Raw genomic sequence first — 72,089 nt, forward strand, 5'->3', positions numbered from 1 at the left:
GTGCGACTTATTCATGAGTACGGCTCAATTGTCTCGCCACATTTCAGGACGTTTCCTTTTTACAGGATTTTGTGCCGTGATCCAACTGAAATATTCCATTTTTCTACACTCTCCCGGATAGTCAGTCTTCGATTAGCAAGCACAATTTCTTACAGGGGCGATTCTAGAAGTCGGTGAAGGGAGCGGAGTTGGGAAAATGGAACATCGCTTAACAAAAGAAGAGTTGGGGTCCTCCACCGACAAACTGGTAAAATTTGGTTTTGCTGAAAGTTTTTTTGGTAACTGTTTTGGAGTTCAGGATAAAAAATGTAAATTAATAAATAATAAGACGCCCATTTTAAGTTAAATGATATTTATTAGTTTAGATACTAAGTTATTTGCCGCTCTTATTCTTTTGTAAAAATGTGTTTCAAATATATTGCTATCTATTTTGCTACATGATTATAAAAAAAATTATTTAATCTGTTGGAGTAACATATTCGCTGATTTCTAAAGCCATGTAATCCATTGTAATATGATACTCCATCTTGGAGGGGGGGGGGGGGCTATGCACCCATAGCCGCTGATTTCTTTGACATTCCTGACATGAGCGTAGTCGGTAGACTTCGAAGGGCGTTCGGAACGAGGGCCGTGTTTATTCCGTCTGCCCATTTTTAAGCCGTGCGAACCATTCGTAACACCGAGTACGACTTGATTACTCATCACTGCAGGCTTCCTGCATCATTTGGTGTGTATCTGTAAAGGTTTTGTTGAGTTTCAGGCCAAATTGAATGCAGACGCGTTGCTCCTCTAACTGTGCCACCTCTTAATTCCCAAACTGTGAGAGACAGCGTTTTACTCAATAAAGCACTGACAATAACTGACGCACATACAACAATGAAACTTCTGGCAGTTACACATTAAACACAGGCGTGTGCAGGGATGCCAGCCGCATTTTGCTCTAGCACACCATTGGCGTGAAATTACGAATGTTCCAGAATTTTGTGAATAGACTTCGTATACGAAGATCCCTCGAACAAAAAACTGTGCCCAAATAATGGAACAAAACACGTCATACACACCCATCACGTCATACACACCCATCTACAAGGAGGGCAGCAGAAGTGATTCACAAAAGTACCGTCCTGTATCCTTGACATTCCTTTGTTATAGAATCTTAGAACATTTTCTTTGCTCAAACATAATGAGGTATATCGAACAGAACGACCTCCTCCGCGGCAACTTGCATGGATTCCGAGAACATCGATTATATGAAACCTAATTCGAGAGTTTCTCTCATGACACCTTGAAAGCTGTGGATGAACTCAGTCAGACAGATGCAGTGTACTTGACTTCCAAAAAGCATTTGACTCAGTACCAGACATACCCTTATTATCGACAGTACACTCATATAGGGTATCAAGCGAGATTTGTGACTACGCTGAGGATTTCTTGGTGGAGACGACGCAGAAAGTTATCTGGGATGGAGAGTCATCGACAAATGTAGAAGTAACTTTAGGTGCACCCCAGGGAAGTGTGTGTGTGTGTGTGTGTGTGTGGGGGGGGGGGGGGGGCTTGCTTTTCATACTGGTCTTCGGATGACCTTACTAGGCGGTAAGTTACAGCATCATCTGCGAACAACCTAAGAGAACTGCTCAGATTGTCACCCAGGTCATTTATATAGATCAGGAACAGCAGAGGTCCCAGGACGCTACCCTGGGGAACACCTGATAACACTTCAGTTTTACTCGATGATTTGCCGTCTATTACTACGAACTGCGACCTTCCTGACAGGAAATCACGAATCCATTCGCACAACTGAGACGATACCCCATAGGCCCGCAGCTTCATTAGAAGTCGCTTGTGAGGAACGGTGTCAAAAGCTTTCCGGAAATGTAGAAATACGGAATCAACTTGACATCCCCTGTCGATAGCGGCCATTACTTCGTGCGAATAAAGGGCTAGCTGCGTTGCACAAGAACGATGTTTTCTGAAACCATGCTGATTACGTATCAATCGATCGTTCCCTTCGAGGTGATTCATAATGTTTGAATACAGTATATGCTCCAAAACCCTACTGCAAACCGACGTCAATGATATAGGTCTGTAGTTTGATGGATTACTCCTATTACCCTTCTTAAACACTGGTGCGACCTGCGCAATTTTCCAATCTGTAGGTACAGATCTACCGGTGAGCGAGCGGTTGTATATGAGTGCTAAGTAGGGAGCTATTGTATCAGCGTAATCTGAAAGGAATCTAACCGGTATACGATCTGGACCTGAAGACTTGCCCGCATCAAGCGATTTGAGTTGCTTGGCAACCCCTAAGGTATCTGCTTCTAAGAAACTCATGCTAGCAGCTGTTCGTGTTTCAAATTCTGGAATATTCCATTCATCTTCCCTGGTGAAGGAATTTCGGAAAACTGCGTTCAATAACTCCGCTTTAGCGGCACAGTTGTCGGTAACAGTACCATCGGCACTGCGCAGCGAAGGTATTGACTGCGTCTTGCCGCTTGTGTACTTTACATACGACCAGAATTTCTTCGGATTTTCTACCAAATTTCGAGACAATGTTTCGTTGTGGAACCTATTAAAGGCCCTACTCGTCAATCTGTACATCGAGGAAGCAATAATGGAAATAAAAGAAAGGTTCAGGAGTGGAATTTAAAATACAAGGTGAAAGGATATCAATGATACGATTCGCTGATGACATTGCTATCCTGAGTGAAAATGAAGAAGAATTAAATGATCTGCTGAACGGAATGAACAGTCTAATGAGTATGCAGTATGGTTTGAGAGTAAATCGGAGAAAGACGAAAGTAATGAGAAGTAGTAGAAATGAGAACAGCGAGAAACGTAACATCAGGATTGATGGTCACGAAGTCAGTGAAGTTAAGGAATTCTGCTACCTAGGCAGTAAAATAACCAATGACGGACGGAGCAAGGAGGACATCAAAAGCAGACTCGCTATGGCAAAAAAGGCATTTCTGGCCAAGAGAAATCTACTAATATCAAATACCGCCCTTAATTTGAGGAAGAAATTTCTGAGGATGTACGTCTGGAGTACAGCATTGTATGGTAGTGAAACATGGACTGTGGGAAAACCGGAACAGAAGAGAATCGAAGCATTTGAGATGTGGTGCTATAGACGAATGTTGAAAATTAGGTGGACTGATAAGGTAAGGAATGAGGAGGTTCTACGCAGAATAGGAGAGGAAAGGAATATGTGGAAAACACTGATAAGGAGAAGGGACAGGATGATAGGACATCTGCTAAGACATGAGGGAATGACTTCCATGGTACTAGAGGGAGCTGTAGAGGGCAAAAACTGTAGAGGATGACAGAGATTGGAATACGTCAAGCAAATAATTGAGGACGTAGGTTGCAAGTGCTACTCTGAGATGAAGAGGTTAGCACAGGAAAGGAATTCGTGGCGGGCCACATCAAACCAGTCAGTAGACTGATGACCAAAAAAAAAAAAAAAAAATATTAATGACCTTGCAGACAATAGCAACAGTAACATCAGACTTTTCGCAGACGACGAAGTTATCTACAACGAAGTGCTGTCTGAGAAAAGTGCACAAATGTTTGGTCAGATCTTGATAAAAAGTCAGAAGGGTGCAAAATTCGGCAGCTCACTTTAAATGTTCAAAATGTAAGAATTTGTAGGTATACGAAAAGAAACGATGATGTAGTCTTAGTCGTAAGCGAAGCAGGTAGCAGACTTCAGTTTACTGGTGGAATACCAGGGAAATGCAATCAGTATACAAAGGAGATTACATGCAAGACACTCGTGCGACCCATTCAAGAATATTGCTAAAATATGTGGGACCTCTGCCAGATAGGACTCCCAGGGGATAATGAAGAATACGAAGGAGGGCAGCATGAACGGTCACAGGTGCGTTTAATCCATGGGAAAGTGTCATGAAGATGCTGAAAAAACTGAGTTGGCAGACGATGATAGACGCTAATTGTTCCGTGAAAACTTACTTACAAATTTTTTAGAATCAACTTTAAGTGATGAAACTAGGAATCCACTACAGCCGCCTACGTATCGCTCGCGTAGGGATTTTAAAGACTAGATTAAGATCACTTACAGCGCGCACAGAGGCGTCTAAGCAACCATTGTTCACACGTTCCATAAGTGAATGGAACGGGAAAAGCCCTAACAATGGTACATTTGGGTGTACCCTCTGCCATGCACTTCAAAGTGGTTTACAGAGTATAGACGTGTATGTAGGAATTGGAAAGTGTGAATAACTCTTGTCCGTGGTCCCCAGTTATTGAATGCAACACAAAAAAGAAATTTTACATGATGATAAAATTTCGACTAGCAACTGCAACCCAGTTACAGTTTCATTTTAGCACTCTCGAATCGTAATTTTAGTATGCCGTGATACCACAACAATGCCATCCACTTGGACCAACCCAGATGCTGAAGACCGAAGTAACGTGAATATGGGGGTTAAAACCTTGAAACGGGTCGTGTAATATTGATAAATTCACTTGCGACTGGTTACGAATCTCGATTTATTTTTGACTCTCTCGTATTACGCATTCGCTGTCGGCCTAACCTCAAAATGTCTCTGAAAAATATACGTTTTATTAGCATCCCGTAGCTCGTGAAGAAAATAATTCAATTATTTAACATACACTGAGAGGTGAAAAACCGTGGGATAGCGATATGCACATATACGGATAGCGGTGGTGTCGCGTACCAAGGTATAAAAGGGTTAGTCAGCCGCTTATGATACCGTTTGGCGACAAGGCCTGATATTTAACTTGCTGCGGGTCACACCATGTAACAAGCTGGCCAACCTCATTGATAACATGCTCACAGATAGAAGTTTCAGAGTCATAATGGGCGACTTAAAAAGCGACCAAATGAAGCTCAACAATGGTTTACCACAAGGCTCCGTTCTGGCGCCATTGATGTTTAACCTCTACATATCTGACTTACCTGAAACCACTTCTCAAAAATTCGGATATGCCGACGACTGGGCAATAGCTGCAAGAGGCAGATCAATGGAGGCAACGGAAAACACATTAACTGCGGATCTAACAAAGCTGGGAGATTACTTCCGAAGGTGGAGATTACGGCCAAACGCGACAAAAACGGAGGTGACATGCTTTCACCTCGACAATGCCCAAGCAAAAAGAAAGCTCAACGTTCATTTCGAAAACAGGCTGCTAAACCATAATAATTACCCCAGATATGTAGGCGTCACCTTTGATAGAACCCTAACATTCAAGGAACACCTACGTAATACAGCCGCAAAACTTAAAACTCGAAATAATATCATACAGAAGCTATGTGGGACTACGTGGGGCTCTTCCGCGGCTGTACTGAGATCTTCGGCTCTGGGACTTGTCTACACAACAGCAGAATATGCCGCACCGGTATGGCTAAACAGTAAACACACAGGCTTGATCGATGCTCAACTAAACTACACAATGAGGATGATATCAGGAACAATAAAGCCAACGCCTTTACACTGGCTACCTATACTGAGCAACATTCCCCCACCGGACCTGCGCAGAGAGAACGCTCTCTTACGCGAGTATGGAAAAGTGCTGAACAACGAGGAACTGCCAATCCATAAGGATGTTCCTGCCCTGGAGATGAACAGATTGCGCTCCAGACACCCCTCTTTAAAAAAGGCAAAAAATACGCATCCTCTCAACCCGGATTATGGCAACCTCTGGAAAACGCGGTGGAGAGAATCTGTGCCCCAAAACCTGCAGAATATGCTATGTATCAATGTCCAACCACCAGGATTCAATTTGCCAAGGAAAACTTGGACGACCTTGAATCGAATTCGAACAAATGACGGCAGATGTGCAGACAGCCTCCACAGGTGGGGTAAAATGAACCTCCCCGAGATGTGACTGCGGTGCGGACCGGCAGACGATTCGTCACATCGTGGAAGATTGCCCTCTGAGACGTTTTACAGGAGACCCCAATGAGTTTCTGACCGCGACTGAAAGTGCAATAGACCATGTCACAAATCTGCATGTTTGTTTGTGAACTTTTGTTTGTTATATACACTATTTTAAACACTTTTATATCTACAACTATATGTTATACACTATGACTACTCTTTATTTCTGTGTCTTATGATTTTTATGTCTTTTTTTATATGATGTGTTACATGCCATAAGCTAAATAAATAAATAAATAAATAAAGGGTTAGTGCATTGGCCGAGCAGTCGTTTGTACAGGTGATTCATGTGAAAATGTTTCCATCGTGATTATGGACGCACGACGGGAAAGAACAGACTAAACGTGGAATGATAGAGCTAGACGCTTGGGACATTCCTTTTCGGAAATCGTTACGGAATTCGATATTCCTTGATCCACAGTGTCAAGAGTGTGCCGAGAATACCAGATTTCAGGCGTTACCCCTCTCCATGGACAACGCTGTGGTAGACGGCCTTCACTTAACGACCGTGAGCAGCGGCGTTTGCGTAGAGTTGTCAGTGCTAACAGACAATCAATCTGGGACGTATAACGAACGTATCCGTTAGCGCAGGGCGACGAAACTTGTTGTTAATGGGCTATGGCAGCAGACGACCGACGCGAGTGCCTTCGCTAACAGCACGACATCGCCCTCCAGCACCTCTCACGGACACGTTACCACATGAGTTGGTCGCTGGACAACCGTGACCTGGTCAGATGGGCACATGTTTCAGTTGGTAAGAGCTGATGGTAGGTTTAGACCAGGGGCGGGCAGGAATCCTGCACGTGTGCGGTGCACTTGCACGTGTGCAGTGAACAGGTGTTCTGCGTGCACACAGCGGCAGGCTGGCCACCCGCTTCTCTCCCCTCCCCACCATACCGTCTCTCCGCTTCTTCCTCCATAATGCGTTTTGTTTCCTGGCCTGCTTTATTGAATGAAGGAATAAGGTTAGTACGAGTGCGTGAAAGAAATCATGGTTTGAAAGAGTACCTATTACCTACGATACGTTGTATTTAATTATCACAGGTGGAGTTTAAAATACGTTTAATGTCTGGAACAAAATTTCTACATACAGACAAACGCAAACAGTTACGTAAATGTTCATTACTGATGTTTACTCTTAACCGAGACTTATTAATTTTCATAACAGAAAAAAATCTCTCGCAAACGTATGTCGAGCCAAATATACTATTTTTGCGGCTTCACGATGGAGACGAGGAAACTCTTGCTGTGGAAAGTTGTGATAAAAATCTATTACACGTCTTGCCAAAAGGAACTTGTCTCTCCTCATACGAGAATTACGCTGTAGAATCTACATTGTAGATCTGTTAATTCCATTTGCAAACTGGGATGAATATCATCTACAGAAACAGCAAATTGTCTCGAGAACTATTCAAAACCTTGGGATAAGTATGATATATCCCCAAATCGCTTGAGAATTTCCTCTTTTATTGCACTAAGTACGGGAACATATTGAAATTTATTATAATGGCGTTCAATACTAAACTTCCGCTGACCAGCGAGAATACTGTCATTTCGAATTTTCACGTTTTTGCACAAAGAAAAAATGATTCTTCCATTCCTTTTTAAAAGATAGCAGTTCCTTTTTAAAAGATAGCAAATCTCCACTTCTTCGTTTCCTTGATTCACTCTGCATTTTCCGGTTCTTGAAATACAACGTTCACTACGTAGTGGTCGTTTCGCTTCAACGTCCACAGCTTAGCCTGGTACTACACTGCCGCACCCTGCCAGCTGTCACCACAGTCCCATTCGACGATTGCACGCGAGCAGCACACGTGCAGCGCTGTGTGCTCATGAGCCGCGTGCAACGTTTGCCCGCCCCTGGTTTAGACTGTGGCGCAAACCCCACGAAGCCATGGCCCCGAGTTGTCGACAAGGCTCTGTGCAAACTGGTGGTGGTCCCGCAATCGTCTAGGCTGTGTTTACCTGGAATGGAATGGGTCTCCTGCTCCAACTCAACTGATCATTGACAGTATTTCGTGATCCACGGTGTCAAGAGCTTACCGAGCACATTTTTCGGCTGCTAGAGAACATCTGTAGGCATTCATGGACTTCATGTTTTCAGGCAATGTTGGAGTTTTTGTGGATGGCTGTGCGCCATGTCACCAGGCCACAGTTGTTTGCAGAACATTCTGGACAGTTCTAACAAATGAATTGGCCACCCAGATTGCCAGACATGAATGTCATCAAACATTTACAGGACATAATCGAGAGGTCGGTTCGGACATAAACTCCTGCACCGGTATCACTTTCGCAATTACGGATGTCTCCTGTTTCTGCAGGCAACTTGCTACGATTTGTTGAGTCCGTGCCACGTGGACTGGCTGCACTAAGCCAGGCAAAGCAGTCCGACACGATATTAGGAGGTATCCCAATGTTGTTACGTCTGTGTCGCTGCAGCATATCGTATGTTGTTGTGGTCTTCAGTCCTGAGACTGGTTTGATGCAGCTCTCCATGCTACTCTATCCTGTGCAAGCTTCTTCATCACCCAGTATCTACTGCAACCTACATCCTTCTGAACCTGCTTAGTGTATTCATCTCTTGGTCTCCCTCTACGATTTTTACCCTCCACACTGCCCTCCAATGCTAAATTTGTGATCCCATGATGCCTCAAAACATGTCCTACCAACCGATCCCTTCTTCTAGTCGTGCCACAAACTTCTCTTCTCCCCAATCCTGTTCAATACCTCATCATTAGTTACGTGATCTACCCACCTTATCTTCAGCATTCTTCTGTAGCACCACATTTCGAAAGCTTCTATTCTCTTCTTGTCCAAACTAATTATCGTCCATGTTTCACTTCCATACATGGCTACACTCCATACAAATACTTTCAGAAACGACTTCCTGACACTTAAATCTATACTCGATGTTAACAAATTCCTCTTCTTGAGAAACGCTTTCCTTGCCATTGCCAGTCTACATTTTATATCCTCTCTACTTCGACCATCATCGGTTATTTTACTCCCTAAATAGCAAAACTCCTTTACTACTTTAAGTGTCTCATTTCCTAATCTAATTCCCTCAGCATCACCCGACTTAATTTGACTACATTCCATTATCCTCGTTTTGCTTTTGTTGATGTTCATCTTATATCCTCCTTTCAAGACACTGTCCATTACGTTCAACTGCTCTTCCATGTCCTTTGCTGTCTCTGACAGAATTACAATGTCATCGGCGAACCTCAAAGTTTTTACTTCTTCTCCATGAATTTTAATACCTACTCCGAATTTTTCTTTTGTTTCCTTTACTGCTTGCTCAATATACAGATTGAATAACATCGGGGAGAGGCTACAACCCTGTCTTACTCCTTTCCCAACCACTGCTTCCCTTTCATGCCCCTCGACTCTTACAATTGCCATCTGGTTTCTGTACAAACTGTAAATAGCCTTTCGCTCCCTGTATTTTACCCCTGCCACCTTCAGAATTTGAAAGAGAGTACTCCAGTTAACATTGTCAAATCTTTCTCTAAGTCTACAAATGCTAGAAACGTAGGTTTGCCTTTTCTTAATCTTTCTTCCAAGATAAGTCGTAAGGTCAGTGTTGCCTCACGTGTTCCAACATTTCTACGGAATCCAAACTGATCTTCCCCGAGGTCGGCTTCTACCAGTTTTTCCATTCGTCTGTAAAGAATTCGCGTTAGTATTTTGCAGCTGTGACTTATTAAACTGATAGTTCGGTAATTTTCATATCTGTCAACACCTGCTTTCTTTGGGATTGGAATTATTATATTCCTCTTGAAGTCTGAGGGTATTCCGCCTGTCTCATACATCGTGCTCACCAGATGGTAGAGTTTTGTCATGACTGGCTCTCCCGAGGCCATCAGTAGTTCAAATGGAATGTTGTCTACTCCCGGGGCCTTGTTTCGACTCAGGTCTTTCAGTGCTCTGTCAAACTCTTCACGCAGTATCTTATCTCCCATTTCGTCTTCATCTACATCCTCTTCCATTTCCATAATATTGTCCTCAAGTACATCGCCCTTGTATAAACCCTCTATATACTCCTTCCACCTTTCTGCCTTCCCTTCTTTGCTTAGAACTGGGTTGCCATCTGAGCTCTTGATATTCATACAAGTGGTTCTCTTCTCTCCTGTAGGCAGTATCTATCTTACCCCTAGTGAGACAAGCCTCTACATCCTTACATTTGTCCTCTAGCCATCCCTGCTTAGCCATTCTGCACTTCCTGCCGATCTTATTTTTAAGACGTTTTTATTCCTTTTTGCCTGCTTCATTTACTGCATTTGTATATTTTCTCCTTTCATCAATTAAATTCAATATTTCTTCTGTTACCCAAGGATTTCTACTAGCCCTCGTCTTTTTACCTACTTGATCCTCTGCTGCCTTCACTACTTCATCCCTCAGAGCTACCCATTCTTCTTCTACTGTATTTCTTTCCCCCATTCCTGTCAATTGTTCCCTTATGCTCTCCCTGAAACTCTCTACAACCTCTGGTTCTTTCAGTTTATCCAGGTCCCATCTTCTTAAATTCCCACCTTTTTGCAGTTTCTTCAGTTTCAATCTGAAGTTCATAACGAATAGATTGTGGTCAGAATCCACATCTGCCCCAGGAAATGTCTTACAATTTAAAACCTGGTTCCTAAATCTCTGTCTTACCATTATATAATCTATCTGATACCTTTTAGTATCTCCAGGATTCTTCCAGGTATACAACCTTCTTTTATGATTCTTGAACCAAGTGTTGGCTATGATTAAGTTATGCTCTGTGCAAAATTCTACAAGGCGGCTTCCTCTTTCATTCCTTCCCTCCAATCCACATTCACCTACTATGTTTCCTTCTCTCCCTTTTCCTACTGACGAATTCCAGTCACCCATGACTATTAAATTTTCGTCTCCCTTCACTACCTGAATAATTTCTTTTATCTCGTCATACATTTCATCTATTTCTTCATCATCTGCAGAGGTAGTTGGCATATAAACTTGTACTACTGTAGTAGGCATGGGCTTTGTGTCTATCTTGGCCACAATAATGCGTTCACTATGCTGTTTGTAGTAGCTAACCCGCACTCCTATTTTTTTTATTCATTATTAAACCTACTCCTGCATTACCCCTATTTGATTTTGTATTTATAACCCTGTAATCACCTGACCAAAAGTCTTGTTCCTCCTGCCACCGAACTTCACTAATTCCCACTATATCTAACTTTAACCTATCCATTTCCCTTTTTAAATTTTCTAACCTACCTGCCCGATTAAGGGATCTGACATTCCACGCTCCGATCCGTAGAACGCCAGTTTTCTTTCTCCTGATAACGACGTCCTCCTGAGTAGTCTCCGCCCGGAGATCCGAATGGGGGACTATTTTACCTCCGGAATATTTTACCCAAGAGGACACCATCATCATTTAATCGTACAGTAGAGCTGCATGTCCTCGGGAAAAATTACGGCTGTAGTTTCCCCTTGCTTTCAGCCGTTCGCAGTACCAGCACAGCAAGGCCGTTTTGGTTAATGTTACAAGGCCAGATCAGTCAATCATCCAGACTGTTGCCCCTGCAACTACTGAAAAGGCTGCTGCCCCTCTTGAGGAGCCACATGTTTGTCTGGCCTCTCAACAGATACCCCTCCGTTGTGGTTGCACCTACGGTACGGCCATCTATATCGCTGAGGCACGCAAGCCTCCCCACCAATGGCAAGGTCCATGGTTCATGGGTTCCATATCGTATATGGAACATAAAACATAGCGTCGTTTACTGAATTGGCTTGGTGAGGAAACAGTACAGAAAGAATTTTTAAAAAAAATGTTATCTGTGCACTTAACGTCTGCGGGTGCTATACATGATCGTACACTACGACCGGAGCGAGTTCTACGAGTTAAAAGGAAAAGAGCACAACCAATCTTTACAAGGTGCATTCAAGTTCTAAGGCCTCCGATTTTTTTTCTCTGGACTGGAAAGAGATAGAAACATACGCATTGTTTTAAAATGAGGCCGCATTCATTGTCAATACATCCCAGAGATGGCAGCACCGTACAGCAGATGGAATTTTACCGCCAGCGGCGAGAATGAGAAGTGTTTTAAATACTTAAAATGGCGACGTTTTCCTTACTTGAACAGTGTGCAATCATTCGTTTTCTGAATTTGCGTGGTGTGAAACCAATTGAAATTCATCGACAGTTGAAGGAGACATGTGGTGATGGAGTTATGGATGTGTCGAAAGTGCGTTCGTGGGTGCGACAGTTTAATGAAGGCAGAACATCGTGTGACAACAAACCAAAACAACCTCGGGCTAGCACAAGCCGGTCTGACGACATGATCGAGAAAGTGGAGAGAATTGTTTTGGGGGATCGCCGAATGACTGTTGAACAGATCGCCTCCAGAGTTGGCATTTCTGTGGGTTCTGTGCACACAATCCTGCATGACGACCTGAAACTGCGAAAAGTGTCATCCAGGTGGGTGCCACGAATGCTGACGGACGACCACATGGGTGCCCGTGTGGCATGTTGCCAAGCAATGTTGACGCGCAACGACAGCATGACTGGGAGTTTCTTTTCGTCGGTTGTGACAATGGATGAGACGTGGATGCCATTTTTCAATCCAGAAACAAAGCGCTAGTCAGCTCAATGGAAGCACACAATGCACCGCCACCAAAAAAATTTCGGGTAACCGCCAGTGCTGAAAAAATGATGGTGTCCATGTTCTGGGACAGCGAGGGCGTAATCCTTACCCATTGCGTTCCAAAGGGCACTACGGTAACAGGTGCATCCTACGAAAATGTTTTGAAGAACAAATTCCCTCCTGCACTGCAACAAAAACGTCCGGGAAGGGCTGCGCGTGTGCTGTTTCACCAAGACAACGCACCCGCACATCGAGCTAACGTTACGCAACAGTTTCTTCGTGATAACAACTTTGAAGTGATTCCTCATGCTCCCTACTCACCTGACCTGGCTCGTAGTGACTTTTTGCTTTTTCCAACAATGAAAGACATTCTCGGTGGGCGCACATTCACCAGCCGTGCTGCTATTGCCTCAGCGATTTTCCAGTGGTCAAAACAGACTCCTAAAGAAGCCTTCGCCGCTGCCATGGAATCATGGCGTCAGCGTTGTGAAAAATGTGTACGTCTGCAGGGCGATTACGTCGAGAAGTAACGCCAGTTTCATCGATTTCGGGTGAGTAGTTAATTAGAAAAAAAATCGGAGGCCTTAGAACTTGAATGCACCTCGTATTAAGAAACTTTCTGGAAGATTAAAACTGTTTGTCAGACCCGGACACAAACCCGCAACTTTGCCCTTCAGTGGCTATTTTATTGTCGACTGAGCTATTCAGATACGCCACCTCCACAGCTTCACTTCTGTGAAGACTCTCTCCTACTTTCCGAACTTCACACAAGTTCTGTCAGATTCCTTCCGGGACTCTCACTCTTGCAAGAAAGGATATAGCCGAGAAATGGCTCAACCACTGCCTTCGGGATGGTTTACAAAATAAACCATTCACTCGGCAGTGAAGTGGGTGCTGTTTTGAAACTTTCTGGGAGATTAAAATTGTGCACATTTTCCGTGTTTTGGTGTAGAGCATCCCTGTGCACATTACGTTTGATTACAAAGCTTATTAGTCAATGGTCAATAATTTATTTACTGACTACATCACTTTCTACTCTTACATCATTTTCAGTCGTCCATAAAGCTTCTGAGGCGATGGCTGTGTCAGAACGGAGTAGAAGTGAACCTTTCCTCCATCTTCCTCCTAGAGATGGCCACGTCGGAATGGAGCAGAAGTGAGGCTTTCCTACTAGAGACTGCTGCATGAGAATAGTGTAGGAGTGAGCATCTCCTCAACTCTCCTACTACTAGAAATGCCTCCGTCTGAATGGAGTAGAAGTGAGTGTTTCCTTATGGCTCGTACTGAAGATGGCTGCGTCCCAGTGCAGTAAAACTGACCATTTCCTCAACGGAGTAGGACTAAGCATCTCCTCAGGACTCCTGCTATAGATGTATGCGTCAGAATGGAGTAGAAGTAAGCATTTTCTCAAGGCTCTCACTAGAGATAGATATCTGTGTCAGAATGGAGTAGAAGTGAGCATTTCCTCAAGGCTCCTGCTAGAGATGGCTGTGATAGAACAGAGCAGGAGTAAGCATTTCCTCAGAACTCGTACTAAAGATGTCTGCATCAGTGCAGAGTAGAAGTGGGCATTTCCTCAGGGCTCCTACTAGAGATGGCTGTCAGAACTGAGTAGGAGTGAGCATTTCCTCAAAGCTCGATATGTTTGTGTCAGAATGGAATAGGAGTGAGCATTTCCTCAAAGCCTGCTATGTCTGTGTCAGAATGGAGTTGGAGTGAGCATTTCCTCAAAGCTCCGACAAGAGATGTCTGCATCAGAATGGAGCAGAAGTGGACACTTCTTCAAGTCTCCTAGTAGAGATGTATGTGTCAGAACAGAGTAGGAGTGAGCAGCTTCTCAAGGCTGCTACTACAGTTCTCTAGTAGGAGCAGCCTTGAGGAGATACTTGCTCCTACTATGTTATGTCGCAGCTGTCGTCCGAGGACCATTATGGACTACTGAAAACTATTGAAGAGTCATACCCAGTATAGGCAGTAAAAAAATTGGCTTGAGCATTGACTGATAAGCTTTGTAGTCAAACCTTGTGCAAACTGAAGCTGTGAATGTGGCGAGGGTGGGGCGTCGGTGTAGTCTAGATAGCCCAATCAATAAGAGGACTGTCCTCAGAAAGCAGGGTTCCATGTTCGAGTCCGAGTCCAGCACACATTTTTTAAACTGTCAGCAAGTTTGAAAACAGCACACGCATCGCACTGTAGAGTAACGGTTCATTATGGTATCTGTGTCATCTTGTAGATGACATAACAAGAACAAAGAGGGAAGTCTGATAGCTGCAGAACAAAAGTAAATAATTTCTTCTACTTACAGGAAGATGAAGTGCGACGGAAAATGTCTATTTTGATGACATCCTTCTGCAAGACAAGACATTATACGGCACAACACGCAATGGGCGTGATTTGTGCAGCTAGGGCGAAACAACAATGCACAATTATTTTCTTGGAATCATGATTAGCAAGTGTATCTTAAATGAGATAGTAGATCTGGTCTCCTCCTCACACTGTAAACGAGATCCAAAGATCACAAACGTCTGTGAGTGGTGGCAAGAACTCATTTCATAACAATGAAATAACGAACAGTAGGCCGTCGATTATGTGTACTATTCTTATAGTAGTACATAGTAAATTTCATATATGCCACAACCAATACATGACATCACCTTATGCTCTGCAAGAAGGAAAGGACTGTGGTCTAAGGCGCTGCAGTCATGGACCGTGCAGCTGGTCCCGGCGGAGGTTCGAGTCCTCCCTCGGGCATGGGTGTGTGTGTTTGTCCTTAGGATAATTTAGGTTAAGTAGTGTGTAAGCTTAGGGACTGATGACCTTAGCAGTTAAATCCCATAAGATTTCACACACATTTGATTTTTTTGGACTGTGGTCAACAAATGAAATACACTGACAGGAATTGAAAGAAATACACCACAAAGCACCAGTCCGACATTTATCAAACTTTGTGGAGATGTTCATCACATAATGGGTATCAAATGAGCAAACTTTCATTCGGTTCGGATCTGATATCCATCATCAGTATGGGGTGCGACCCACATGGGCATGAATACACTCTTGTATTTGTTGTGGCATGGATCCAAACAACCTACAGATGTCATCTTGAAAATCTTGACCATCCATCCTAGTGGACTGGTGGGAACACAGCCATTTATTATACTAAAAATAAATAAAATAACCTCAGGTTGCAAGGATGTCATTATAACTTTTTTTATGCCATGAACGATTTCAAGTCTTCACGTCTTAGCTTCAGATGTACATCTAATCGATATTCAGTATTTAATTTGCCAGATCACAGCGGGCTGTCAACCGAATTGCTGATCTGCACGTTCTACGCTCCCAATGTAACACAAAGTGACACCTCACCAGGAAGAAGCATACTATAGTCTGGTGAGGTGTTGCTTTGTGGCCGGCCGAAGTGGCCGTGCGGTTAAAGGCGCTGCAGTCTGGAGCCGCAAGACCGCTACGGTCGCAGGTTCGAATCCTGCCTCGGGCATGGATGTTTGTGATTTCCTTAGGTTAGTTAGGTTTAACTAGTTCTAAGTTCTAGGGGGGTAATGACCTCAGCAGTTGGGTCCCATAGTGCTCAGAGCCATTTGAACCATTTTGTTGCTTTGTGCGGTATTGGGGACGTAGAATTTGCACATCTGCAGATCGGCTGACAGCCTGCTGTCTTATGGGAAATTAAATACTGAACTTCCATTTGGTGTGTACTAAGGTACATCTGAAGTTGAGACGTTAAGTCTCGTAAACTGTTATGGAATAAATATGTTATAAAACCATTCTTGCAGTCTGAAGCTATATTATATATCGTTATCATCTTGAGGAATGGTATTGTTATGCCTAAAACACACGCTGTCTGGAAATTGGTATGAAACTATACGTCTTCCCATCGCATCCCACATATGATCTAAGGCGTTTTGTGATGTGAAATGCAGAGCCTGTTGTCTTATAGGAAATTAAATACTGAACTTCCATTTGGTGTGTACTAAGGTACATCTGAAGTTGAGACGTTAAGTCTCGTAAACTATCATGGAATAAAGATGTTATAAAACCATCCTTGCAGTCTGAAGCTATATTATTTATCGTTATCATCTTGAGGAATGGTATTGTTATGCCTAAAACACACGCTGTCTGGAAACTGGTATGAAACTATACGTCTTCCCATCGCATCCCACATACGATCTAAGGCGTTTTGTGATGTGAAATGCAGAGCCTGTTGTCTTATAGGAAATTAAATACTGAACTTCCATTTGGTGTGTACTAAGGTACATCTGAAGTTGAGACGTTAAGTCTCGTAAACTGTTATGGAATAAATATGTTATAAAACCATTCTTGCAGTCTGAAGCTATATTATATATCGTTATCATCTTGAGGAATGGTATTGTTATGCCTAAAACACACGCTGTCTGGAAATTGGTATGAAACTATACGTCTTCCCATCGCATCCCACATATGATCTAAGGCGTTTTGTGATGTGAAATGCAGAGCCTGTTGTCTTATAGGAAATTAAATACTGAACTTCAATTTGGTGTGTACTAAGGTACATCTGAAGTTGAGACGTTAAGTCTCGTAAACTATCATGGAATAAATATGTTATAAAACCATTCTTGCAGTCTGAAGCTATATTATATATCGTTATCATCTTGAGGAATGGTATTGTTATGCCTAAAACACACGCTGTCTGGAAATTGGTATGAAACTATACGTCTTCCCATCGCATCCCACATATGATCTAAGGCGTTTTGTGATGTGAAATGCAGAGCCTGTTGTCTTATAGGAAATTAAATACTGAACTTCCATTTGGTGTGTACTAAGGTACATCTGAAGTTGAGACGTTAAGTCTCGTAAACTATCATGGAATAAATATGTTATAAAACCATTCTTGCAGTCTGAAGCTATATTATATATCGTTATCATCTTGAGGAATGGTATTGTTATGCCTAAAACACACGCTGTCTGGAAATTGGTATGAAACTATACGTCTTCCCATCGCATCCCACATATGATCTAAGGCGTTTTGTGATGTGAAATGCAGAGCCTGTTGTCTTATAGGAAATTAAATACTGAACTTCAATTTGGTGTGTACTAAGGTACATCTGAAGTTGAGACGTTAAGTCTCGTAAACTATCATGGAATAAATATGTTATAAAACCATTCTTGCAGTCTGAAGCTATATTATTTATCGTTATCATCTCGAGGAATGGTATTGTTATGCCTAAAACACACGCTGTCTGGAAACTGGTATGAAACTATACTTCTTCCCATCGCATCCTACATACGATCTAAGGCGTTTTGTGATGTGAAATGCAGAGTGGCTTTTGCATTATTCTGCCGAAATGTGCCACTTTGGCAACCTGGTCGTAATGAGTGTGAGTCGTAATGAGTGTGACAACAGGTTTTACCGTCTTGCCACAAGCTGTCGAGTATTCAGCGTGCCTTCAGCAATTACCAAATCAGTCCTTTAGTTACATCCAGTAGCTCCCACGGCATGATTCTAGAAGATGCAGAGATATGTGTCTCCAGAATCACTGCTGCGTGTGACCTTATCACAGGTCACCTAGGCACATGTTCGCATCGATCTGACCGCCAAAAACAGCAGTGTGACTCATTACTGAATACCGCATAATGCCGCTCAGCATACCATTTGGCTCTCGCTGTACACCGTGTATACCTGTGTTTGTCTGTGGTGTGGTGTCTCACATGGCGACTCGACTTGTCACCCCAGCGTCCAGTAATGTGTACCCGACATTTCATGGTGACAGTCTGCCTGTAATCGCTGCCTGGATTTCACCTATTGTCGTCTGTATATTCGGCTGAACCAATCAAACAACCCTGTTATCTTCAAATGCTGCACTCCTCCTGAAACGACCCGTGTCGACTCTTCTTGTCACACTGTTGTCCTAAGTCCTTCTCGTTACCACTCGTTCAGTTATAGCACAACATCCAACCGCCTATGCAATAACGCAGTGTACACTGAGGTGTCCATAAGTCATGGGGCAGCGATATGCACATTCACAGTTAGCGTCAGTATTGCTTTCACAAGCTACAAAAGGACAGTGCATTGGCGGAGGTGTCATTTGTACTCGGGTTGTAACCTCCCCACAAAAATATTTTAAATGAACCATGAACCATGTGTAAACTCCCACAAAAATAATAATTAAATGATTTTTTTTAATTATTGTAACCTCTGAACAAAATTGGCTCCCATTTATAATCTCTGTGCAGAAATGCATTCACATTTAATGTAACCACAAAATTCAATTCCTAAACCCAGAAATAATAAAAAAATTCAGTAACCTGGTAAATTTTATGACGACAGCAGCGCTGCGCCTCGGCCCTGTATTCTGAATAAAAAAGGAAAAATTCTTACCTCAATAAAAACTGCGAATATATCTGCTCTTACGTAAAAATTTTTCGGCACAGCTTCGTGCAATGCTGGGCTATATTTTTTTTTTTTATTCTTGGCAGGAATGATCATGCATTGGAAATATTTTTTAAATTGAAATGAATGCTTTTCTTAAAAAATTACTCTATTATAAAAATTATTATTGGGGCATTTTTTTAAAAGAAATTAATGACAGTTAATATACATTACTAGATATGCGCAAGGCTGCTCTCTTTACCTTCTACAATAATACTCATCGTCCAAAGTCCCGACCAGAGCAGACTGCCGACACGCACAGGCACGCGCCGACTCCTGTCCACTACTGCAGACTACCGAAGACTACTGAAGACTACTGCCGACTAGCGACAAGCAACAACTAACTACATACTACTCTCTGGTCAGAGACTCTGCCATGCCTCGCCCATCGCCGGCAACGCATACGTCTTACAAGGTGATTCATGTGAAAATGTTTCCGAAGTGATTGCGACCGCACAACGGAAATTAACAGAGTCTGAAAGCGGAATGGTAGTTGGAGTTAGACGCATGGGAAAGAGTATGCCGAGAATACCGAATTTCAGGCATTACTGTACCTCTCACCACAAACAACTCAGTGGCCGACGGCCTCCACTTTAACGACCGAGAGCAGCGGCGTTTGTGTAGAGTTGTCAGTGCTAACAGACAAGCAATACTGCACGAAATAACCGCCGAAATCAATGTTGGACGTACGACGAACGTATCGGTTAGGACCGTGCGGCGAAATTTAGCGTTAATGGGCTATGGCAGCAGACGACCGACGCAAATGCCTTTGCTAGCACGACATCGACGGCAGTGCCTCTCGTGTGGTAGTGACCATGTTCGGGACCAAATCGGGTGGACCCCAAACGTCTGGAAAACCGTGAGCCGATGAGATGAGTATCGATTTCATTTGGTAAGAGCTCATGATAGGATTAGAGTATGGCGCATACCCCACGAAGCCATGGAACCAAGTTATCAACAAGGCACTGTGAAAGCTGGGGGTTGCCCCACAACGGTGCAGGCTGTGTTTACAGGAATGGACTGCGTCCTCTGGCCCAACTGAATCGATCATTGACTGGAAATGGTTGTGTTTGGCTACTGGGTTCTCTGGCCCAACTGAATCGATCATTGACTGGAAATGGTTGTGTTCGGCTACTGGGTTCTCTGGCCCAACTGAATCGATCTTTGACTGGAAATGGTTGTTTTCGGCTACTTGGATATCATTTGCGGCCATTCATGGACTTCATGTTCCTAAACAACGATGGAATTTTTATGGATGAAAATGCGCCATGTCAAACCACAATTGTTCGTGATTGGTATGAACAGTTGGACAGTTGGAGCGAATGATTTGGCGACCCGGATGGGCATAATCGAGAAGTCAGTTCGTGGACATAATCCTGCACTGACAACGCCATCACTATAGAGGCAGCATTGCTCAGTATTTGCGAAGGGGATTTCCAGCGACTTGTTGAGTCCATCCATGTCGAGCTGCTGCATTACCCGGGAGGTGTGAAACGATATTAGGAGGTGTTCCACGACTTTTAGCACCTCAGTGTGATGCTTCCATGTCCTTCATAGCAATGATTCGTACATTGTCAAAAGCCGAAAGATGGCGATAAGATGGACGTGGACGTCCTCTGGGCGCGCTGTGTTGAAAAATAATTCGTATCTGGGGTAGTCTCACATTTAAAAGAAAAATACACGTTTTCAGTATCCAACCTAATCTCTTGGCTCAAGTTTCAAGTAAAAAGCAGGCTAAGAATCTCCAGTGTTGAACCCTAAAAATGTTCAGACGTTTTAAGTTTTGGAGTTGAAAGAAAGAATTTTAGCGTGACAGCCCTGATATGGTCTCATATTATTGTGTTGGTGCTGAAGTTAGTTGTGTTTTTGTTTTATATGTTACAATTCCAGTTGCTGTGGTTCTTTTTATCGACTTCCACTTTTTATTCGTAGTTCACTGTCGTTATTTGAGTTTAAATGTTGTCATTTTGTCATTTGGAGGTAGTGAGTGGAGCTGTGGCCGCTAGTAAATGGGGTTCCAAGTGGAGAAATCGGAATATTTCCAACTTATTCTTCTGATTGAGTTCAATAGAGGACTGACAGCAGCGGCGGCACCCACAAACATTTGTACCGTGTATGGGGAAATTTCACAGGACGAATTACGTCAAGAAATGATTTTCTCGTTTTAAGGAGGATCGTTTTGACATTAGCTCGCGATATTCAGTGAGACCTTTGGGGTCTCATGAAGATCATCTAAACGCATTGATCCACAATGACCCACGTCACTATGCGAGTTGCCGGGGCTAACACTGTATTTAACACCAAATTCTTCTAGATTCTTCATATGGAAATGATGCTCTAAGACCCCCATTTTCTAACTCCGACTTTTGCTGTTGCACATGGATTAAGAAGAAACGCGAACTGACTCTAATCGACCCTGCAAGTGGGGTAGAAAAGAGTTTGGCACCTGCAATAATTTAATTTGATAAAGGAAAGTTACATTAACGTAGTGAGAAATGAAAGGGTTGCTCTACCGATTTACAGAATGAAAGTTCTGTCCAAAATAACAATTTGATTTATTATGACTAAACTCAAAATAATAGACAAAACACATGAAACATTTACAATACGTCAAATTGGATACTCAAATAAATGCTGTGAAGGTGAAGGTGTCCATAAACTAGCTTGTGACATTTATGACCAAGTGGTATGTGGAGCCAATTCCTTGCAACTCAAATCTTAAGAGAAACACCCAGGCAACCCAACATTAATTGCTGCCACAGTAGTGAGAACTCAGACAATGAACACACAAGACAGACCCACATTAGAAAAGATGGGAACAGGCGCGCTCTGCTGAGCTCTGATTATCACATAGCAAAATTCCCTAATCTGCCGGTGCTGCGGACATACATTACCAAGCTGTCTTCTTAACTGCAAGGACAAGATCTGACGTACCGGAGGCTATGGCTGGTTGCTTCGATGTCCCGTCGTGGTAATGATAATGTCGCGAGTATAGCCCGAAACAAATTATCCTGGTCTGGTTGTTCCAGACTAAAGACTTCCTAGCAATACAAATGCGCCTCTGAGGGAGACAAAAAAGGCTTGCCACACAATCACTGATGGTACAGTGATTGATTTTAACAAGCGAAGTCACACAGTAACCCCGATACAGTCAACTTTAGCCAAAACTGCTCAAGACGAACAACATAGGCCGCTTGTACGCAGAACGCTCAATTGCCAACTGTACTCGGAAAGTACAGTTACCATTAAATGAAAGTATATTAGACAGCCAACGGAAGGCAGGTTGTCCAGAGCAGCGAGAGCTCAGTCTTGTAACCTACTCAGACCTAAAGGCGAGAGCCGACTCTACCAAGAGCACCCGTACAAGTCGCACACAGAGCATTACTGCCCCCACGACAGTGGCTGTGGTTAAAACGTGCCAATTAGGAACTCAAAATCCGGCGGAAAATTCCACTCTATTGCTGAAGCACTACTATTCCACCAATGGAGATACTTGGCGCCAATTTCTGCGACGATTTTGCTACGTCACGGAGCTATCCCCTGATCAAGCCAATCACAGTTATGATTTTGCAGAAAACGCGGGATTGTGTCCGCCAAGACTGCCTGGGAACACAAGTCATTCCCACGCCTCCCTCGTAGCCCGTCAGAAAGCGTTTTCACTAAGTTTCTACGAAGTAACGGAATCTCTAGCACCAGCCGCTCCTTCAGGCCCCTGTGGGCGTGTCGCCCACACTCTTATGTCAATGTCGGTGTCTGGACAGCATCCGCTCGGCTCCCTCACACCTGTTGGCATAACCCTTTCAAGATCAGCAGAATCCGCCTGTCACCGGACCAGCCGAGTGACGAGAGATGCTCAGTGGGAAGTCCACGTGTGAAGGAATAGCAACTTTTCACTGCATGCAATTAGAGAGGAAAATATTCATATCTTCTGAGTTCTCAATACTAGCGTTATAATGACCATACTTGGCTATACTTCCCCAAATCGAATTACTCAGAGTAAGATATAAATATGAGAGGGGCCAAGTCACTGTGTGCATCGTAAAGGCATGCCACCTCTCAACTATACTCGAGAACTGGCAAAAGTATTAACTGTGATCATTCCACCTTTGTGCAAAATATTCATGCAATGGGGAAGGTTTAAAAATCGGGTGTATGGGTACTGCATGCTTTAAGCCAAAATCACAAAACTCAGCGGGTGCCCGTATGTGCACATCCGCTTGCTCATCATCAATTTGCTCATGAAAAACACCGACTTTTCCTATTCTGTATCGTTACTGGTGACAAGGAACGGTGTCTTTATGCTAACTTAAGGAAAAGAAAGGGATGGCTGACCGCAAACAAAGCAGCAACTAGACCTGCGCGCATCCAAAAAAATAATGTTATGCATCTGATGGGACAGCGACGTGTTGTTGCTTTCCCGAGATGTAACAATCACTACTGACATTTATTGTCAACAACTGAGACGTCTTGCTGACGCAATCAAAGAACAATGAGCACTAAGGCTGTGTGGAGTGATGCTACTCCACGATACGCCCGCTCGCATTCTGCTAGAGTGAAAAAAAAAAAACCCTATACAGTAGTTGGATTTGGAAGCTGTTCCGCGCCCACCTTATTCATCTGATCTTGCACCCTCAGATTTTTCACCTTTGCCGCCCTCTGTCGAGCAACCTTCAAGAAACATCCCTTCCGGATGAGAATGCGCTCCGAACATGGCTTGACGAGTTCTTCGCCTCAAAACCACGTAATATCTACAGCCACTGGATCGAAAAGTGAAACCAGCGTTGACAAGGTGTTGCAAATAGTGAAGGAGATAATGTTCTTGATAAGCGAAGTCTCTGTTGTGTTTATTTACTTACGGAAAAACGCTACAAACGTATGCATCAACCCAGTACATGCCAGTTCCCACAAGCGAAGGAATCCATTAGAATTATTTTGAGTTCTCAGAAAGATTCTACTCTGAAGCATTGTTTGGATGGGTCCATCGGTGTTACAACTGGAAACGTTACATCTGTTTCTCAAAATTTTCTGGTGATCCTCGTGAAGAGCGTATGTCTGAATGTGAAGACGGCGACAGACGATTGTTGAAGTGTGATTCCAGTGTGACTGCAGATTGAAGCTGGTGTCCCACGCTGAAGTCCCACGGTGTCAGGCGTGCAGGGAACCGCCTGCGTCAGCCACAGGGAACGCCAAGGTCACTTGTTATCTGGCCAGCGGCGCCTTTGAGCTACTTCTGCATGGCTGGGGTTTAAAGTTTATAAACACGGCACGAACTCATTGTTTATCTGCTGCTGCGTTTGTGTTTGCTTTTCGCGTAACATCAGGTGGTCTGTGCGCTGCATCGCACAGTAGCTCTTCGTCAACGAAGGCGCCCCCCTCCCCCTCCACCCAAGAAACATAGTCATACTATGTAACAGTTTGCTACATCGTGGTCTAGCCGCCTACCGTCGAAAGCTCTTCGTGACAGTTTCGTATCTTCCTGTCATTTATCTAGTGGAAAACAATACGTACATGCCGAAGAAACAGATTAGGAAGTTACTAAATAAGGTTAGCTCTGATGTGATGTGATTACAGCATGTAGTGTCATCATCGGGACCTGTCTATATTTCTGATACAATACTGATAAATATACTGTTGGAGAAAAAAACTAGAAAACCTTGAATGGCGATTTTGATACAATTATAGAATACGCCACCTGAGGGATAGGAGATGAGGAGATAACGGTTTCAGCTTCATCCGCCAACAGATGGGATGTGGCGTAGCCATTAGAGCGCCATCTGTGTGCACCCTTTAAAAGGGAATGCCTATGGCCATAAGGATTAGTGTTACTCTCTCATTAATGAGAACTCAAGTATCTCTGTGGAATACGGCTTTACTGACCTACAGATGTTATATTCGACCTATGATGGATTCTGCTACTCCAGAATAGGGTCTGGCAGCGAAAAATCGAGAGTCTTTAGAAGAAACGAAATGTTGCACTCCGAAGTATTGTAACGCCTACGCTCGTGTGTACGTTAACTCTTTAAAGCCTGTACTGTGGTAAATTGACGGGCTTCACCTTATAAGAAAGGATTTTAGTAAATATGTTGACCGCGTGTACCTGAATGGAGGCAAAATCAGACTTACACCCACTCAGTAACAACAATGATACGTCAAGCAAGTCTAAAGTGCAACTACACGTTAGGACGGGCAAGAAACATACACAGTAGATGCTACCAATTAATAATAATACGGTCGCCAGCCTAATTAGGCATTAAGTGAGTTTTTTCCTTGTACAAGTGGTTGTACGTACAAGCATAACAACACGTAGTAATACTGCATTATATGGTAAATTTTAGATCCAGAAAAATCTACTGAACTAATATTTTCACTTTCTGTACTAATTTGGACAAGCTATAAATACACAGCATTATACTATAATGATTACTACAAACTGCGTTTTGTCTATTGATCCGACTGAAATCGGGCATAGGTTACCCTAGAAACAGCACTTTTGAAACACACATACAAAGTCAATTTTAAGAAGGGAAAACACTGATAAATTTAGGTTTTATATTGACTTTAACTTTGCTGGTCAAATCAGTTCAGTACACTTCAGAATTCAAATTAATAGAAAAGAAAGAAAGGGGGGGGAGACCCTGAAACTGTTATGATAACTACATTGGAATTTTAATTATTGAAAGAATTAAGCCTTCAAGATTTCCAAAATATGATTTATCACTCTTTTTGTCTTACTTCTTGCTCATGTAACTACCGTTATTTTTGTCTCAATTTAAATAAACTTCATTACTAAACCAATTTCAACATTATCTTCCAACTTTGTCATACCTATATTATTCGTCCAGTATTCATTAACAACAAAGTTCATTAAATATCCTTCTAACAGTGGTAGGTCTGCAGGTAATTATTATTAACATAAACTTTAAATCTTCATCTTGGGATACTCGGATTGCACAACATGTGGAAAGGACCCTGTCTAGGTTAGTTGTGAGGATAATTAATTGATAGGACAGTTCTGGTAAAATTTAAGTTATTATTGAACAGTATGTAGTAAAAGTGACACTGGTCCACACGAATACAGTACTGAAAGTTTCAACCTGTTCGTATCGATGAGGCGGTCGGCAGGCGGCGAGATGGCGAGGCACAAAGCACACGTGCAATTACACCAATGGCTCATGAAATATCGGCTCTTTACTTCTTCATGGCGTCGCAATGCTTTTCCATTTAGTGCCTATGGAATATTGCCATGCTGTATAGACGTCGGAAACAGCGCATCCGAGGCTCAACGAAACCACTTTTTCCAGGAGAGCCTCCTCGATCTAGCAAGTGTTTCTCAGATCGATGCCCAACTCCGACTACTCTGCTGAGCCCGTTATGCCATACAGCGCCCGTGTGCATTTTCCCACGCTCGCCTGCCTCCACCTTTTACCGCTCCCCTACAGACAGGGTATTCACCAAAGGTTTTACATTCCACATATTCTAATACATTGCCTACGTATGGACCAGGCGTACAAATACAACTTTCACATCTTACAATAGTTTCAACATTAGGTACACTTCCCTTGGATTACAACATTACTTGAAATTTGACATAAATATTAAAATTTACATCGAAATTTGTTTATAGCTTTTTCAACATAATGTCATGAAACAAAAAAGAAATGAAACCAGAATATCGATTATACTAATTTATCGAAATTCAGAAGACAAAAATTTATTACATATACAGTAGGATAACGTTAGTGTTGTTACAGTATCTTTCATGTACCCGGGGATTTCCTGTGCAAGTATCTTCTTGAAGCTGCGTGTGACGCCACAACACGAATGTTACATTAATTTTTTCCACTAGTTTTATAAAAAATTAGTAAAGTAAGAATGTTGATTTTTTCTATAACTCTGGAATTTCATCTGAAATTGAAACCCAAGTATGTCATTCTAATGTGAAATACGTATTTTAAAAGACATTGTAACAATATCGCAATTTATGTAAATGATTGCTACAGTGGGTCAACTTTGTTAGGGAAACAGTAAACGTTTAGTGAAAGTAGGTATTTTTACACTCGACAGAGAGTAAACCGTAGTGGTATCAGCGTATCTGCGAACTGCGTCTGTGACGTCAGTGAGTGCGTGTGAGAAGTTGATCCGTGTAAGGCCGAAACGCAGTTGAAGAAACACAGTGAGAGCAACCCAAGTGGGCAGATGAATTAAGCTCCAGCTAACTTCGAGATCCTGCCTCACAATCGTTTGGAACTAATCAGAGTGACCCCCTAATAACTGGAGAGAATGGATCGCTGTCACCAATGCCAGCACCGTCCTCCCAACACAGTTGACAATCCGTAACACTGTTCACATTCAGATTGGCTTAGAACTTTTTTAAAGACGTACCCAGTGACATTGCAGTGATCTTCTTTTGAATTTAAATAATAGTGTTACTTGTGTAAAATTCTGCCTCCCTGGTCTTGTCATTAACCCCAGTCATTGTTACCTAGACTACGATTTCGTTAATTTGTCAAAGGAAGAAAAATTATAAAGCAGAACCTAGGCCAATTTTGCTTTTGTTGAAAATGATGACACCACAGTGAATCAGTTTAGTTTGTTCTACTTAACAAAACAAATGTTCAAATGTGTGTGAAATCTTATGGGACTTAACTGCTAAGGTCATCAGTCCCTAAGCTTACACACTACTTATTAATTTATCCTAAGGACAAACACACACACCCATGCCCGAGGGAGGACTCGAACCTCCGCCGGGACCAGCCGCACAGTCCATGACTGCAGCGTCTGAGACCGCTCGGCTAATCCCGCGCGGCTCTACTTAACAGCCAGGAACAGTACATACAATCAGACTTTGAATCAAAGTAAATAGTAAAGTCAAATAAAATAACAATAGCAAGACTAAGATTAAAACTAAACCTGTAATTTAATGAAATTTGCTTTTCAAGATTACTTTGTGAAAGCATTTCTGTTTGGATTGATATGCGAATAGTTTCATGTTTCACCTCCACATAAACTACTGCACCACCTTAACGTTGGGAGGGAAGATTGTGTGCCTCAGTGATCCACTGAGCTATGCTGGCGGGGGCAACGCTTCTAGCAGGGCCACCCATGCCAGACACGTCAGTTAGTGAGATGCCAAAAAAAGAACAGTCCCCCTTTTGGGAGTATGTCGGTGGCGGGTACTAGCTTCTGAGGCCTGAGGATATCTTTCATTTTCCTTTTCCACCTGCAATGGTCAAAGTTTGGTAAGGCATCTCAGAGTCTGTTAAGCTACTCAGAAAAACGTCCACTAAAATTTGATGAATGACTCAGACTCTGAAGAATTCAAATCAGTTCTGCCAACAAATGCTACTCCAACATCCAAGAAGACAAGAGTCACAGGGTCTCTGCTCGTTGTGTAGTCAACGGGAGAAGACGAAAGGCAAGTTTTCCGGCGACTTTAAATAACCATAACATATCGGCTAAGCGAGATAAACCCGAAAGAAAATCCTGGTCCTCCTAGAAAGTGGGTTAGCAGATGGCTGGTAACCAGATGTCGGAAAACACTCACTACTGCTAGTGCCCCAAGGAGCCTCGGAAACAGGACGGTTTCAAAGGTCGATGCCTAAGCTATGAAAAAGGACAAACAAAAGTGGGTCAACGGATATATCAAAGTAGCAGCCGGGAATGTCAGAGGAATTTCCCAAAAAGAGATAGAATTAACAAAATACTAAGAGACGCGAATGTCGATGCTGTAGCAATCACAGAAACGAAAACATGCTATCGATTATATTATGTTCTACAGTGGAGTCGAACAAAATGAGAGAGCAACAAAGCTGTGACATTACTCCTGCATAAAAGATGGGAAATGGATATCAAGGACTGTACATACATGAGCGAAAAAACACTTACTGTTAGACTGAAATTGAGAAGAGGCAACGCCACCATTATAAGCGTATATGCACCAGAGGAAGGAAAAAAAGGATGAGTATAGAACGTTCTATGAAGAACTAAAAAACGTTTTGAATAAATACAGTGCTGTTGTTGTTGTGGTCTTAAGTCCTGAGACTGGTTTGATGCAGCTCTCCATGCTACCCTATCCTGTGCAAGCTTCTTCATCTCCCAGTACCTACTGCAGCCTACATCCTTCTGAATCTGCTTAGTGTATTCATCTCTTGGTCTCCCTCTACGATTTTTACCCTCCACGCTGCCCTCCAACACTAAATTGGTGATCCCTCGATGTCTCAGAACATGTCCTCAACCGATCCCTTCTTTTTGTCAAGTTGTGCCACATACTCCTCTTCGCCCCAATTCTATCCAATACTTCATCATTAGTTATGTGATCTACCCATCTAATCTTCAGCATTCTTCTGTAGCACCACATTTCGAAAGCTTCTATTCTCTTCTTGTCCAAACTATTTATCGTCCATGTTTCACTTCCATACATGGCTACACTCCATACAAATACTTTCAGAAACGACTTCCTGACACTTAAATCTATACTCGATGTTAACAAATTTCTCTTCTTCAGAAACGCTTTCCTTGCCATTGCCAGTCTACATTTTATATCCTCTCTACTTCGACCATCATCAGTTATTTTGCTCCCCAAACAGCAAAACTCCTTTACTACTTTAAGTGTCTGATTTCCTAATTTAATTCCCTCAGCATCACCTGACTTAATTCGACCACATTGCATTATCCTCGTTTTGCTTTTGTTGATGTTCATCTTATATCCTCCTTTCAAGACACTGTCCATTCCGTTGAACTGCTCTTCCAAGTCCTTTGCTGCCTCAGATAGAATTCCAATGTCATCGGCGAACCTCAAAGTTTTTATTTCTTCTCCATGGATTTTAATACCTACTCCGAATTTTTCTTTTGTTTCCTTTACTGCTTGCTCAATATACAGACTGAATAACAGTGCTACTGATCAGATTAATATAATGGGTGATTTTAATGCCACAATTGGAAATAACCCAGTAACGAATGTTATAGGGTCTTTTAGAGAACCGATACGTAATGAAAATGGAAAAAATACTAAGAGATTTTGCCACTTACAATAATCTAAAGATAATGAGATATAAATAAGTATACTTGGGCCAGTAGAGTTCTTAGATCAATAATTGACTACATTTTAGTAAATGATAAGCCAGCGGTTGAAGAAGGGATACAAGAGTTTATGGAGGACAATATATAGGATCAGATTATTTCCTACTATTCTAGAAGTGCGGTTAGCAAACAGCAAGAAAGCCGTATTCAGGCACAGAGAAATGACATTCCTGGGACGAGTTAAAGGTTGCACAATAGAAGACAGATTAAGGAATGAAGATATTAGAGAAGAACTATTTTTTTGCGCAGGCGATAAAATTGTAGAGTATAATACGATACAGAAGGCACACCTAGAAAGAATGGAGAGTGACATACTCTCCTCAAAGGCTAGAAAATGTAAGTGTCTAGGAAGAAGATAGAGAGGAAGACCCCGACAACGATGGATACCATAACAGGCCGTGTCGCCTAATACCTGAAGAGAAGAAGAAGACGAAGATTTTCAGTTTTCGTAAAAAGTTAAATTCTGTAAGTTTTATTTGAGAAGTGAGGCCACCATAAGCAGTTTCCGCCATTCTTTACAGTTTTTGCTGTTTGACATGAGGTTTTGTTTTATGACCAATTTGTAAATATTTCGCTTTGTACACAATTAAGTGCTATCTCGAACGATATATTGTTAATTCTTCAGTTACAGAACTTTATATTGATTAAAATACTGCGTATTTTTAGAGCTATTTGTGTAACATGTAGACAGTTAAGTCAAACTACGTCGGTCGTGCACCATCTTGAAACAGAAGAAAGATTTTTTTTTTACCGTGGAATGTGTGGTGCTTGCAAATGAACCGACGTTCCTTCATGTCTTAAGAATTTTAATTGCCTTAGAATGGGAATTTGAGTTAGTTTTCAATAGGTTCTGTTTCAAAATGTGTTTAACTTGTAACTGATGACTGCTAATGCTTCTGCTAGTTTTATTTCAGTTACTGATTATTGCTGTATAGTAGAGTAATAATATAAAGGACTGACGATTAAATACAATAGTGACATGATTTTATCGATTGGGACGCTTAAAAATTTCAGTAGAATAAATACTGTTCATGGGTGCATGACCAGCACTGAGTCAGAAAATATTGTTGTTGCGAAACACAATTCACTCTTTATTCTCACGTAGTAATGAGTGCTGCCGACGGGGGACCTCAAATTGATACCATATATCTTTACTCCCAGAATGCCTTTGACACCACTCCTCACAAGAAACTTCCAATCAAATTACATGCCTATGGAGTATCGTTTCAATTGTGCGACTGGATTCGTGATTTCCTGTCAGAGACGTCACAGTACGTAGTAAACGAGGAAAATCATCGAGTAAAACAGAGATGCCACAAGGTACTGTTATATGCCCCCCGCTGGTCGTAATCTATATGTACGATTTAGGAGACAATCTAAGCAGTCCCCGTGGATAGTTTGCAGATGATGGCTGTTGTTTATCACCTGGTAAAGTCACCAGAAGATCAAACTCAATTGCTAAACGATTTAGATAAGATATCTGTATGGCGCGAATTTTTTTTTTTTTACTTTATTGTTATTTTAATACCTGTACAAATCAGGTAGGCTGGCAGCGGCATACTACGCCGCTCTTCAGCCATAGTGTTGACAATAGTATAAGAACAGAGAATGATAACGAACATAGTGACTGGCAAAAGAGAGAGGTCACAGAGACACAAAAAACACGGAGTCGTTCACACGTGACGATAACAACACTGAAAACACGTTGACACGGCGGCACAGAACACTGATGAATCTGACGGCACAAGTGAACGTAGTAGCGGGACGGCGGACACTAAAAACACTAAACAATGACACACACACGAGACACAGAAGGCGATGATCTCAGGCGCGCGAATGTTCACTATGCGTGTGCGAGTCCGGGAACCTGCCAAGAGAGAAGGAGGAGGAAGGGGAGTGGGAGAGCGAGAGGGGAGAGCAGAGATGCCACGGGCAGGGGAGATAGGGGGGAGGGAGGAAGGGGAAGGGAAGCCCGGGGGAAGAGGGGTGGAGGGAGGGGACGGGGGGAAAGGAAAGAGAAGGGAAGAGAAGAGAAGGGAGGGAGGGTGCCGAAAGGAAAGGACACCGGAAGTGGGGGGTGGGGCAGGGTCAAAGTTGATAGGAGGGGTAGATGGAGGGGACGAGGACATCATCAGGGAGGGGGAGCTGGCGGAAGCCACCTTGAGAGAGGGTAAGGAGGGTGGAGAGATGGAGACCGGGTGGGACGTGGGAATACAGGCGCGGCAGTGAGCGGTGATGGGAGAGGAGCGGGGAGACGAGCGGGTGAGGAGGATCAAGTTTACGGGAGGTGTACAGGATCCGTATCCTTTCAAGGAAAAGGAGGAGGTGGGGGAAGGGGATGAGATCATACAGGATCCGCGTGGAGGAGGGGAGACGGATGCGATAGGCAAGGCAGAGAGCATGGCGTTCAAGGATTTGGAGGGATTTACAAAAGGGAGGGGGGGCGGAGATCCAGGCTGGATGGGCGTAACAAAGGATAGGGCGGATGAGGGATTTATAGGTGTGGAGGATTGTGGAGGGGTCCAGACCCCACGTGCGGCCTGAAAGGAGCTTGAGGAGATGGAGTCGGGAACGTACCTTGGCTTGGATTGTCTGGAGATGGGGAGTCCAGGAGAGGCGACGGTCGAGGGTGACGCCAAGGTACTTAAGGTTGGGAGTGAGGGCGATAGGACGGCCATAGACGGTGAGATAGAAATCAAGGAGGCGGAAGGAAGGGGTGGTTTTGCCTACAATGATCGCCTGGGTTTTGGAGGGATTGACCTTGAGCAACCACTGGTTGCACCAAGCGGTGAACCGGTCAAGATGGGATTGGAGAAGGTGTTGGGAGCGTTGCAGGGTGGGAGCAAGGGCAAGGAAGGCAGTGTCATCGGCAAACTGGAGAAGGTGGACGGGGGGTGACGGCGGCGGCATGTCCGCCGTGTACAAAAGGTACAGAAGGGGGGAGAAGACGGAGCCTTGGGGCACACCGGCGGAGGGGAAAAAGGTGTAGGAATCTGTGTTATGGATGGTGACATAGGAAGGACGGCAGGAGAGAAAGGAACCGATCAGACGGACGTAGTTAATGGGAAGGGCGAAGGTTTGGAGCTTGAAGAGGAGACCGGAATGCCATACGCGGTCATAAGCGCGTTCGAGGTCAAGGGAGAGGAAGATTGCGGAGCGACGGGAATTAAGCTGGTCAGAAAGGAGATGAGTGAGGTGAAGGAGAAGATCGTCGGAGGAGAAGGACGGCCGAAAGCCACACTGGGTTACGGGAAGGAGGCGGTGCTGGCGAAGATGCTGGTGGATGCGGCGGGTGAGGATAGATTCCAGGACCTTGCTGAAGACCGAGGTAAGGCTGATGGGACGGTAGGAGGAGACGGCGGACGGCAGTTTGCCAGGTTTAAGGAACATGAGGATACGGGAGGTTTTCCACAGGTCGGGGTAGTAACTGTTGGACAGGACCACATTGTAGAGCCTGGCCAGGGTGCAGAGGAAAGAGGCAAGAGCTTCACGAAGGTGACGGTAGGTGACACGATCGTGACCAGGAGCGGTGTTGCGTTTTGTGCGGAGTGTAGCAATCAGATCCTGTGTAGTGATAGGGGCATTGAGTTCCGTGGGTGCATTGTCGTCCAGGTATTGGAAACCAGGAGCGAGGGGAGGGACAGAGGTGTCAGTTCGATCGCGGATATCCGGGAAGAGGGAGTAATCGAACTGGGGATCATCGGGGATGGAAAAGACATCAGAGAGGTAGGAGCCAAAGTGATTGGCCTTACTAAGGGCGTCAGGGAAGGGGTGATCATCATGGAGAAGAGGATAGTAGGGGGAGGGTTTAGTTCCGGTAAGGCGACGGAGGGCGGACCAGAACTTGGACGAGTTGATAGGTAGGGCAGTATTTGAACGGGTGCATGTCTGTCGCCAGTCCCGGCGTTTCTTAGTCGCGAGCAAATTACGAATGTGTCGCTGGAGTTGCCGGTGGCGTCGTAGTGAGTCCGGGTCACGCGTGCGGAGGAAGGCACGGTAGAGACGGCGGGATTCACGGAGGAGGAGGACGGCCTGTGGGGGTAAGGTAGGACGGTGGGGGTGGATGGCGACAGTAGGGACGTGGGCCTCCACGGCCTCAGACAAGGTCTGCTGGAGAATATGGTGCGAAAATTTGCAACTGGCCCTAAATAATGAAAAGTGTGAGATCATGCACACGAGTACGATGAGAAATTCGTTAAATTTTGGTTACACGATAAATCGCGAGAATTTAAATATAGGGGATTCACAACTGTGGACAAGTTAAATTGTAACTATCACACAGAGAATGTTGTGGGGAAAGCAAACCAAAGACTGGGTTTTATTGACACAACACTCAGAAGATGCAACAAGTACGACACAGTACGGTTACCCGTCGCCTGCTAGAATGCTGCTGTGCGGTGTGGCATCCTTACCAGACCGGACTGACGGAGGACACCGGAACAGTCCATAGAAGGGGAGCTCGTTTGGTATTATCGCGAAACAGGGGACAGAGTGTCACAGATATGATAAGCGAACTGGGGTGGCAATCATTAAAACAAAGTCGTTTTCTGATACGGTGAGAACTTTTCACGATATTTCAGTCATTAACCTTCTCCTCTCACTGTGAATATATTTTGCTCTCGCTAGTCTACATGTGGAGAAATGATAATCGTAATACAATAGGAGAAATCAAAGCTCGTACGGAAACATTCACATGTTCATTTTTCCGACGCGCTGTTAAGAGAGTGGAACGGTAGAAAAATACTCTTAAGCTTGTTCGAAGAATCCTCTGTCAGGTGTGAACTGCAGAGAAGTCATGTAGTAGTAGATATTGTACCAAGGAACATTTTCTCACATTTGGAAAGAGTTTAATTTATCTGAGGTTCAGGCGGTTCTGTGACCGTGTAGGCTGCAGATTCCTTGGCTCTACGCCATCGGGTTGTGGGTTTTCGGGTTCCGCTTAAAGTCACCATCGACTATAATTGTATGAGCGGGGTACTTATTTGAATTGAGACTCAGGTTTTCTTTGAACTGTTCAGCAACTATATCTTCTTAGCCGGAGGGTCGGTAAAACGATCCAATTAAAAGTTTAGTCCGATTGTCAGGTATAACCTCTACCCATACTACAGGGTGATTCAAAAAGAATACCACAACTTTAGGAATTTAAAACTCTGCAACGACAAAAGGCAGAGCTAAGCACTATCTGTCGGCGAATTAAGGGAGCTATAAAGTTTCATTTAGTTGTACATTTGTTCGCTTGAGGCGCTGTTGACTAGGCGTCAGCGTCAGTTGATTCTAAGATGGCGACCGCTCTACAGAAAGCTTTTTGTGTTATTGAGTACGGCAGAAGTGAATCGACGACAGTTGTTCAGCGTGCATTTCGAACGAAGTATGGTGTTAAACCTCCTGATAGGTGGTGTATTAAACGTTGGTATAAACAGTTTACAGAGAATGGGTGTTTGTGCAAAGGGAAAAGTTCTGGACGGCCGAGAACGAGTGATGAAAATGTAGCACGCATCCAACAAGCATTTGTTCGCAGCCCAGGAAAATCGACTCGCAGAGCTAGCAGAGAGCTGCAAATTCCACAGTCAACTGCATGGAGAGTCCTACGAAAAAGGTTAGTTATGAAACCTGAACGTCAACTACCCGAGGCGATGGATCGGCCGCCAGGCAGCCCGTGACAGAGCACTTCATCACTGGCCTCCAAGATGCCCTGATCTTACCCCCTGCGATTTTTTCTTATGGGGGTATGTTAAGGATATGGTGTTTCGGCCACCTCTCCCAGCCACCATTGATGATTTGAAACGAGAAATAACAGCAGCTATCCAAGCTGTTACGCCTGATATGCTACAGAGAGTGTGGAACGAGTTGGAGTATCGGGTTGATATTGCTCGAGTGTCTGGAGGGGGCCATATTGAACATCTCTGAACTTGTTTTTGAGTGAAAAAAACCTTTTTAAATACTCTTTGTAATGATGTATAACAGAAGGCTATATTATGTTTCTTTCATTAAATACACATTTTTAAAGTTGTGGTATTCTTTTTGAATCACTCTGTATTTCACACGAACTATCTACTTCAATTTCACTACAAGGCAAACTAACTCTGACAGCAATAAATACTCCACCACCAACTGTATTTAATCTATCCTTTCTGAACACTGTTAGATTGTTTGAAAAAATTTCGGCTGAACTTATTTCCGAGCCAGCTCTCTGTACCTACAACTATTTGAGCTTCAGTGCTTTCTATTAGGGCTTGGAGCTCTTGTTCTTTCCCAACACAGCTACGACAATTTACAACTACAATACCAATCGTTTCTACAACTACCTTACTGTGTTTTACCTGCCCACTTTCTGACGGACGTCCCTTCTGTGGTTCCCTGAGACCCTCTAACCTAAAAAACCGCCCAGTCCCTTTCACACAGCCCCCGCTACCCGTGTAGCCGCCTCCTGTGTGTAGTGGACTCCTGACCTATTAATCTATCCTCGATATGCAGGAAAAATTATACGTTTAAAGCCGGCGGCAGGCATAAAACGTCATCCGAAATTGTACTAAATACTTTCTCAGAAAATTATTTTGAACAATTAGTTCATGAGCCTACTCGATGCGTAAATGGTAGCAACAAATAATCCTGGACGAATAGTGACTATTGTGACGAATACAGGGATTAGCGACCACAAGGTAGTTGCTGCTAGGCTGAATACCGTATCACTTACAACCATCGAAAAGAAGCGCAAAGTATATCTATTTAAAAAAAAGCTGATAAAAATTCTCTTAACGCCTTTTTGGCAGACAGTCTTCACTCCTTCCGATCTGATCATGTAAGTGTAGAAAAGCTGTGGAATGTTTTCAAAGAGATAGTATCGACAGTAATTGAGAGATATATACCACATAAATTAATAAGTGATGGTACTGATCCCCCATGGTACACAAAACAGGTTAGATCGTTGTTGCAGAAGCAACGAAAAAAGCATGCCAAATTTAAAGGAACGCAAAATCCCCAAGATTGGCAAAGTTTTACAGAAGTTGGAAATATAGCGCGTACTTCAATGCGAGATACTTTTAATAATTTCCACAACGAAATTGTGTCTGGAAAACTTGCAGAAAACCCAAAGAGAGTCTGGTCATACATAAAGCACACCAGTGGCAAGACGCAATCAATACCTTCACTGCGCGATAACAACGGTGAAGTCACTGATGACAGTGCCACTAAAGCAGAGTTATTAAACACGGTTTTCCGAAACTCCTTCACCAAAGAAGACGAAGTAAATATTCGTGAATTCCAATCAAGAACAACTGCCAAGATGAGGAACATAGAAGTAAATATCCTCGGTGTAACAAAGCAGCTTAAATCACTCAATAAAGGCAAGGCCTCCGGTCCAGACTGTATACCAGTTAGGTTCCTCTCAGAGTACGCTGATAAAATAGCTCCATATTTAGCAATTATATACAACCACTCGCTCACAGAAAGATCCGTACCTAAAGACTGGAAAATTGCTCAGGTCACACCAATACGCAAAAAGGGAAGTAGGAGTAATCCGCTAAATTACAGGCTTATATTACTAACGTCGATTTGCAGTAGGGTCTTGGAACATATACTGTATTCGAACATTATGAAGTACCTGGAAGAAAACGATTTATTGACACATAGTCAGCACGATTTCAGAAAATATCGTTCCTGTGAAACACAGCTAGCTCTTTATACTCATGAAGTAATAAGTGCTATCGACAGGGGATGTCAATTTGATTCCATATTTTTAGATTTCCAGAAGGCTTTCGACACCGTTCCTCACAAGCGTCTTCTAACCAAACTGCGTGTCTACGGAATATCGCCTCAGTTGTGCGACTGGATTCGTGATTTCCTCACAGAAAGGTCACAGTTCGTAGTAATAGACGGAAAGTCATCGAGTAAAACTGAAGTAATATCCGGCGTTCCCCAAGGAAGTGTTATAGGCCATCTATTGTTCCTGATCTATATTAACGACATAGGAGACAATCTGAGTAGCTGTCTTAGATTGTTTGCAGATGATGCTGTCATTTACCGGCTTGTAAAGTCATCAGATGATCAAAACGACTTGCAAAATGATTTAGATAAGATATCTATATGGTGCAAAAAGTGGCAGTTGACCCTGGCTAAGGAAAAGTGTGAAGTTATTCACATTAGTACTAAAAGATAAGTCACACAAATCTGAGGCTCTAAATTCAACCAAATACTTAAGGATTAGTTACAAAGAATTGGAACGATCACATAGATGATATTGTGGGTATAGCAAACCAAAGACTGCGATTCATTGGCAGAACACTTAGAAGCAACAGGTCTACTAAAGAGACTGCTTACACCACGCTTGCCCGCCCTATTCTGGAGTATTGCTGTGCGGTATGGGATCCGCATCAGGCGGGACTGGCGGATGACGTCGGAAAAGAACAAGGAAGGGCAGCTCGTTTTGTATTATCGCGAAATAGGAGAGATAGTGTCACAGACATGATACGTGAATTGGAGTGGCAATCATTAAAACAAAGGCGTTTTTCGTTGCGACGGGATCTTCTCATGAAATTTCAATCACCAGTTTTCTCCTCCGATTACGAAAACATTCTGTTGGCAACCACCTACATAGGGAGAAATGATCATCACGAAAAAAGAAGAGAAATCAGGGCTCGCGCAGAAAAATTTAAGTGATCGTTTTTCCCACGTGTCGTTATAGAGTGGAACGGTAGAGAGACAACTTGAAGGTGGTTCATTAAACCCTCTGCCAGGCATTTTATTGTTAATAGCAGAGTATTCACGTAGATGTAGATCTCAAAAAAAGATTGCAGCACATAAAAATTGAGTGCCATGATTTTCAAGTAGAATAAGACATTTTTTATTGTTGTCTGAAACGTGTGCCCAGGTGCAATACTCCCTCCTACTGTTCTGGTAAACAACTTGTTAATGGCGACCGTGTTTAGGAATAACTTCATTGATTGTTGTAAGTTTCTAAAAATTCGTACTAGCTTTTCGTTGTATGTGTTGCGTGTGATTTGCACTGCTTTAGAAAGTTTATTCAGAATAAGCGTAAGCAGAGCGTGGAGTAAATTATCTGTAGAAATAACGTGTAGACTTTTCCCCATTAATCAGCTGTTTACCTCGGCAACGATTGCCGTAAATTTTCTGATACGATTGGGCTCACGCTATCATGGACATATTCGTATAGCCTATTAGAGTGGAGGAAGTTTACTGGTGATGGAAAGAATTAAAGACTGTGGCAGTAAGACACCAAGAAACCTTTACCAGGCGAGTAGTAGGCAATAGCGTAAGGCGTTACAAACACACGGCGCAACCCACCCAGATTACAAGGAGCGTACAGCAGCGTTGGACTGAGTTTGATGCAGATGTGTGGAGCAAGCAGGTACCACACTACGGAGGCGCACTCTTGCTTCCTACAGCCAGTTCAGCGAGATTGACAAGGGTCAAATTGTGGCCTTTTGAGAGTAGGGATGATAGTTTTGGAGAAATACCACACGTTGGACGTGCCACGTCAGTTTTGCAGTGACGCTGGCAACCGTAGACGTGTGAGCATTCCAAAACTCGTAGACGAGGTTCCGGACATCCACGCCGCACAGACGGCCGCCATGACTGTGGTATTGTAAGGGTAGCGGTGGAAGATCGTACAGTTTGCACAATACAGATAAGATAAAATGTTGTGACCCCACAAGTGGAACACGTACTGTGCGAACTGGTTATTAACAGTGGAACTTCAGGTTCGCACACCTCTAGCCGTCCTCCACCCACGCCACAGCATCGACGTGCACGTCTCGACTGGTGCCGACAGAGACTCACTTGGTGGATGGAATGGAGCGCCGTGGTCTTCAGATATGAAGAAAGATGTTCTACTGTGAAATGTCTTATTCCTCATATCCTTGGAACTTTGAGTCAACCGTCACGACTCGAACGTATTTGTGAATAAACGTCATATAAAGCGATAACTTGTATTGTTGTCACAGAGGAGTTTATTAGCACCAGATACTGTATAATTATCACACTTCATCGATAAACGCAAGTTAATTTTGACGTCGCATACATTACAAGTCTAGTTTAAATAAATGCTAAGATGCTAAAGTTGTAGCTCACAGTGTCTATTTTTTTTTCAAGTAGAGCGTTGAAATAATAATTTTAAAAAGAAGTTCTTGATCACATACGGAAATTGAAGAACTGTAATGAAATACTCAGATACTCAGTTTGAGACTGAATCATTTTATCCATTATAAAGGAATTTTTTCTTGAAGGCCTGCAATTGTGAAAACACTGGTTTGTTTATAAATAACTTTTCTGCTACCATTCACGATTTTCTATTATTCATATTTTGCACGACGCGTTTCGGGAAATGATTCCCATTGTGAAATGTATATTTCTTTGTACTATGCCATTTTATGTAACGTTTTCAAGATGTGTTGCTTTGCTTTGCTGATTTTACTGCAGTATATAAAAAAGAAAAAAATATAGATGTGAAACAACAAATTCTACAACAACAGCACGATGCTAGCTGAACAACTAAAAGGTAAACAGCTCCCCCGAGATGCCCAGTTCTTATCACGTAACATTACCAACCTCTACTCAAACATACCCATACAAGAAGCTGCAACAGTAATCCAAAAGAAACTTATGAAACGTATGAAACTTGCATACACAGAGATAATTGAATTTATGGAACTCCTCCAGCTAACTCTAAGTTACAACTACTTTACCTTTAATGGCAACATTCATAAGCAATCAGATGGCCTAGCAATGGTATCATGTATATCATGTTCCAGGTACATTGACTGACAGATGCATAAATTACTTGGAACAAAAGTTATTTAACAGCCAAGAACTCTGTCTAAAGAAAGTTGAATTTTATAGGAGATATGTAGATGACAATTCCTGTTAGTGAGACGTAACAGACATTGTGAATTGCTTGAATAATCTACATGAGAAAATTTGCATTTACAGAGGAACATGAACAATACAAAACTATCAATTACCTGGACCTAAATATTACAAGAAACAACAACACATGTACATTCAAAATTTACAGGAAAAATACAATGACCGACACCGCAATGCCTGTAACCTTATGTCACCTGGCCATCCATAAGGAGGCAGCATACAAATCAGAGCTACATCGGGCAATTAAAATACCTATGAATCAAGAAAACATGCAACAAGAAATAAATGTAGTGAAACAGGTTCAGTTACTAATGATTATACTGCTTCCATAGTTGACACAGTCCTAAAGAAGTGAAGAAAGACGCAAACACAAAGTACACCAGAGAAGGAAAAGATAAAAACAAACTATATCTAGCATCCTATACATTGGCAATATATCACAGAGGATCGCAAGTATTTTAAAAAATCACAGAGTAAAAGTTGGATTTTCTACATCAAATAAACTACAACAAGAAATAATACATAACATAAAGTGTAGTCCTGATCCATACTCAGACTCTGACATATACAAAGTAAGAATCCAGGGATGCTCCATGTTCTATGTAGGACAAACGGGCCGAAATTTCAGTACCGGGTACACAGAGCACATTAAAGCCTACACACACATAACAGAAACACAACATCAGCAATAGCTGCACATATACATTGCACAAGACACCCATTTGGAAAAGTAGAGCAAAATGTCAAAGTACTCCACCGACTAAATAAAAGGCATAAAATGGATTTTTTAGAAGGACTGGAGGTATATACACGTTACAGAAAATATGAAGACAAAATGCGAAACGAAAAACTTGAAATTGAATCGGCGAACTTCTTCAGATGCTTCGACAATATACTTAAATATACGCAGTAACACATAGAAATAAGCATCATTTTAAAATAGATGTAAGCAAATTATAGTCCACCTCGTTAAGATAAATACCTTGTGTACAAAAGCATATCTGTGGAGGACCTAAAGCATCATCTCTGTCAAATACGTTTAAAAACATCTTTGAAACTGTTTATCTAAGTTACTCTCGATGTGTACTGTACACTGAAAGTTGTGAGTGATGTTTAACATGTGTGACACTTGGCACAAATGGACCAAAAGGAAATTTAAATACAAGTGCTTCCAAATTTCGTCACTAACTACATATAAAAATCGATAACTAACGAAAAATTGCGCGTTTTTTATATATTGCAGTAAAATCAACAAAACAAAGCAGAACCTCACACCTCGAAAACATTACATAAAAATGGCATAGTACACAGAAATACGCACTTGAAAATGGGATTCAGTCCCCGACAGGTTTCGTGTAAAATCTGAATACAAGAAAATCGTGACTGGTAGTAGAAAAGTTATTTATAAACAAATGTAGTTTTTCTTGCTTAATTTTATAGACAAAATACTATTTATATGGAGACCTCCCGAAAACAAATTATATACATAAAATTAAGAAATAAATAAATTGTTTTCAGAATAAATGAAATCATGAGCCTTTTAAGGTACTCTTTTAACAAATCGGATTTCCCTCCCCTTTGAACAAAATCCTGGCTATGTCCTTGTGACCAGGTGAACCAGTCCGTTATTTCCTCGAGACGTTTGTGATGTAAACTGTAGTGCTGCATCCCTCACTACTTTGCTGAAATATGCCTTTTGGTACCCTTATTATGATAAGAATGACAGTTGGTTTATCATTCGGGTCACAACGGGCGAGCATTGAGTTTTTCTTCACCACTTACCAAAACAGACCTGCTATAGTGCCGTCATACCCAATAACTTTCCATGCTATGATTCCAGGAATGGGAAATGTACGGCGCTCAGTAGTATCTGTTACCTTTGACATTTCAGCAGGACGTTTACGGACATCGATCTGATCGCCCACGAACAGAGGCCAGACTCACCGCTGAACACTCGTGCAAAACTGTTCGTCTGTGGTTAGGTAAGCGATACTGGACAACTCGAGATCTCAACCAGCTATCACTAATTTGTTCGCGACAGTTCGTGGTGACACTCTGCCTGTAACCTCTGCTCGGATTTCAGCTGTCGTCATCTGTCCATCCGTCGGGAACCAATCAAACGAACTTATTTTCTTCTCGACTCCTTCTGGAAGGATGTGTCGCAACTCTTCTTGTCTCACTTTTGTTCCGAGTCGAACTCGTCACTACTCGTTCTGTATTCATTGCATCACAGCCAGCTGTCTATGATCTGTCGATATGATGCCTCAATATAAATCATGCCACTGATTATAAGTCCGATGGATGGCTACAGACTGGACTTGTGCGTCCTCTGGACATCACTGGCTCACACCAATTATCACCTGTAGCAATATCTTCTATTTTTTCTAAAAATAAAAATGATTTTTAATCAAAATGTCAACCTGGAATGGAAATATTAGAGTATGAATTTGGACAAGGTGTTATTGATGTAACATTTTTCATTTCGTCACAACGATTTTTCTTTCGAAAATTACCTTGAGCAAGGTTTTCGAGTTAGATTTCTGCCCGGCACAGAGTTACAGTCTGCCAGGAGGAGTCAGATAAGCACACATTGCTGCATAATGAAGATAGGTTGTACATTGAGCATCTGCTTAGGCAGCCAACGTGAGAAGGAAGAGTACTAAACGCACTACGCTCAAACACGCCAAAATTTTTAAATCAATGAACGTAGAGATAAGGATAATAACTACAAGGCTGTTGTAGCGTTATTAATCACTATTATGGACGAAAAATTAATAAAGGTACTGAAATCTTCCTGCTTAATAAAGATGACAAAAAAAGTAGAAAGTACTTCAGCATCCAACAGCAAACGTTAAGCTTTGGCTCAAATTTACGTTCACTGTAGGCCATGTGCTAAATAAGCTTGTGCTGAGGAAGACAGTGAGCCATGGGAAGAACGCACCATACTTAAACAACAGTATTAGAAATTTGCTCTGAAAGCAGAAAGTGCTGTATAGCATATTCAAACAGAGCCAAATTATCATTGACAAACAAAACTCGAAAATCACCAAGCTCAGTCTAGGGACATGTGAGCGAGAAGTAGGTATTGAATGAATTCGAAACGAATATATTAGATGCTGGCGTACAAATAACGCTAAAAAAAACTTTGAGTCTAAGTAAAATCAGTTAATGGATTAAAGTCTTATGTGAAGACACTCATTCTGCGAGATGAAGCCGTAACAAAATTTGATAAAATCGAGGCTAAAATGCTAAATTCCTTCTTCTGAAACAGTTTCATCGGAGAATATCACAACACAGTTTCTACATTCTATGATGCCACCGTGAATTATTAGAGAATCTTGAACAGGCGACAAAATATAATTTTGCATTTTCTTACGCCTTAGCATGATATGGTGCCAGTTTTACAGGATATTTTACAACGAACCACACTGATCAAAACTATTGAAAAATCTCAAAACATACAAGGGTCCGACGAAAACATGGAAACACCACGAGAAATGCGTGCTTGAACATAAATGTAGATGCTAGCCAAGCGAGCAGGTTGCGTTGTTGTATTTGACCGCAAACGGCAGCTGTGCAATGTCCTCAATCCATAATCAAAGTAACTGAAGTGGTTTGTGTTGCAAGAGGCATGTAACATTATGTGATTGCCTTATCATTCTAAATCATTCACTAATCGAGCAGTCGCTCGGCAACAGCTACAGTTAGTAAATAATGTTGCGAGAATGTAAAAGGTGAACGACCTGTGACGTAAGTTGTTTATTGTCGAAGCGCCGTCAGAGATGCAGTGAGTTATTGACTTTGAAGACCGCGGCGCGAAAAACGGACAGAAGAAGAACACTTTTTTTTTTTTTTTTTTTTTTTTTGTACGAGATATTCTCGATGAACAGTTACTCATTTTTCTTCTCTTGTCTCTTGTAACTTGTGTCGGACGCGCACGTCTTGCCGCCGTATTATTATCGTTAAAAATAATATTGTTTTAGTGTAAAGTAAATGTGTAACACTAAAAGTGCCTAGCTGTAGATTTATTGTGCGACGTGTATGTGAAAACGTCAAAGGAATTGTCAAAACGGCATCCATGTTAAATCCTTCATTGCAGTGTAAGTTCGTCTATTAATTGCCATAAATTCAGAGTTAAATGGAACTGGTGTATGGACTATTTATTTAATATAGAATCTATGTCTCACTCCTTCATGAAGTTATTTAATTTTCTTTATGTTTCTGCCAAATAGAGAGTTCACAGTCACGAATTCTTTCGTCGAGTTCGGACGGAAGTTGCTTAGGAACGTGGTTCCTAAGCAATAAAACGTTGACTATTGGGGTAGAGGTAGAAAGTCATTTGGTCAGATGAGTCTTGTTTCATACTGTTCCCGACCTCCAGCCAAGTTTACATCCCAAGGGTGAAAAATGGCGAGGCTCGGTGACGATTTGGGCAGGCGTATCATGGTATTCCATCTGGTTCCGATGAGTGTTGTGCAAAGTCTCATTAATGGCAAGGATTATGTGTCCATTTTGGCTGATCTGCTCCACCCCGTGGTACAGCGTCTGCTCTGCAATGGCAATTCAGTGTTCCAAGAGGACAGGTGCACTGTTCACACAGTTCAAATACTGCAGAACAGGTTTTGTAAGCAAGAAGAGAGAATATTGCATCTCCCCTGACCACCACTGTCACCAGATCTCAGTCTTATTGAGCCTTTGTAGTCTGCTCTGGAGAGAAGAGTGTGTGATGACTATCCACCCCCATAAATTGTTACCTGAACTTGCCGGTATTTTGCAGGAGGAATGGCGTAAGATGCCCTTGAAAATCGCGCAGGACCTGTATTTATCTGTTCCGAGACGATTGGAAGCCGTTCCGAATGCCAACGATTTTCCTATGTTATATAGGGTGATCAAAACGTCAGTATAAATTTGAGAACTGAATAAATCACGGAATAATGTAGATAGAGAGGTACAAATTGACACACATGCTTGGAATGACATGGGGTTTTATTAGAACCAAACAAATACCAAAGTTCAAAAAATGTCCGACAGATGGTGCTTCATCTGATCAGAATAGCAATAATTAGCATAACAAAGTAAGACAAAGCAAAGATGATGTTCTTTACACGAAATGATCAATATGTCCACCATCTTTCCTAACTACGCGCGCAAGAGATCTTTCACGCGTCTAGCAATATAGGGTGGAGCGCTATCCTGAATAAACATCGTACGTTCCAGCAGGTGTTTATCAGCCAGGCTGGGGATGATGCGATTCTGTAACATATCGGCGTACCTCTCACCGTCACAGGCAGCAGTTACAAAACCAGAATCACGCATTTCCTCGAAGAAAAAAGGCCCGATAACGGTAGATGTGGTAAATCCAACCCATACCGTGACTTTCTCGTCGTGCAATAGAGTTTCCACGACAGGTCTAGGATTTTCGGTAGCCCAAATTCTGCAGTTGTGGGCGTTGAAAGACGCTCGGAGCGTGAAATGACCTTCGTCGGTCCACAACACGTTACTCAACCAATCGTCATCTTCCGCCATCTTTTGAAACGCCCACACCGCAAATGCCCTCCACTTCACTAAATCGCCAGGTAACAGTTCATGATACCGATGGATTTTGTACGGATAGCATCGGAGGGTACGCCTCAGTGCCAACCAAATAGTAGTGTATGGAATGCCGGTGCGACGTGCGACTGCACGAGTGCTGGCTTCCCCGTGCATAGACGAACCCCTACAGTCTCCATTTCTTCGTGAACTGTCTCAGCAGCATTACGCCTTGTGCTCGGTCGGCCACTACGGAGTCTATCGTCTAAACAACCCGTGGCTTCGAACTTCGAAATCATTGTCGCCACAGCTGCATTTGTCAACGGACCTTTACCCGTTCGAATCCCCTTCCTATAGCAATGGGATCGTAACGCTGAACTAGCACATTCCCCATTCTGATAATACAGCTTCACTAAAAGCGCCTTTTCAGGTAACGTCAACATGCTGCGACTGCTGGCGCATTTGATTCTCTCTCTCATTACAGCTCCTTTTATACACGATTGTCATGCGCAGTCACTGACGTTTTGCTGTCCAGCGCCATCTGTCGGACATGTTCTAATAAAGCCCCATGTCATTCCAAGCATGTGTGCCAATTTTTACCTCTCTATCTACATTATTCCGTGGTTTATTAAGTTTTCACATTTATACTGACTTTTTGATCACTCGGTATTAGATGTGATAAAGTGTTGTGTTTGTACTGTTGCCATATTTTTGTCCACCCACCCTCAGTCCAGAAACCAAACCTTGTTATGATATTGCTCAAATTTTATTTGTGACAAGAGAAGTCGGTACTCACTTGTAGAGCTCGTGCAAAACAAGGTGGCACCTGTGCAGAAGCGCATTCTCATACTGAGCGCTGGGCGAGTCCATCCATCCCTACGTTCCGGAGGGGTGGCCGTCTCAGCTGAGTGACGCCTGCCAACTGGAGCACTCCACAGTGTTTTCGTTGCTGTCTCTTAACTGGCAGTGCGTCGCAGTCTTTGCGCATCATAGCTACAGAGGAAGTTCTTCATATTCAGGCATCTGTAATTGTATGCAGCGCCATTAAATTTTTGTTTGACGAGGCAACCCAAGAAGCAAAATTCTCGTTATAAACTTTGCTTGAAGGGGCCAGGAAACACTAACTAGTCCAGTTACACAAGAGAAAAGAAGGGAGAATACGTAGCTTAAGTACTTCCCAAGGTTTATTACTTCAGAGAGTCTTAGAAGAAGGGGGGGGGGGGGGGGAAATGTTTTTAGATAATATTCCCAAAAATATTGTCAGGGGACACATATTCTTTACTTTACTTTATCAATATCATAGTAGGCAATGCTGTTTGCTATGCTACATTTTAAACTTGTTTTTAGGGTTCCATTGCTCAGTCGGTAAGAACGGGATCTATATAGCATCACTCTGTTGTCCGTCTATCTGCCTGTCTGTCTGTCTGGCTGTCCGACTGTTAAAAACCCCTTTTCTCAGGAATGGGTAGGTGTATCAAGTTGCAATTTGTATCACATATTAAGGTCTATGATCCCTTGACGCTTTAAAAAATTAAGGCTTCTAAGTCAGTGATATCATAAGATACGGCTATTTATGTCATATATTTTGATTCTCACAAACTTACTCATCAAAAACTATAGGGTACTTCCTGTGGACCTAGAATCATGAAGTGCAGCAAGAAGCAAGGTTTCACAGTACAATCAAAGGAAAAAATCTGGAAAGAGTTAATCTGTAATTATATCACAATTTTTTTTTCTCGACAGCCTGTATGTTCGCTGTTAACATCAGTTTCTCGCAGGAATGGTTAGACGCATCAACATCAAATTTATGTTACATACTAAGGTCTACGGCCCCTTGGTGGTGTAAGAAATTTAATCTTCTTTGTGAGTCAGTGAAATCGAAAGATACAGACATTTATGTCACATATTTTGATACTCGAAAACTCACTCGTCAAAAGCTAAAGAGTACTTCTGATGACCTAAAATCATGAAATTTGGCAAGGAGAAAGATTTCACAGTACAAGAAACAGAAAAAATCCGAAAAATTTGGCAAGGAGAAAGATTTCACAGTACAAGAAACAGAAAAAATCCGAAAAATGTTAAACTGTAGTTATATGAAATGAAAAAAAAATATTTTTTGTGTTTGTTTGCTGACTCTTTTTCCATCCTTGTATTAAGACTGCTTTTTCAAATGGTTCAAATTGCTCTGAGCACTATGGGACTTAACTTCTTAGGTCATCAGTCCCCTAGAACTTAGAACTACTTAACTAACCTAAGGACATCACACACATCCATGCCCGAGGCAGGATTCGAACCTGCGACCGTAGCTGTCACGCGGTTCCAGACTGTAGCGCCTAGAACCGCTCGGCCACCCCGGCCGACACCGCTTTTTCCCAGGGATGGGTGGACGTATAAATTGCCTGTATCGATATTAAAAACTGGCAAAAATCGTCTAGATTCTCGTTTGCTGAGGTGGATGACCTGTCTGTATACATAATTAAGTTTGTACAGAACCCTCAGGGCACGAGTTCTACTCGTCTTTACACGGATTTTTTTGTTTTATGAGATTTCTTCCTGGCAGAGGGTGTCAGACTTGTTTCGCTTTGGTTGATCCTTTGTTAAGGCGACTGGTTGTTATTTGATTTTTTTAGTACTCCAGTGTTAAGCTGCTTACTTTGAACGTGTATATTTGTCGAATTTCATGGTCATACTGACATACCACTTCTACTGCAGGCGATTTTCCGATTTTTCTGAATAAAATCGAAGACCAGTTTCATTTGATGATTAGAATAGTTACAATGATTGCATTAAACTAACGTAATGAGAAAACCAAAAACTGAATTAGAAGTGATTTTTAATTGACATTTAACAAGTTTGAATCCAGAAAATTATCTGTATAGTTGTAAAATGGCAAGAACTATGCCCCTTACATGAAGTCATTAAAGATCACCGAACTCACTTTGAGCAAACAGTAGTGCTGAACAAAAATGACTGACAAGGCACAATGCATCTTGTAGAGGGTATAGTATGGACGTATTGGAATAATTAATGTTGGGTGATGGTTTTAAAGTGATTCACGTGACATGAAAACTTTGTGGAAATGCGTCGATTTACTGGAGGCTACTTTATCCCAGGCAAATATTCAGAGTTGACTGCAGCCGGGTAGCGGCGCGCAGCTGGGGGGCGGTGAAGGGAAGTGACAACAGGCAGCTTAGGGCGGCTCAAGCTCTGAGAAAGCGGTAACAGGGCACGGCCTCCAGCTGCCTTAAGATGAGTGTCAGTGACGGGGTGGTTGACCCCATGCTGGTGTATCGGGAAGCAGATGGAGAACTTGTATGACTGTTGATGAATGTCTGTCATCCCATTTTCAGTGAAACATGCGAGAAAGCCGCGCAAAGCTATGGTGGAGCGGTCAACAGAGGCCGAAATATGCGTGTTCGAGACTATAGCAACTTCACGCTGAATTCACAGTCCGCAGAGTCTGAAGTAAATCAGGTGAAGAGCGACAGAATGAAATACGCCGACCTCCAGCGGGAATGTAGGACCAAGGAATTTGAAGTACTCTCCTGGGAGTCAGAATTCCGGAAAATTGGTGTTTTGTGCAGACGCTAACCTTGATGGGTGACCTAGGAGGAGCTAAATAGTAGAAGTTGAGAGGAAGGGAGATTTTGTGGGAATTTGTTCACTTCTCAGAGCAGGCATTGGTCGGCGCTGGGAAGCAACGTATAATTAACGTGACTTGCGCTGCAATTGACATAAGTGATTTTACTGGAGGGGAAACCGAGGCGAAGAGTGGACTGGCGGAAGTCTCCGTAGGGGTCTTCCGTTCCCAGCTTGCCTAGGGAGCGGACATGGCGTTCTTTACTCAGCTTGCCTGAGAGAGAGTGAGCATCTCTGCAGTTTAGGACTTAGCAAACTGAACGATTGACCTTGGAGATAGAAAGTTTTCGATCTGCTATGTACTGAGCAAGATAGCTAGGAGTGAATAGACGAGCGCAGCCTTGCTGCACCACGAGGCCGGCCGACGTCCACACAATGACGCCGCCCCGCCATGCTGAATTCGGTGATATTGTGCCCACTCTGGCTTCAGTTAGGCCACTGATTAATTTGTTGGATCACGTCGGCAAAGTTTTCACGAGGGTTTCATGGACCGTGTATTATAGAATTCTTCTCGCACTTCGGATTACACCTGGGTCAGTCGATAGGAATGAATTTTGATTTATCGCGCTTTACTCCACGTAAACGTAATTTATTCCAACTGCCTGTTAGGAGAGTCATGTAATGTGATGATTGAAGGTCGTGAGTTAAAATAAATTTGTGCTAATCGACTGCATCTGTTTTCAATCAAGTAGTTGAAATCCCGAGTCACTTTCTTAATTAATTTTATGTTCAACATTTGCATCTAGTGTTCGATAGCTGAATATAACATCAATGTGTACCTCTTTTTAATAAAAGAGATCAATTCTGAATCAATTAATGTCAACACTGCCACTGCAGTTCAGTCAGGAGTCACAGGGCCTTATTAGTTTCTTTGTGTTATCCGATATTGCGGCAGTTTTGTACTCTCTGTTGATCTGTTAGTCAATTAGCTGGGGTGAACACACGCCAAAACCAAATAAGTGACCGGTGGGGTGTTACATAATTGAGAGTACGTTAAGATCTCTGTAGACCAGCCTCTATGCTCATGATACAAAGTTTAGTGCGGAGAATCCTCCACAGAATCTTTTATTTAAAGTTGTGGAGTCACACAGTCTGATGATACATAGTAGTTGTTGTGAGGTCAGTTGCTTGCCTTATCTGATAGATTCGTATAACACAAAAGCAATGTTTTCTGGTGAAGCACGGAAGAAATATTGTTAGAATTTTCGCAACAAATCAACGGTAGTTTGCCAATATGTTAGGTCAGCATGCGTTCCTACTTTTATCTTGTGAATGTACGGATACCGCTGTGGAGGGCGCTCACACCCTCATCTATGGGAATTCGTTGAATATCATTACTGGGCTCTACATTATAGTCGTATTTCGACAGCTTTCACTCTTCAATCCTGTGCGATGGCTGCAGATCGACAAATGTACGGGCGCAGTACTTGGCTGTTGGCGTCATGGACATCGACAGAAGCTTGTGGAGCACGAACGGTAATGAAAACCGACCCCATAACATAGCTATTGTGTAGTGTAAGCGTGTGACAGTGCAGTGAAAAGGTGTACTAAAATTTTAGATAATACAACAAGGTAAACACTTGAGGACAAAACTTGAATGGTTAGAAGTATTACTACTGTCCATTTCCTTACTAAAGCAAACGCTTACGTTCAAAATGTGACTGCTTATGTTTCTTCTAGCATTTAATTAACATGACAGGTTTTTCTGTAATATAATTTATGCGTGTCATGTCTTTACGTATGTTAGTTTAAGTTCATGTCGTATCCAATGACGTCATACTGCTGTATACACTCCCAGAAAGTTATTTTACGCTACTGATCTGATGCAAAGGTAGGGTACATTTAGTTTTAAGTAACTCAAAAACTGATGATACTGAACGTGCCAGCTATATGCCACATTAAGTGAAGGTGTGTAATGTAACTCATATTCTGGCGGGATATCAGTCAGACGGAAGTTTTTAGATGTAGAATTTAAGAGTTGGTTCGGCTGAGGGAGCCTAGGCGAGAGATGATGACGAGATTTCAGGTCAGGCCACGTGCTTGCCGACGAATCAAGCGCACAGTGGTGGAAAATCGGCGGTTTTTGCCAAGAAACAGGAAGCAACAGCAAATCTCGTCTTGTGTCTGTGACTTCGTACAAAGGGGGCTTCTGCACCATGATGGGAGATGCCTACCTTCAAATACTTCATGATTCTGTAATAATCTGATGTCTAATTGGAGCACAGATCGGATCATATGAACGAACCCACTGCACTTGTTAACACTTTAATACTAAAACTATGGCAGAAACTACAGATCTTAGGTGATCACAGTAAATACAATAATCACTGAAAATTATCAACTGTTGAACTATTCGTCACTGAACCATTGAAAATGTTTATCTGTTGAACAATTCATATTATCAGAACAAGCTAGGTGTTGGATGATAGCCTACAGCTATCATAATAGTAAGGCGCAAACTTGTACATTCATTATTTATCACAGTATTAAGTAAAGTAAATATTTTAATTATATAAATACACTCCTGGAAATGGAAAAAAGAACACATTGACACCGGTGTGTCAGACCCACCATACTTGCTCCGGACACTGCGAGAGGGCTGTACAAGCAATGATCACACGCATGGCACAGCGGACACACCAGGAACCGCGGTGTTGGCCGTCGAATGGCGCTAGCTGCGCAGCATTTGTGCACCGCCGCCGTCAGTGTCAGCCAGTTTGCCGTGGCATACGGAGCTCCATCGCAGTCTTTAATACTGGTAGCATGCCGCGACAGCGTGGACGTGAACCGTATGTGCAGTTGACGGACTTTGAGCGAGGGCGTATAGTGGGCATGCGGGAGGCCGGGTGGACGTACCGCCGAATTGCTCAACACGTGGGGCGTGAGGTCTCCACAGTACATCGATGTTGTCGCCAGTGGTCGGCGGAAGGTGCACGTGCCCGTCGACCTGGGACCGGACCGCAGCGACGCACGGATGCACGCCAAGACCGTAGGATCCTACGCAATGCCGTAGGGGACCGCACCGCCACTTCCCAGCAAATTAGGGACACTGTTGCTCCTGGGGTATCGGCGAGGATCATTCGCAACCGTCTCCATGAAGCTGGGCTACGGTCCCGCACACCGTTAGGCCGTCTTCCGCTCACGCCCCAACATCGTGCAGCCCGCCTACAGTGGTGTCGCGACAGGCGTGAATGGAGGGACGAATGGAGACGTGTCGTCTTCAGCGATGAGAGTCGCTTCTGCCTTGGTGCCAATGATGGTCGTATGCGTGTTTGGCGCCGTGCAGGTGAGCGCCACAATCAGGACTGCATACGACCGAGGCACACAGGGCCAACACCCGGCATCATGGTGTGGGGAGCGATCTCCTACACTGGCCGTACACCACTGGTGATCGTCGAGGGGACACTGAATAGTGCACGGTACATCCAAACCGTCATCGAACCCATCGTTCTACCATTCCTAGACCGGCAAGGGAACTTGCTGTTCCAACAGGACAATGCACGTCCGCATGTATCCCGTGCCACCCAACGTGCTCTAGAAGGTGTAGGTCAACTACCATGGCCAGCAAGATCTCCGGATCTGTCCCCCATTGAGCATGTTTGGGACTGGATGAAGCGTCGTCTCACGCGGTCTGCACGTCCAGCACGAACGCGGCGCCAGGTGGAAATGGCATGGCAAGCCGTTCCACAGGACTACATCCAGCATCTCTACGATCGTCTCCATGGGAGAATAGCAGCCTGCATTGCTGCGAAAGGTGGATATACACTGTACTAGTGCCGACATTGTGCATGCTCTGTTGCCTGTGTCTATGTGCCTGTGGTTCTGTCAGTGTGATCTTGTGATGTATCTGACCCCAGGAATGTGTCAATAAAGTTTCCCCTTCCTGGGACAATGAATTCACGGTGTTCTTATTTCAATTTCCAGGAGTGTATATTAGATCATCATATTCTTTTCAGTAACACAACAAACGATGACCGTATGGCATTTCGCATATCTCTCCGTACATAACTATATTACATTTGTCTGGATCATTATGATTATGATGCTGATGATGATTATTACTATTATACATTTTTGCCTCTAGGACAGTGATTAACGTGAATTTTACATAATTATTCATTTTCTTCAGGTTTCCTTGTTCTGTTTCTCTTTCCAAAACCCCTTCATTCTTTGTTCCTGTTTCCTTTGCTCCGTCCATATTTTGCATATGTTATTCCTTTCTTGTACTTCAAATTTCATGTTTATGATTTTGTTTCTGAATTTGTGTCTTTTATCTGTCATTTCAATACTGATCCCTACGTTTCTAGGTCCTATCATCATCATTATTAATATTTGAGTTATTAAATTAAAAATCAGTTCAGACAGTATTAAAAGTACTAGTACTGGTAGCATATAAATGATAAATTCTTCGTATGATTTGATACCAATACTAGGTTGAGTGTCAAAAGATGGATCAGTTGAGCAGGCGAAGTTTATTATTTCATATTTTTTAACACATATCCCTTCTTATTTGTCATAAGCACACTTGTGATACAGCTATGATTAATTATTTCGAAACTTTTATTACAAAAATGGTTCAAATGGCTCTAAGCACTATGGGACTTAACATATGAGGTCATCAGTCCCCTAGACTTAGAACTACTTAAACCTAACTAACCTGAGGACATCACATAAATCCATGCCTGAGGCAGGATTCGAACCTGCGACCGTAGAAGCAGCGCGGTTCCGGACTGAAGCACCTAGAACCACACGGTCACAGCGGCCAGCTTTTTATTACACAGTACTGTGCTTAGTCTCAATAGAAACGAAGAGAAAGGTCCTTTATTTACGTCGTATATCTAATTTGTATATTTGTTATTCAAATGGTGGTCCGGTTTTGTATTTTAAATAAGTTTGTGCATTTTGGTGAGGGAACACAAGATCTCGTAGGCAGAAGCGGAGAGATGCTTATACATTCTGGGTCGTGGAGTGGCTCTTTGAGGGGAGCGAGGAAAGATTTAGGATAGAGTTGATTTTAGAGACACTTCCATGACTATTACTAAATTGCATCTCAGAGAGTATTAGTAGAAAGTAATAACTACCGGTAAGCCACAAGCATGCAGATCTCGCATTGTGCCATTCTCCTCCAAAGTTGCCAGATCCCGATATAGGTACTTTTTTTTTGTTAGTTTTTATGAAAGGCTTGGCTGTCAAGTTTGATGCACGTAAGTCACCAGATAAGGTGCCGTGGGTCTGATAGAGCAGTAAAATGTTGGTTGTTGGGCGACAAGCGGCCACACAAATACTCTAATATTCACTGATGTTTAGTTAGTAGTGCGACTTCAACTCTGTGTGTTAGCAAGAATTTTAACAGTTCACGATCATCATAGTACGAGGGGCATTCAAGTTCTAAGGCCTCCGATTTTTTTTCTCCAGACTGGAAAGAAATAGAAACATGCGCATTGTTTTAAAATGAGGCCGCGTTCATTGTCAATATGTCCCAGAGATGGCAGCACCGTACGGCAGATGGAATTTTACCGCCAGCGGCGAGAATGAGAACTGTTTTGAATACTTAAAATGGCGACGTTTTCCTTACTTGAACAGCGTGCAATCATTCGTTTTCTGAATTTGCGTGGTGTGAAACCAATTGAAATTAATCGACAGTTGAAGGAGACATGTGGTGATGGAGTTATGGATGTGTCGAAAGTGCGTTCGTGGGTGCGGCAGTTTAATGAAGGCAGAACATCGTGTGACAACAAACCGAAACAACCTCGGGCTTGCACAAGCCGGTCTGACGACATGATCGAGAAAGTGGAGAGAATTGTTTTGGGGGATCGCCGAATGACTGTTGAACAGATCGCCTCCAGAGTTGGCATTTCTGTAGATTCTGTGCACACAATCCTACATGACGACCTGAAAATGCGAAAAGTGTCATCCAGGTGCCACGAATGCTGACGGACGACCACATGGCTGCCCGTGTGGCATGTTGCCAAGCAATGATGACGCGCAACAACAGCATGAATGGGACTTTCTTTTCGTCGGTTGTGACAATGGATGAGACGTGGATGCCATTTTTCAATCCAGAAACAAAGCGCCAGTCAGCTCAATGGAAGCACACAGATTCACCGCCACGAAAAAAATTTCGGGTAAGCGCCAGTGCTGCAAAAATGATGGTGTCCATGTTCTGGGACAGCGAGGGCGTAATCCTTACCCATTGCATTCCAAAGGGCACTACGGTAACAGGTGCATCAAATGGTTCAAATGGCTCTGAGCACTATGGGACTCAACATCTTAGGTCATAAGTCCCCTAGAACTTAGAACTACTTAAACCTAACTAAGCTAAGGACATCACACACACCCATGCCCAAGGCAGGATTCGAACCTGCGACCGTAGCAGTTCCGCGGTTCCGGACTGCAGCGCCAGAACCGCTAGACCACCGCGGCCGGCAACAGGTGCATCCTACGAAAATGTTTTGAAGAACAAATTCCTTCCTGCACTGCAACAAAAACGTCCGGGAAGGGCTGCGCGTGTGCTGTTTCACCAAGACAACGCACCCGCACATCGAGCTAACGTTACGCAACAGTTTCTTCGTGATAACAATTTTGAAGTGATTCCTCATGCTCCCTACTCACCTGACCTAGATCCTAGTGACTTTTGGCTTTTTCCAACAATGAAAGACACTCTCCGTGGCCGCACATTCACCAGCCGTGCTGCTATTGCCTCAGCGATTTTCCAGTGGTCAAAACAGACTCCTAAAGAAGCCTTCGCCGCTGCCATGGAATCATGGCGTCAGCGTTGTGAAAAATGTGTACGTCTGCCAGGGCGATTACGTCGAAAAGTAACGTCAGTTTCATCGATTTCGGGTGAGTAGTTAATTAGAAAAAAAATCGGAGGCCTTAGAACTTGAATGCACCTCGTATGTGCACTGCAGAACTTTGTTACTTACTTTCTGTTCTGCGATTATTTGTGCCTAATTGAAAGTAAGTGTCTCCGTTGTTTTCGCCAACCAGCGATGAGTCAATGATATCTGGGGTCTCTGGCACCATTCAGATTACGTATTCACGGAAGCCTAACTGCAATTGAAGGTTTTATTAATTTATTTCTTGTTAAAGTGAATTACAGTAGAAGTGTCATTTCTACATTTTCTTTCAAATGATTAACTGAATAAATTATCAGTCTTGCGATGTCATCTGCATCGTTTATCAGTAGATAGTAACCCGTTTTGTTATGTTATTATTATTATATTTCATTGCCATTTGGTATTATTTGAAATTCGCTTAACTTGCCAGTACTTAAAATATTAGACAGCAGGATCGCAAACTATAGCTCTTTCTTCGGCTATATTAGCTAATGGGCATCAAATCAGATGTGTACAGCTCGACCCTCTGACTGTACTGAGTCACTGTTTCAAAAACAGCCGTACATCGCCCATCGATGTCTATTGCTAAATCGCGTCTCAGAGAGTATCAGTAGAAAGTAATAAGTGCTGGTTAGCCACAAGCGTGCGGATCTCGCATTGTGCCGTTAGCCTCCAAGGTCGTCTGATCCCAATACTTTTTTTTTTACGTCAGTGTTTATGGAAGATTCCATAATGTGCTTCCCCTTTCAAAAACTTGGTGAAGTGTACGCCGCATAGCAACAGCACTAAATATTCACAAAAGTGCTGGAAGAGTTTAACTACCGTTTGGATGTTTCTTGTGCGTCCGGTGGAGGTCACATTGAATGTTTGCAAAAGATAACGGAAAAATTTGATCCTAAACGTAACTCAAGGTTTAATGTGCACGCACATAAAATACCTTCCCTTGTAAAATCGGACGATCATATAAAGAAAAAAATTAGTGCTTCCCGTAAATTAAAATTCGCTCCAAGTGCCTATCTTCATTCGACACGTTCCACATCATTACGGTTTTCCGTGCTATTGATCAATGGAACACGTAACTAACTAACTAACTTAACGTAACTAACTAACTTACTTACCAATGCAGCGGTCAGCGTCTTTGCAGACAATGCGCTGCGTCAAGAATCACTGTATTCTGTCCGTTGCTACTTCCTCCCAACTGCACATTGTCTTCTCGTTGTAAACTGGGCAGTGAAAATTTGCTTAGGAAGTCGGGTCTCTGGCTTGCAGATTACGTGGCCTGCCCACTGGAGCCGTCTGCTCTTTTCATGTTGTAAAACGTTGGTCTGCTTCACGATCTCATAAATTTCATTATTGTTTCTTGTTCTCTAATCATCACCATCTCCCATTGGGCCCCCATTATTCTCGTAGACTTTATTTGAAAAATTAAAAGCTTTTGTATCTTCCGTTTATTCGGTGTGCAGAGTTTTAAACCATGGAGGACGTTGGGGCGTATAACGGCACTGTAGAACTTCATTTTCGCAGAGTGTGATATGACTTTAGACTTGAACGTATTTCTGAGGGTACATAGATATCTGAAGCCAGCAGAAATTCTTCCATTGATAACACTGGGTATTCCATTATAACAATTATATAATCTTCTCTGGTACCTGAACCGATCAACAGACTTGAACACGTCATCGTGAGTTGTGAAGTGCCGTCGTGCATTTTTAGTTTGCTTACTTCTGTTTTTTGTTTACCAATAAGTAATCCTGCTTTACTTGCTGCAATGGCAACCCTTCTGTATATCACTCCTAGATTTTGTGCGCCCTCGCTCACTAACAGTGAGAAAATATCCGAAACTTGTCTCGTTCCATTCATCGCCTATCATACTATTAAACTTTTCTCTGTCTTGTGACTTTCTCCAGGATGAGATTAAATAGTAAACATGACAGCACAGTTCTATGGGGAAAGGTTTTAAGTATGCCCCTCCCATTCATACTATCGCCCTTGATTCACTCAGATATACTCTAATCATTTACATTCACTGAAACGATTAGAATTTGCAAAAAAAAAGTAACCTTGTGAAACTGGATGAAATTTTTGGAAACACCCTGTACTTAGTTGAACTACCATTAAACAGCACATTAAGGAATCATCCCTTCTGTTTTTTATAGATACCTAACATCCCTTACAGTGTTAACTACAAGCAGGTATTGATGTCACTGACTCCTGTTTCATACGACAACTTGAGGCCAACCTCCACATGAGGAAGGATATAAAAAATTTACACTGTTGGAAAGAAAATCACTGTTCAACTTGGCGTACCCAGATCTTAGTAGGAGCCTGATATCTTAGTTTCCCGATCAAAAAAAATGGTTCAAATGGCTCTGAGCACTATGGGACTCAACTGCTGTGGTCATAAGTCCCCTAGAACTTAGAACTACTTAAACCTAACTAACCTAAGGACATCACACACATCCATGCCCGAGGCAGGATTCGAACCTGTGACCGTAGCGGTCGTGCGGTTCCAGACTGTAGCGCCTTTAACCGCTCGGCCACTCCGGCCGGCGCGTTTCCTGATCATCTGACTTCGTTACCTGGTCACACTATTGATAAACGGCGTGACCAAAGACGCGCAATGGCAGACTGTAATTGTACGACAGAGAGTGAGAATAAATTCTGATATGTACAGATCAGGCATCCGGCTGTTGGGGAAAACAGTGAATGTTTTGTAGACTGACAAATAAACTGAGGCATCCAGAAGGGAAAAAGCAAATGAAATGAAACTTTATGGGTGGAGATGAAATGTGATGTTATTTCAGTGATTTCAAAATCGAGTCAAATATACAAAGAACTTGGCAGCATGAGTCCACTTATTAGTATCATGTTGCATTGTCTCTGACCCGGATGCAGGCACTGATTCGGCTGAGAAAAGTGTTGTAGAATCGTTGTAACATCTCCTGAGGCGAGCTGATCCACATCCGTTGCAACTGGTCCTTGTTTTCCTGGCTACTGGCTCTGCAACAGAGTCGATGTCCGAGCTGATGACAAGCATGTTGCATTGAGGACAGATATGAGGATCTTAGAGCTGCATCAAACCAGTCTCAGGACTGAAGACCACAACAACAACATGAGGATCTTATTGGCTATGGGAGTGACACGTCATCCCTCATAAAAACACATTCCACATGTTGACAGGTGCTGTCCTTTTGAAAAATGGCACCACAATACTGTCGCACGAGAGGTAAGATATGAGGACACAGGACTCCTGTGACTTACTGTGGTGCCATCGAAGTCTCTTCATCACTTTCAGCAGCGACCTTAAGTCATAGCAGATTGCGCCCTACACTGTGACACCAGAATGAACATCGCTGTGCGTCTCCAAAACATTGGAAGAATGGGCTATCTCCCGAGGTCACTGCCATACTCCCTGACGATTTTCGTCTGGGATAGTGCAGAACGGAGAGTCATTGCTGAACAAAATACAGCGCCATTCTCCGGAAGTCCGTGGCTCCCTGATCACGGCATCACTCGAAATGCAGCTGATTGAGTTGTGTTGTTAATGGCAGCCTATGCATGGTGTGGCGGAACCAGTTTATAGTATTAAGTGACTTTAATTACTTATAAATGATATTTCAGGTAGATCAAAAAAATATAAAACCAGTTACCTATTGTCAGTGTAACAATTCGTTTGATCTCAAAAATGATTATCCCGGCTAATATTTGTCAATCTGCTAAAGAAATCTCCACTTGATGTGTAGAAATGTTGTCTGTAAAGTCGTGTGAGTGGCACTAAACTGCATATAATTTATCAGATTTTACACAACTGTTACTTAAGATGGAAGCACTTTTCTCTAGCAAAGGAAACATTTAGTCACAAAATACTACCGGCGCACAACACTGACGTATGTCTCCTATTAAGATATTTCATGTAAATAGTCAGAAATAATTAGGCTTCATAGATCAGCAAATAAGAAATTGATACTACGTAACGTGCTGTGAACACTATTTTCAAAGATTCAATCTAAGTTGAATTCTGCCTTTTAAAGCAGATTCGGGACCACCGGTGCACATTTATTTCTAACAACATTTATGTTTGTTAAAATTCTCGATTCAAAACTGCCGCGGAGATATTTTTCCTGAGATGGCGGCAGACAGACGATAGTCAATTTGTCAATTGTTATTCTCGATTTATGTTGTCAAGGTAATATATTTAGATAAAACTCTTTAAGCCTTTTATCTCTATTCCTTAGCATTTGAAATCATTTTCAATGATAAATACCGACATATTTTTTTATACCAGCTACTAGTAAACTCCGCTGTAAGTTACTAGCGCTAATGGCTGCGCTCCTAATTGCGGAGATGAAAATTAACACTTAAAAACATTAATTAGATTCGATTACAATTGAAATAAATATAAATCCACGTCTAGACAACAGCGACTCTATTTTTCAAATAATAATTAACAATATACAGTTACAGGTTTTATCTTTACAGACCTCACACGTCTCACGTCCAAACAGATCATCGGTTAGCACAAGAAGAACAACTGAACCACAATTGTCACAGAACACAAAAACAGTTTATAACTGTCGTTGTCTATGAATGTAGTTCTCTGATAATAGTTTTAATTCACACAGATATTAAATTATTACAGAAATAATGAAATAATTATCGTCATTTTTACACGATACAGTCTTTTTATACGTAGTATCAATAATATTGCTTGAAGTTAGTACACTTGGTTCATTTTAACCTCTCGTGGCTATAGCATATTGTCGTGGATATTACAATGGGATGGTAATTCTCTAGTCCAGCTGCTACTAGTCTCTGACAAATGGTCTGGAATTATGCTCAGTGTGCAATACAATGATCCTCCCTTGTGGTGGTGAGACATGGTGGACCGGAACCTCGATGACAAGGACACCCGCCCTCACGTCCCCCTCCAGTCCAGCAGCAGGCCAACGTTACATCTGAATTCCCGACCACAATGGATACTGCTAAATATGACCAACTCCCCGAAAGGTGGCCCACAATGAGGCCCCATTCAAAACCATTTCAGTTCCTGATAACACTGCCTCATATGAGAAGACGGCATGTCTGTGTGCTTTACATTGATCACTCAGCATCTAGCGCTGTTCATGCCACTTGTGTGCCCAACGATGCCTGGTAACAACAGTAAACACGAACAGCACTAAACCACTCTGGCAGGCAACCTGCATGTCAGGCGGAACTGCAACTCCAATCATTTACAAACTCGCTGATGGTGTGTAAAAGTATGAAGTTACAGTAACATCTTACCTCATTTTCTTGGTGTTTCACTTGTTTTTGTCCGGCAGTGCAGAAAAATTATCCCAGTAGGTGAAGTGAGCAGTAAGTATTTTTCTCATTGAAGAACGATCAGGAGTTGTTGATCCATTACAGCCGTGGCCAGCAAATGTTCTGATGCGTTTCTGCGGTCGGCCAGGCCGCCTGTGGTTGCGCCACCTCCTTTGTTCTCACTGCTGGACCCGCCTCAGCTGCCATATTTCCACCTGGTCGGCTAGTGGTCAACCGCAGGCAGTCGCCAACCTCATTACCGTTCCACTGCCCTTGACGCACGCATGAAGAACTTTGTAGTCCGACAACTGGCCTTCCCGTCTCCGTAGGCGAGGTCGCAAATGCACTCTTGTGTGGTGGAGTTAGACTGGTGGATAGCCAGTTCAAATCCTGGTGTGGTATTTGGCCGGCAAAGGAAGTAGAAATGGCGCCAGACCAGGTGCCAAAGCCTGGGTTAAATAACAGATCTCTCCATAGTGTCGCTACACTACACATGGCATATAGAGGCCAGACAACAAAGGATGACGCACAGCAACATATGCAACTCCATTAGCAATCCAGACAAGTGGGAAGACCCAGACAGAACAGAGGACACTATTTCAGAAATATTACAGGAAGAATATTCTAGAGAGAGGCCGTACGGAGCCACACCCAGACACCATAAACTGGGGTTACTTTTTATATTTGGCAGGTAAGCAAAGGATAGAGGCAGAGAGAAAATTTCAAATACATATTGTTGAAGACTCGGACCATGATTTAAAAAAGTGTTAAACAAAGTAGATCACAACTGTTGCTGGAGTACCATTAAAAAAGAGTTGACCAGTGTTCCCTGCACTTGGGGCTACTTTGACCCATTCATGTAATTTCTTCATGAAAAATGGTGATGTAAAGATGGGACAAAGTAAACGAATATCTCTAGAGGAGGAATTCAGGGGCGTTAGGAACAAATAAAACACTAAATTTTGAAAACAACAACAGAGAATACTGAACTTAATTCAGAGCGTGATACAGCAAATATACAAATGTAGTATGCTATACCATTACTAATTCATTTTCAAGTTACATGTTACACTGCGGTAACTATTTGCAACGAGAATATATCATGTGTTAGGGATACTGTACTGTACGAATACGAGCCTCATTATGCAAATTACTGAAGCTCTGGTACTTGAAAAGAACCACGTTTCGTTAGTTGTGTTGGACTGACAATGCTTATCAGATCCTCCCAAGGATAAAATAGTTTACCTGCTCTCGCCGTATGCAGTAGGACTTCATCTTTCCCACACAGTTGACTCAGCATCCTCATCACTCACCTCAGTCCGAATTCCGGAGTATTCGGACATCATCTTGCGCATCAGAGAAACTTTCAAATCACCATCATATTCTACCACCACTACATTTTATTTTGGGATTACTTTGGCCCAGGCTTAAGCAATCCGAAATTTTGCAGAAATGTGTACCATTTTACAGAAGTGTTAAATATATTATCCAAATTATATTTCACACAAACGCAGTTTCTCATCTTGTTACCTAATACTGGCGGAATGCAAAATTACACTCACCGTATTTTCAGCCTACCTATTGTGGAACCTCCAGCCAGACGTTATTGGGTTATAACAGCTGTTAAAACATTTACGATCAACACTGCGTCCAGTGCTGCCAACATATTATTACTTCATGGAACTCACAGCCATCGAGATCGTTCTTCGCACGTTGTGAATATAAACTAACTCATTAACTCCAAACTAATGATGTGATTTTAAAGAAAAAATGAAGCACACTCACACTCACTGTAAGACAAGATAATACGAAACAAAAGCGTAGCTACAAACAACATTAATACGTGTCATAATATTAAAGATAAAAATACATACAAACACAGCTACATAAAAACTGTAAGTAGGCTGTTAAGATTTTCTCATTGGTAACGCCACGTAGCACTCTGTATGAAAATCACTGGCTGTGCTGTGTGCAGTCTGTGGCTGTTTTGCATTGTTGTTCGCTATTGTAGTGTTGGGCAGTTGGCTTTTAACAGCGCGTAGCGTTGCGCAGTTGGAGGTGAGCCGCCAGCAGTGGTGGATGTGGGGAGAGAAATGGCGGAGTTTTGAGAGCGGATGATCTGGACGTGTGTCCATCAGAGACAGTAAATTTATAAGACTGGATGTCGTGAACTGCTATATATATTATGACTTTTGAACACTATTAAGGTAAATACATTGTTTGTTCTCTATCAAAATCTTTCATTTGCTAACTATGCCTATCAGTAGTTAGTGCCTTCAGTAGTTTGAGTCTTTTATTTTGCTGGCAGTAGTGGCGCTCGCTGTATTGCAGTAGCTTGAGTAACGAAGATTTTTGTGAGGTAAGTGATTTGTGAAAGGTATAGGTTAATGATAGTCAGGGCCATTCTTTTGTGGGGATTATTGAAAGTCAAATTGCGTTGCGCTAAAAAATATTGTGTGTCAGTGTAGTGTTGATCAGAGAAGGTAAAGAGCGAAATGTCTGAGTACGTTCAGTTTTGCTCAGCTGTTTGAAAATCAAATAATGTAAAAGATTTATCAGCACAGTAATTCAATAATTTTTCTAAGGGAACGTTTCATATGTCGACCCTTAGCCGAGGATACCTCAATGGAATCTTCTGATTTTTTCTTGTAGTTTGTGTAATTAGTGTAGCTATTGTTTATTCCTAGCGAGTAATTATAGAGAGAATTTCCTTTGTAGTTGTAGTTTTTCATTGTTGTACAGTAAAACAGTTGTGGCATGCATAAAGATTTGCACCAAGTATTTCGCAGATGCGCTTGCAATTAACTAGATATTATTTTCAATGCTATGTTAATGTGTTTTGTTATTTTGCTCTTCAAATTGTGCTTTTCTGTGTTATCGTGTGAAATATTGTGACAATTGTGGCATGTGAAAAACGTAACACTAGGCTCCAAAGTAAACTGAGAAATAAAAGTGACGACGAGCGTAGCTTATCAGCACCACTATGTAATGAATTAACAGACATTCAAAATAGTAATTTGGTAATAGGGAAATGGAGTGGGCGGCAAATAATGGTGTAGACAGTGAAACAAATAGTGAACAGGGAAGCATTATCGATCGATCGATCGGCAACAGCTCGCCTCAGGATTCCGAAATGACAGGACACAATCTTGCAAATACTGTAGATTCAGGTTTTTCGTCCTCTCCATTTTCTCAAATAAGTCAAGACACATTTTTTGCTTTTCAAAATGCGAATATTACCAGTTCAAATGCACTGCCGAATAGCACTGAGGAAAATGTTTCAGATACCAGTGCATTGTTATTACAATTAATGCAACAAATGGGACAAAAGATTCAAAAGTTAGACACAATCGAACAAATCTTCAAAAGTTACACACAATGGAACAAAATCAGAAACAGTCACAGCAACAGCTTCAAAAGTTAGACACCACGCTTGAACAAACACGTGAAGGTTTAACTGCTGAGCTACTTAAAATCGAGTGTAAACGTCAAAAAGTCTGTAATGACGTAAAAACACAAATTTGTGAGCATCTTCAACCTATTTTTTCGCGTCATGAAAATGCATTACAGAATCACGAAGCAGCCATAAAAGAACTGCAAGCTATTGTTCATGAAAATCACGACACCTTGCAAGCTAAAATTGACTCAATTGCATCTACTGATTCGCTTACGCAACTTGCAAAAACTCAGGAAAAATCAAAGGACACAGTAGATACGATTTCAACACAAATAGACACTCTGAAACTTGGTTCAGAAAAACACACTGAGGAAATCAGTTCACTATCGGAGAAAGTAGCCGAACTTTCGGATCAGTTCACTAACTTCTCTACAAAGGTAGATGATACTCTGAATGACATAAGACTGGTAGTCTTTAATGACACAGAATAGTATGAACAAATTAGAAAATTCAAACAAAATCAGAATCAAATCAATGCACAGTACAAAAGAGAAATCCGGGAAGTACAAGATCAGTTGGCACAAGTAATACAAGAATTACATATTTCAGAGGAGACTCACGCTCCAACACGGGAAGAGGGACTTAATAATACGGAATAACCACAAAATAATAACACAGGGCATTTCGTAAAGTATGAAAGAGATTGGCAAGGTGCACCGAATTTTGAGATGGAACCGCCGACACGACGTAACAATGACCGATATGCGACTCGCCGACACGATGATTTTGACTATAAGCTGTTCATTACTACACGCAAATTCAAAACATTTAAGAATTCTGGCTACGACATTCATCAACATGCATAGCTGCATCAATTCTCTCATTGTTTTCCTCCCAACTGGTCATTGGAGCACAGGTTAGAATTTATGTGTGGCTACTTAGAGAATGAACCAGCTGTAAGAATGTGATCAGTCATTCACGATTGCCACAGTGAAGGAGAATTTTACCATGCCCTCCTCTCAGCATATTGGTCTCAAATCATACAAGACCGAGTAAAACATAGCATCATAATGATGAAACATTTCGAACAATCTGAATTTTCCAGTCTTGTGAAATATTTTGAAGACATGTTGCACAAAAATCAGTACCTGACAAACCCATACAGCCCCTCAGAAGTCATCCGCATTTGCTTAATCAAATTACCTGAACATTTACAACATATTATTTTGGCAGGACGTTGCAAAGACGACATAGAAGCTTTTCAGGGACTCTTACAAGAATTAGAAATTGACACTGACAATCGCGGAACACGAAAACAGGAGCACAACAATTACAGGTCACATCTGTCACAATTCTGCGATGACAGAAATAATAAATGGACACAACAAGGCTATTCTTACAACGTAAATCGTGACCAAAACGGACACCACCCGTATGACAACCGTTGGCAGAGTAGTAATAATTACAGGGAAAGATCACCTCTCCGCGGTAATGACTATCACAGAGACAATCAGGGAAACAGACAATATGAGAACCAAAATAAATATTATCAAGGGAGACAGAATAACTTTAGACACAACAGGCCAGTGCACAGTTACGATTCAGGGAGAAATTCTCCACCACGTGACCGACAAGAAAGTAACTATGGAATCTACCGACATGACGACAGACGATATAATCATAACGACAGACCTGAATTTCATCAGAACTAGCGAGATTCAAACAGGGCAGGGCCCTCTCGACAAGGTGAATTTGGAGAAGTTAAATCTCCAAATCCCAATAACGACACGCGCCAACAAAGAGACCATAGGCAATGACTCACACCGCTGGCAACCACAAAAGGTACTTATGAGGCTGACGACGTAGGTGCCGTGGCCAGTAATTACGTAAAAATGGAAGACATTAGGGACATCTTACTCTAGGAACACGACATAAAACATAACAACATTGCATATCCTGTGATTCACATTATAGTAAATGACGTAAAATTTACGGCAGTACTTAACTCTGGCAGTCCCATTTCAGTAATTAGTGAAACAGCCTTTAGCAAATGCAACAAATCGAACGATTGTCCCACACTTCCATTACGTAAGATTAAATTACAAGGTGCAATCTTTGGAAAGAGTGTAGATGTACGCCAACAAACCAACTTAGAATTCTTTTGTCAGAGCCACTGCTTCTCTATGAACTTTCTTATTGTTCCGTTATTGTCGACGGAAATTATATTGGGAATAGACTTTTTGAATGAATACAAAGCAATCTTAAACTTTCACGATGCTGAAATAAGTTTAGAGAAAGAAGGTAAGTCAATAGCTTTGAAGTTTGAAGATTGGCTCTCAAACCATGACGAGGAAATTAATCGGCTTTACCTTCTGTTAGACAACAGTTCGGAATTTTCTACGGAACTAGACACTAACAATCACTCTGCAAGTACTGTCAGGGATGATATCGACGGCATATTTGATACTAATGAGTTAATACAGAATAAAATTCAGACAATTGAGAATTGTAATGACACTGATAGGCAGGACCTTTTTGAGATTTTACAAGCACATTCCACAGTTTTTACTCTCAAAACAGGAACAATCAAGGGATTTCAATACCAATTTCGTGTTCGTGATCATACTAAATTTTGTGTTAGACCATACGTGATTCCAGCACATTATAGGGACCGTGTTAGAACAGAAATACAATATATGCTTGACGAGGGCATTATTGAGCCTGCAGTAAGCTCATACAACAATCCATTACATGTTGTTGAGAAGAAAAATGGATCGATTAGGCTTGTCTTAGATTCGAGACAAATCATTACTATCATCATTCCTGAAAGAGACAGGCCGCAAACGATGGAAGAACTTCATCAAAATTTTAGTGGTGTAAAAGTGTTGTCTTCTATTGATCTCAGATCCAGCTTTTATCAGATCGAACTACAACCAGAGTGTAGAAAATACACGGCTTTTCTTTGTTTCGGCGTTTGTTATCAATTTCGGAAACTTCCTTTTGGTTTGAACATTTCTTCGGCAGCGTTCATTGGCGGGCTAAATTCCATATTACCTGATTTCTGAAAACGTCACATCACCTTACATGTGGACGATATTCTAATAGCAGAAGCTTCATATGAACAACATAATCGCATCCTCAACAGTTTGTTATGTATTTTTGCAGAATCTGGAATTACAGTTAACTTGGAAAAGTCTGAATTCGGTAGGTCAAAAGTGAGATTTTTGGGACATATTATATTTTCTGAATTCATTCAGCCGGATCCTGAAAAGTTAGAACAATCAGAGCCATTCCAGTTCCATCCACAAAAAAACAGGTCCACAGTTTTCTAGGTCTCGTAAATTTTTACTGTAGTTTTCTGAATATGGTTCAAATGGTTCAAATGGCTCTGAGCACTATGGGACTCAACTGCCGAGGTCATTAGTCCCCTATAACTTAGAACTAGTTAAACCTAACTAACCTAAGGACATCACACACATCCATGCCCGAGGCATGATTCGAACCTGCGACCGTAGCGGTCACGCGGTTCCAGACTGCAGAGCCTAGAACCGCACGACCACTTCGGCCGGCTTTCTGAATATGCAAATTCTAGTTACACCAAAACTTTGTTCTCTCACTGGGAAAAATACTATTTGGAACTGGGACGAACAGGCACAGTTGGAATTCAATTCTTTGAAAGAATCGTTACTTAACGCGCCAATACTAGCTCATCCAGATCTCTCACAAGATTTTTGCCTTAGCACGGATTCTTCTAAAGTCGGTCTTGGTGCCCATTTATTTCAAGAAGCCATAGAAAGTGACACTACTGTTCAGAAAAACATTGCTTTTGCTAGCCGAGTGCTAACAAAATCTGAAAAAAATTATTCCGTTACTGAATTAGAAGCTTTAGCTATCGTTTGGGCATTTAACAAATTCTGTTTCTTTCTTTCTGGTAAGCACGTAAAAGTATACAGTGATCATCGTGCATTACAATTTCTTGTGTCTTCAAAATTAAATCATGATAGATTAAAACGTTGGGCATTGTTTCTGCAAGAATTCCACTTCACAGTAGTCTACATTCCCGGCAAGGAGAACATTGTTGCGGACGCACTGTCACGCGCACCGGCTGGGCTTGAGAAAAGTAACACAGAAGGCAAACTCGAGAAAAATTTCAGTATTCTTTACATTCAGAAAGTCGCCTTTGAAAATTTCATCACCACATCTTTAAAGGACATTGTTCATGAACAAGATAAAGATCCGATTTGGAAATACATCAAAAGTAAATGGCATGAAAAGCCGCACACTCAGATTCGGCATTATTATCTCAGACTTCAAGAGGAATATAATAATTCCAATCCCAAAGAAAGCAGGTGTTGACAGATGTCAAAATTACCGAACTATCAGTTTAATAAGTCACAGCTGCAAAATACTAACACGAATTCTTTACAGACGAATGGAAAAACTGGTAGAAGCCGACCTCGGGGAAGATCAGTTTGGATTCCGTAGAAATGTTGGAACACGTGAGGCAATACTAACCTTACGACTTATCTTAGAAGAAAGATTAAGAAAAGGCAAACCTACGTTTCTAGCATTTGTAGACTTAGAGAAAGCTTTTGACAATGTTAACTGGAATACTCTCTTTCAAATTCTGAAGGTGGCAGGGGTAAAATACAGGGAGCGAAAGGCTGTTTACAGTTTGTACAGAAACCAGATGGCAGTTATAAGAGTCGAGGGGCATGAAAGGGAAGCAGTGGTTGGGAAAGGAGTAAGACAGGGTTGTAGCCTCTCCCCGATGTTATTCAATCTGTATATTGAGCAAGCAGTAAGGGAAACAAAAGAAAAATTCGGAGTAGGTATTAAAATTCATGGAGAAAAAGTAAAAACTTCGAGGTTCCCCGATGACATTGTAATTCTGTCAGAGACAGCAAAGGACTTGGAAGAGCAGTTGAACGGAATGGACAGTGTCTTGAAAGGAGGATATAAGATGAACATCAACAAAAGTAAAACGAGGATAATGGAATGTAGTCGAATTAAGTCGGGTGATGCTGAGGGAATTGGATTAGGAAATGAGACACTTAAAGTAGTAAAGGAGTTTTGCTATTTAGGGAGTAAAATAACCGATGATGGTCGAAGTAGAGATGATATAAAATGTAGACTGGCAATGGCAAGGAAAGCGTTTCTCAAGAAGAGGAATTTGTTAACATCGAGTATAGATTTAAGTGTCAGGAAGTCGTTTCTGAAAGTATTTGTATGGAGTGTAGCCATGTATGGAAGTGAAACATGGACGATAAATAGTTTGGACAAGAAGAGAATAGAAGCTTTCGAAATGTGGTGCTACAGAAGAATGCTGAAGATAAGGTGGGTAGATCACGTAACTAATGAGGAGGTATTGAATAGGATTGGGGAGAAGAGAAGTTTGTGGCACAACTTGACTAGAAGAAGGGATCGGTTGGTAGGACATGTTTTGAGGCATCAAGGGATCACAAATTTAGCACTGGAGGGCAGTGTGGAGGATAAAAAACGTAGAGGGAGACCAAGAGATGAATACACTAAGCAGATTCAGAAGGATGTAGGTTGCAGTAGATACTGGGTGATGAAGAAGCTTGCACAGGATAGAGTAGCATGGAGAGCTGCATCAAACCAGTCTCAGGACTGAAGACCACAACAACAACATCTGGTTAGAAACAACATACTCTTCAAACGCTGCACTGTTGATGACAAGCTATGGGTACTTTGCATTCCAGACGATTTTGTGAATAAGCTCATTTGGTACATTCATTTCAGCTACGCACATTTTGGTCCACGAAAATGTTATCATATTCTTCGAACGACTTGTTATTTTAACAATATGGAAAAGAGAATTCGAAGAGTCTTGTCTACTTGTAAACTTTGTCAAAAGGCGAAACCTTCTACTATCTCACATTGTGTTCCGTTGTTTCCTATCATTCCTTCTAAATTAAAAGAATTTGCTGCTGTTGATCTCTTGGGACCCCTTGTCAGAACATCGAATATCGAATGGATTTTCGTACGTTCTAGTTATTGTTGAACTTACTTCAAAATTTGTTTCTTTCACTCCGTTATGTAAAGCCACTGGGCGGTCTATATCCAACGCCTTTGTTAAAAATTCCTTACGTGAAGTTGGACATGTTAATAAAGTCATTTCAGATAACGGACCGCAATTCAGGTCTGCTGTTTGATCACGCATGCTTCGGAATCATAAAATCAAATCTGTTTTTATTTCATTGTACTCACCACATTGTAACCCGTCTGAACAGATTATGAAAGAAATCAATAAGCTTTGCAGACTTTATTGTCACAGAAAGCATCAGCATTGGAACAGATATTTACACTTATTTCAAAACGTGCTGAATGAAATGCCTCATGACTCCACTGCTTTACCACCTATTCTTGTACTGAAGAATGAAGAACCACCGAACAGAATCAGAGAGCTTGTACCTTTTCCGAATAAACGTAAACTTTTCGACACAA

Source organism: Schistocerca cancellata, chromosome 9 (genome assembly GCF_023864275.1).
Source record: "Schistocerca cancellata isolate TAMUIC-IGC-003103 chromosome 9, iqSchCanc2.1, whole genome shotgun sequence".
NCBI lineage: Eukaryota > Metazoa > Arthropoda > Insecta > Orthoptera > Acrididae > Schistocerca > Schistocerca cancellata.